Below are 70,659 nucleotides of genomic sequence, written 5' to 3' on the forward strand. Positions count from 1 at the left end.
GTACGAAAACGATAAAAAAATACCCCTGTGTCTTAAATATAGAAGACAATTCATGAAAAATAGCTTTATTTCTAAACATTTCGCTACGAGGCAGCACTTAATAATCCCCTACCAAAGGTAAAGGCGTGTGCAAGATACTTTCATTGTGGGACATGGCTTAGGAACATTTCTACTCCATCTCACATCTTTCCTCTAAGCTTTGAGCATGTTCCAAAATGCATCGGATCACATGCAAGTAAATTGAAAATTCAAATAAATATTGCAACATCTTTACACCCGATAATGATAATAACACGAAAGCACTGAATGTTTTGAAACATCAGCTATCTACGCTCTTAAAATTCGAAAGTACTGTCTGTTTTGGAACATTATCTACGCTCTTAAAATTCGAAAGTACTGTCTGTTTTGGAACTTTATCTACTGCAATGTTATGTGTTGAGTAGCCACTTTATTTAATCTGTTATCTATAAAGTATCATTTTTTGTCCATAACAACAAGGCCTTAACTAGGTTTTAATTTTGGATTCCTCTAAGCTTTGAGCATGTTCCAAAATGCATCGGATCACATGCAAGTAAATTGAAAATTCAAATAAATATTGCAACATCTTTACACCCGATAATGATAATAACACGAAAGCACTGAATGTTTTGAAACATCAGCTATCTACGCTCTTAAAATTCGAAAGTACTGTCTGTTTTGGAACATTATCTACGCTCTTAAAATTCGAAAGTACTGTCTGTTTTGGAACTTTATCTGCTGCAATGTTATGTGTTGAGTAGCCACTTTATTTAATCTGTTATCTATAAAGTATCATTTTTTGTCCATAACAACAAGGCCTTAACTAGGTTTTAATTTTGGATTCATATTTAAGTGGTTTTCAAAAGGAGTGGATACGAACTTGGATACAAATAATTTAAATTGCAATTAAAAATAACGTTCTTCAGCAACACTTGCGTACAAGTTAATCATATGGTCAAGTTTTCTCATATTGTTATGCATTGTATATAAATTTACTTAAGGCCAATGCCTACTTACATTTATTGTTAGAGATCCATGTCCCGCAACTGTGATTGTCCATTACAAGGCTTCACTTTCCCACAAATTAAATTGGTTCTTAACACTTCACTTTTAGTTAGCGTTAGTGGTTGCAATTACACGTAAGCGTATAATACGTCTTCTTGAGGAATATTTCGATTTAATGTTTAACAATAACGTCGAAAATAATTTTTATTAGCCGCAAATCAAAACGTCGTGAAACTTGGTAAACGAATGATTACAGAAACGGTCAGAACAATCAAGAGATAATAAAAAATACTCTTAATTAAGTTTTAGACCATCTAGCCTACTTTTGTTTGAAAAAGTTGTTGGTTTTTGAAAAAGGTGTTTATTTTTTCTATATTTATTTTTGTAAAATATTTACATTAAAATATACAATTAATTTTTTACTTCTTAATTTTCTGTTTTATATGTAATATTTTAAGAGCGAATACTCGTGTTTTTTATTACCATTTTCAAGTTTAACATTTTTTATTTTACAATGCAAACTGTTCTAAAATAGAGAATAGTGATGATTTAGTGCTAAGAAGATACTTTATTATGTCATTAATTTATTTGTTAAGTAGAAAGCTAGAAATTACATATATGATTTAATGTTTTTTAACTAATTATACAAATGTGTCAATCATCATTACATACAATTGATATAAATTATTTATTTAGTAATAGGCACTGAGGATTTCTAAAGCGACCACCTTGTTTTATTGAGATGGAACATCTAGTATGGGCATCCAAAGACGTTATATATGACTTCATGTAAAAGGAAGCCTTATATATAGTCTTTGTTGACAAAGTGTCTATTGCCTTCTGAATTCTGAGAGACTATATATGTCAAATTAATATTATGAGACTGATATGTAATGCTCGGATACAATGAATGAAATTAAAAAAAATTGTTTTAAGAGTTTGTTTAATAAACGTAATGTTTTGTTAATTGTTGACCACAAGTCCAGTTTGTTCAGCTCTTATCATTTTTTAGAGTAATGGATTCCATAAACGTTGTTCTGAATAAAGTTAAAACTTGTTAATTGGAAAATAATAACTCTACGACTTGTTTACTACTCAGAGCTAATGAAGTAACAAGCCTACTTGACCATGTCTTCCCTCGATTAGCTCTGAATCAATTGATAGATTATAACTTACGCTGTTGCCTGTGGCATAAGTGTTGTGCGTACTGCCTACATTGCTGACTCCATTTACAGTTCCGATGGTAGTCTGGTAACTCGGGCCTCGGCTTGTTGTTGAGTAGTTACTACCTCCATAGAAAGTATGACCAGAACCGGATATGTTCGAGTTGCTATATTAGTAAATTTAAGATTAAGTTGTTAAATAATTTGAAACAGGAACAAATAACTCTGATAAAATCAAAGGCGTATCTTCCGGTTTGTAAAAATGGCCAAGGCTTAACAATCAAAACCGTACTGATGAAGTAATTATTTTGTTCGTTTTAAACTTAAATGAGTATTGGTATAACGCATTCTTATTATAACTCACTTTTGCGTCGACGACATTTTCCCTAAATTTCTTTAAAATATTAGGAAAACTAACTCTAGTTTTTTCTATTGTGTCTCCTTCACTGAATAAGATTTTATAATTAATAGTGGTTGTCTGTGCTTTTCGTATTTATAAGTTTTAATCTCTATGAGATAAGAATCATCTCGGGCAAACTGAATGTTAGCGATAAAGGTGTTTAAGTCTTGTTAAGCGCGTGTTGTATGCCGTTCTGATTGGATTTTGAAAAAAAGAACTAAAATCTAAAATCGCATCTTAGGTGTACCGTCCATTTACACTTTTCTTTCGCCTTTTGTTTAGTTTTGAAAATCAGAAAAACATCACTTGATAACAATGTTTGTTTTACTTCTATTTATATACATATATACGTTGTAGCAAATTGGTGTTTGTGCATTGGAAAATGTATATATTAAAGTATACATGTATTGCTATTTATATCTATATAAATCAAAGTCCTGACTGACTGACGGACAGACTGACAGACTGACTGACTGATAATCAACGCCCAGCACAAACCGCTTGCCCTAGAAGGCAGGAAATTTGCAAAAACGTTACTCATAAGTAGTAGGCGCGTACTAAGAAAGATTTTTCCAATCCGCCGCCATCTTAGTAAATGGCACCCAAAAATGTAAAACATCTTCTCTATGCAACAAAGTCCGCGCGTTTCAACCGATTTCTAAAATATTTAATACACTGGTTTTCTTTAACCTATAGATGGGCTGAACGGTCTTTTGGGTTCGATTTGTTGCCATCTTTTTAAATGGCGGCCAAAAACTTAAAACCCTTCTTTATAGAATAATGTCCGCGTGAAAAGTAATAAAAATTGCATCCCTAGGGGCTGACGGGCAACGCCGAGTGCCTTCGCTCCTAGGGTGCTGCATAAATATTAGTCATCTGTAAAATCTACTCATTCTTTATATCCTTTTAATGGAAGTTCTTATTACACGCGAGCGACGCCGCGGGTAACAGCTAGTACAATATATGCTCTTTAATATATTTCCAGCAATACCTACCCGGCTTTGCCTGCGGAACCAAACCACTTCAAAAACCTTCCTACTAGTGTTACTGGTATCAACCACATAGTTCGGGCCGAGGATGCGTATTTCAGCACAATTTTAGGGAATCTTGGTCCATTTCCCCACAATTTTAAGGCCCATTTGCGCACAGTTTTTACATAGAAATTGTTTTCACCATTTTTACCATAACCCATTTCCACAAATCTTTTAGGGTTAAGTTAGGTTGGGTTGGTTTTGGTTAGGTTAGGTTTCGGTAACTAATTGTGACAGGGCATTAAGAAAAGCCTACAAACAAACAAAGCACTTTCTCAAATATATATATAAGATTAACAATTATTAGAACAAAAGGCTTATTTATTTCAATGTCTGTTTTGATTCATAGGAAATAACAGTGAGTGTCTCATTTTCATCCTATATTATAAAGGCAGCATCATATACCCTAAGAGTGACCATATTACTTTTGTAACAAAGACAAACAGATCACATAAATTAGTCAAAATTTTGCTCCCAAAGCGTAACATTTCAATATGTTAATCAATGTTTTGTTCTCAAAGAGTAACATTTCCATATAAGTTAGTCAATGTTTTGTTCTCAAAGAGTAATATTTCCATATAAGTTAGTCAATGTTTTGTTCTCAAAGAGTAACATTTCCATATGTTAATCAATGTTTTGTTCTCAAAGAGTAACAATAACATTTTCACATATGTTAGTCAATGTTTTGTTCTCAAAGAGTAACATTTCCATATGTTAATCAATGTTTTGTTCTCAAAGAGTAACAGTAACATTTCCATATGTTAATCAATGTTTTGTTCCCAAAGGGGAACATTTTCATATAAGTTAGTCAAGGTTATGTTGCCAAAAATAACTTATATTACTTATTCAAATTTTTTTCATAGAGGCAACATTTTGTTTTGTTAATGTAACCCAAATGAAACTTGAAAAAAAATGAAACCTTTGGGTTATCTTCAGATACATTTTGTTTATCTTAGCCTAAAAAGCAATTGTTACCTCCGAATTTACCTGTAAGGTTAAACCTTGTAAATTCTATACGCCAACGGTTTACTAAAGAGTTAAAAATAAAATTTTGAGATAAAGATAATGCAATGCAACGTTTTTGTTTTCGTTCTATTATCTCATAAATTTTAAATTTACTGATAAAGATAGTTTTAATGATAATATTATGAAAGTAGGAAGATGAGTGCTTTAAAATTATGACCTCTATTTACCCTTCATGATAGTTAATTATACACGTGAAAGCGTTCAAAACATATTATTGAGCCTAGAACATATGATCGTACGAATAACCATGTTAGGTTACCAGGTGCTCTTACTTTTGAACTGGGTCGTTATATGCTTGTCAGAAAAACGGTGATCCATGGGATCCGGGATTACTAAGGGGGGGGGGGAGAGATTACGAAATTAAACAGCCAAAATACTTCAAGATACAGATAAGAATAATTCATAAGGTGGTGAGTAATTATCAGGAAAAAGCTGTCGGATATTATATTTCCTCTTTGATGTGACTCTATATTTTATATAAGCCTCTTCGATGCAAAAAGGGGGTAGATAACCCTCAATATCGGAACTTTCAAGAGGGTTGACATATTGCAGTCTCTGCACACTCTGGACCCAAAACACCTACAGCGCAGGCGCCGAAAAGCGAGATGGAAGGCAAAGTTTCACCCCCTGTCTTTCCCTCTTAGCTACATCGAAGAAGCTTAGTTGCGAATTGAGAGTACAGGCATGGACCAACAATCGAGAGGGCATCACTCTCATAGCTTTCGTCTCTCCTACAAAAAAGGAACCTCTGGGATAGACCTGCCACCACGCCACCAAACAGTACTCTTTATCCATAGTGTATTCATAGGGTTAATTATTTTTACACCATTTAGGCCTACTTTTCATTAAATATGTTAACCATTTTCATGAATAAAAGTTAAAACTTATATAATCAGCGTTTTCCAGACACAGTTACAGATCGCGAGTTATTTAAACAATTGTTACTGATGTGACGTATTTCCACCTTTTCATTTTTACCTTTACTCATCTCAGCTAATATCTCGTTTTTCTCTAAGGCCTCATAGTCATGTCCTTACATTATTAGTCCATGCATAGATAAATGTAACCAAGTACTATGTTATCGACATACTCAACTTATCTTTTAAGTATCCAATCAGAATTTCGAAAAAGGAACTAAACGTATTATAACTCATTTTACGATAACAAAACGACACCAAATCGCCGAGTATAAAATAAAAATTCAGAATTCCGTTTTAATACTGGCACTGAACAATTACCGACTTCGAAGTAAAATCAACAACCAGAATGAGTTCGCAGAACAAGTAAGTTTTTAAAATCCTTTTCATACTCATGTATTTCTCATAATTATTTCTGTTGATTTCTATTTCAGTAAACACATTGAAGGTCAAAACCATCACTTTTATGGACAAGATAATCGCAGCAACCATACGGAAGGGCCTACTTATGAAACTAAAATAGCCGGTGTTAATGGTGTTTCCAACGTAGGAACAACTCACAAGAGTTATGCTGACGGAAATGATGTAAGACTACCATCCTATCTTTAATATCGATAAGTGAAAATATATTTTATCGCGTACCATTTATTTAATTAATTTCGTAAATAAGCATATTGTGATATTAGGACATTAGGAACAACATTGGAGAGCTATTTATTAACTAGTAGAACTTTCGTGATATTGTAGGATTATGTGAGAGCTATTACCATTACAACTCATGCGCAGTTTGAACAACAGAAAACCTTTTACTTACGTTTAAACATCCCTTAGAAACTGAAACACTTTCACCTTAGTGAATAAACATTTAAACATTTTTACTGAAATATAAATAGTAGAAAGATGCCATAAAAGACCTGAGAACGTACAAATAACCATTTTCGGTTCGCATAAGGCTGCGTTCGACAAACCATCAACGGAAAAAATTTGTTTTTTTCTCGGTCTAAAATATTTTGGCAACGCTACTTCATAAGTTGTTATACATGTTTTTGGTTCGTTGTGCTGTTTCGATTAAATTTGCGTCTGCTACAGCATATTCAAACAGCTCGCGAACTACCAAGGCAAATTGAAATAATTTCAGAAATGATTGGGATATAACTCTTTTGAAAGCAAATTAGATTATTGTTAGTATTAATAATTTTCTCATAGTTTGGGCACGAGTTTTTGAACGCAGCCATAAGCTAAGACTTTTACTGACCCCTAAAATAACAGCACGATTATGTAGGTAAATCGAATTACAATTATGTTTGCACTACGAAACTTTTACAATTTCATACAGCCAAAAATAGTATAACGCCCCAAATACCCCTCAACTAGAGTGCAAATTGGTTGACCATAGAACTTAGAGAGAAAGCGAGGCTTAGTGTTTTAAGCATAATAGTGGGCACTACGAATTTCTTTCTGTTCTTTCTAATTGTTTTTGCTTATAGTACTTGCAATATTTTCTATTTATTTTCAGAACAAAGTCTTTGGAGTATCTTATTCAGATTCCAACTGATATTGATTTAAACGAAGCATATTGTATATAGATGACTCATCGTCGTGAAAACTTTTAAAGAAATAAAGTTCTTAATTATGAAAACCTAATCACATTTTTGTAATTAGTGCATATTTGAAGCTGAATAAAGTATTTTAAGATGTTTATTAAATATGTTTAAAAATTCAAACATACACATACACATTCATAAATGGCAAATATAATGGTAAACTATGACTAAAACAATAATAAATTAAATACAAGTATTTGTACAAGTATACTTTAAACACTTAGAGTAACTTAGTAACTTGAATGATATGAGGTTATATAGTGGCACATTATTGGTATTGAAGTTAACTACCACCATCCAGAACTTTCCCATCCTCCGCTGCTGCCACCTCCTCCTCCCATCATTTCTTCACCTCCCATGTGATCCATGGATTCCATCATACCACCACCATGTCCACCGAGATGGATGATCTTGATTTCTTGCTCCTTTTTCTTCTTTTTTTCTTGATGATGACCACTGTTTGAAATGACAATTAAATTTTTGATTATATTTACGAAAATAAATTATATTAAAATTCCACTAGCCATGGAGTGGTAAAATCTATAGGGCTAACACGAGAGTCCCTTAACACGTAAAATTTACCCATAGTACCCCGGTTTTACGTTGGGTATATGCTTTAGGCGCCAACTGGTTATAGCTAGAAGAACTAATATTTACAAGTGACTAAGCTACTAAAATATTTCCACCGAGAGATGGCTCTGCTCTATTATACCAAACCATGAAAAGCATGCTGGAATAGACCCAACCAACAAATCTTTTGAACTTTTACAACGGCTTAGATCTCGTTCTCGGGTTTTGAGGCGAGAAAGGGATAACCTGATTGGTTTGATTTTTCCATGCGCAGAACCTGTTTAACCTCAAGAGTCAGACTCTAATCCAATCAGAAAAATAAGTAATTTATTTTCGTCGCTCAACGACAGATGGTACTACAGTCAACTTTGTTAGTCGCGTGGTCCTATCCCTTAGATGGAGACGAGACCAAGCCAACTTGTTTATTTGTTGGTTGGGTCTATTTTAAAACAGGTACAGATGGCCCTCAACTATACCACTCCAGAATTAAGCTTTCTTCCTCCAAGTCTAAAGCGTGCTTCATCGAGGGGTTAATCAATCAATATCCTTGGTATACACGTTTTATCTTGCCTTCACTAATGTTATCTTTAAAATGGAATACTCTTGATAGTGCTAAAATGATTCCAAGTAACCCGTTATAGGTGTACATGAAATATGATAGATATGCCACTTTAGGATGACCTTGTTGGCTCTTTAGCAATGGCCAGAGTCGGAGTAACTGACTTGACTACTATAGTTTAGCCAGTTGTGGGCTGTGGAAATTACATAGGTTGCTAGCTTCTAATTATGTAAAGTTGTTTGGATTTAAAAAATTTGCGTTTTAGCCATTTTCTCAATGTTACGTAATAAATGTGAATAAATTAATATATGTTAGGTCTTAGTTTTTGAATTTTAAGTTATGATTAAGAACTCTTAAATGATTGTTATGGTAATATCACAAGGTTAGCATCTTCATTTATCCGTAAACTAAATGCTCTGACTTTCAATCTTTCCTTAATTGGTCGTATAAATGCGTGGCTGGTTTGTTTTATTTCAAAATCTATTAATTGAATTCTGTGAGGCGTTACATACCCGACGTATACTGGGATGAATTTAACTCCTTGTCCTTTGTTACCACCTTGTAACGCTCGAAGAACCAGAGCTAAAGCTGCTAACTTTTCAATATGGGCAGCTTCGGCGTACTGGACAACCCAGGTGAAGGATAATAGGTAACATAATGCTAGAACGATGGCTGTGTTGGACTTCATGATTTTCTGTAAATTAAAGTTATAAAGAGTTAAAGAAGAACCTCGCAGTCTGAATGAACTACATCAAAGTACTGGACGTAGTCTAATTTTTCCGAGTGGCAAGGGGCAAATTTAAAACCTAACTTTAATAGACATTTTCAAAAGGAGGCGAGGAACATGGAGTTTCGTCTGCTTGAATTAGGGTTAAGACGAAATATCCGGTTTGTGAACAACAAAGGCGTTAGATAGGGCTTCAATCTCACCAGTCCACCAAAATTGTTTGTTGTCATGGATAATCTATCTTAACACAACAAGTTGGTTAAACTCCAAACTTTATATTACCCCTGAGTTTTGGGAAGGGTCTAATAAACAACAATTGAAAAATGTGTTCATATCTTGAATATTATTTTAAATTTTAACCCTTGCCACTACTGCACCAATCACTCCACTAATTAATTATTTAACTAAGTACATTTCAATATTTGTAATCTTCAATGAAGAACAATATGAAAAACGTTCTCCTAATTTTACTAATGAAATGGATGTTAACAAAGATCTGTCATCAATAATGTGTTCTTTGGACGATTTCTTTGGACTAGTTCTATGACCTTTTACCGTCCGTGTATGCTTGGTGTGTTTTACGGATGTCCCCTAAATTTAACCAAGTAACTTAAAGACAATGATTGCTAATTTTATTAAAGGGTCATAAGCAAAACACTAAAAAAAATATAACTTGAAAAGGGTGACCCGGAAGACAAATTGTCATTGAACATTTTAAGTTTCAAATTGGCCAAAGAACATCCCCCTTTATTTCTGACTGACCTTTCAGAAACACCATGTATAAATTAACACATCAATTAAAGCTTCAAATCTACTTAACAACTCCACATACAAATCAAGGTCTTCATATTGTTAACACTGAAATTTCAAACACGAGCAAAACTTACCTTTTCTGATATATTGTTACTGTAACACCACAAATTTGAGTCTGATCCATGTTTCAATGCCGAATCGAGCTTATATAGACGCGGAACGTAAATTCAACCTTTCCCCCTGTTCACAATTTGTCAAATACACCCATAGTACCACAGGACATTAATTTCGCGATAGGTTCTAAAAGGAAACAAATGTCGCGTAAAAATTAAGATCTAATCAAAATGTGAAGAAAAAAAACCTTACTCCAACACGCACACAACTCAATTTCTCTATTTTAAGAAAACAATGTAAAGAACTGAGTATATCGACGGATGATTTAAAAAAAAGGATATTTTAGGAATTTTTCTCGGGTTTTTCTTTATCAATTTAATATTTGGAAGATTATCCTAAAGTTATAAAATTCGTACATGAATATTGATCTGACATTTATAGAAGTAAAAGTAAAGTTTTTAGAAGGAGTACTACACAAGTGACTTATTTTTTAACACAATATTACAGTGAACATAATGTCCAAGGCTTAATATGAATTAGTTTAAATCATGGAGAAATATACTGGAGAAATAGCAAAAAGAAAAACTCTACGACCAAAGAAAGTTCAAAGTTACAATTGGATGGATTAAAGTGCCTCGCCCTCAGATACTTTACCCCATTATTGCCTACTCCCTCACATCATTGTAACACTTTTAAAGACCCAGTACAAAATGTGCGCGCTCATAATAATAATAATATGAAATGAAATGAAATACATTTTTATTGTGCATAAAAAAAGCTACATGAAGCTCACGAGATTATACACACTTGTCACAAAATCCATAATAGCTCAAATTTTATAATAGGTACGAATTGGTTGGTTTTATCGTTCTAAAAACACAGCCTAATTATGTGCCGAAATTGTAAAATCCAATTAATTATTTAAATATTAAAGTATGATTACTTTTAAGAGTTTTAAATCTGTACAGTATATGTCAAATTTCTCCTGAAAGAGATTACATGTCCTTTGCATACGTAAGATAGGGTTGAGCTGAAACTTTGAGGGATAAAACGTAGTACACCTACGTAGATTGGAAGGGACAGTGAAAGCCAGTTTCGATAGTAAAATGGGTGAGCAGTAATCTCCACGTACTAATTTAGCCACAAATATCACATCGGATATTTTCCAGATGCTTTCTAATTTATGCAAACGCAAAGTGTCTAATAAGGAATCATAGCTATAGGCATGATCCTTCAGGAAAAATAAATGACAATACTGCACAAACTTCCTCTGTACACCCTCCATTTTATCACGTAAGTAGGCGCTACACCCGCTCCAGACACAACAACCATATAGCACACGAGAGCGAACGAGGCTCAAATACAGGATCCGAAAATGTTTTAGTGAACGAAGTTTGCGAGTAAGTTTTAATATCACAGCTAAGGTGCGACGATTGCGACTCACTGTGGTTGCAATGTGTTCTCTGAAATAAAGCTGCCTATCAAAAGTCACACCAAGATCTTTCATGACAGATTTCTGAGGTATAATCAAATTGTTTAATGTATATTTGGACCTGACCTCGCGACAAACACGTCTAGTAAACGTCATGTGAACCGATTTATCTGGATTAATGGGTATATTATTGTCTGCACACCACCGGCAGATGGCGTCAAGGTCGAGTTGCAACAGGATTGTATCGTTAGAGGAATTGACAATTTTGCATATTTTGAGATCATCGGCAAATTGATATAACTGTGTGTGCTTTATATCAAATTGTAAATCAAAGGCATAGATATTGAACAATTCAGGGCCGAGAGAGGAGCCTTGCGGTACCCCACACGTAACCCCGTAGGATGTTGATGTGATGGTCCCGTTGCATTTAACGACGTTGACGCGATCCGCAAGGTAATTGCCAAACCATCTGAGAACCGCACCGTCCATGCCAAGGTTGTGCAACTTTGATAATAATAGGTTGTGCGACACACGGTCGAATGCCTTAGCCAGGTCGAGGTATATAACGTCGACCTGACCCCGATTCTCGACCTGCGGCGCAACAAAATCCATAAAGGCGGTGTGATTTGTGGCTACACTCTTACCAGGTTGGAACCCATGCTGGCAATCATTCGGGAAGTGCTGGAACCACTTTTGTAAATGAGCGTGCATAATTCTGTCGAACAATTTAGCGAAAACACACAAAAGGGAAATTGGTCGGTAGTTCTTCAAGTCATGTGCGGGCCCACTCTTATAGACAGGGACAATTACTGCTGATTTCCACAAATTGGGAAACACACCAAGGTCAAGGGACAGATTGAAAATGTGGCTCAGGATAGGCTGAAGTAGAGCAGCGCAACCCTTGATAATAAAGGTAGGGATACCATCTATACCGGTGGAGAATTTCAATGGCAAGGAATTGATAGCCGCGTATATTTCGGAAGAAGTTATATGTTCAGAGCTATAACCGTGTGGAACAATATCGGGAGCCTTGAGCGAATAAGGAACAGCCGACACTGTGCCATCCACAGAGATCTTGGAGAAGTGGGAACCAAAGCATTTTGCGATAGCATCGGTGTCAGTAATAATGTGAGTCTTTACCTTAAGTGATATAGGTAAAGATGCTCCTTTAAGATTCCCGTTTACAAAACTCCAAAATTTCTTAGGGTGACTCTTAGCGTCAACGCAGATGCGATGTGTTTCAGTGGTGTGGTCGCGAACTGTCAACCTCTTTACCACAGCCCTAAGTCTTTTAAATTCGATAAAATCTCTATCGGCGCCAGTGCGACATTTCTTACGAAAGAAATACCTTTTTCGGCTAATGGCTTTTTGTAGTTCCCTAGAGTACCAATGAGGAAATTTTGAGCGAGCGCGACCGGTGCTATTGGGAATAGCAACTTCCATGGAGAGCTGCATTGTTTTCGTTAGTTGGTCCACACAAAACTCCAAGTCCCGTGACTGAAGCACCTCCGACCAATCCCTATCGCGGATCGTTGCATATAGCAACTCATAATCGCCTCTCTGAAATTGAAATCGTGACGGTTGGGTGATACTAGCAGGTTTGGCAACTAAATTATGAGTAACTTGAAATGGAGGGTGAAACTTATCTATTTGTACGAGTGGGAAGTCCATAGGGGCAATAATTAAACCATTGATATTTGTTAAACATAGATCCAGTAAGTTAAGATTGTCGGGTTTGGCATTAATTTGATTTAGGTTAAAGTAATAACAGAGCTCAAAGATATGTAGAGCTTTACATGTTGTCGGAGAGGAACAGCCTTGAGTGCCATAGTTCTCCCAGTCAACTTTCGGGAGATTGAAATCGCCAATTAGCAACATTTCGCCCTCAAAATCCTGTAATTCAGCGATCAATCGTTCGCTATAGAGTCTATACTGGGTATCAATGTTAGACGGACGAAAATAGCACGACCCGATCAATACTGAATCGTTGGCCCCAGCCAAGATCTCCAGAAAGACGCACTCATCAGCAACTTCCAGGTCAGCTCGGCGAATACACTTAATTGACTTTTTCACGGCAATCAAGGCTCCTCCTCCCCTAACACTTTTAAAATTAGGATCAGGTCGATCCGCTCTAAATATATAATAAGAATTAGGAAAATAATCATCATTAAATTGTGCATCTCCAAACCAAGTTTCCGTTAAACAAATGATATCTAAATCCTGCCCTACTACATTGTCCATAAATTCAACAGATTTAGTTCTAAGTCCTCGAACATTCTGATAACCAATTGTAAGTTGTCGCGTCATTATTCCGTATGGGATTGAGTGGAGGAGTCGTTTTTCAGTTCCGATTCGTGTTTATGCTCATCCCGCGGAACACCAGTAAATTGCGCGATTATGCAATCAGTTGGCCAAATGGCAACATCATTCAGTGTATCGAATTCAGCCGGGTCCGAACACGTAACATAGAAGGAAGAGTGGCGCGCTTTTGGATTTTTGGGGCGCAATCTGATGCACCTAGCCGTTGTAATCTCATGTTCCTCGATGAGATAGTCAGTCAGATCCCGTGAAGAAAGTGATTCATCAAGCATGCTAATGAATAGAGCCTTTGGTGCCTGTAATGGGCCCCTTGGTGCAGTTTTCAGCTTAGTGTTTGTTGCTGATCCACGCTTAACTTCCTGTAGAGGCCGGGTAGGTGGATGTGGGCGAGCTGTGAGTAGCGGAGCATTGCGGACAGCCGTCGCAGCATACGAATCCTGGTTGGGGAAAGGCAACTGGGCAAATGGAGGAGCCCGAGGATTTAAAGGCTCGTTGCGGAAGTCGGAAGCGCTGCATGGAGCAACAGGGCGAGCCGAACCAGAAGTTGAAATAGCCGTAAGCAGTTCAGCGTTCTCATTACGCAATTTGTCCCTTTCCCGCTCAACCAACGCCAATTTCATGTCCAACGAAGCTACCATAGAGGTAAGAGACCCCAACTGCAACTGCATCTGATCCAGCTTAGAACATAGCAGATCCAATAGGGAATCGCCGTCCCTCGTTAGGCTGTCCACCTTGAGCAACTCATTAAAGGCCGTGTGTACATCCGTCATCGTCACCGGCAAGGAGCCATTGGCGACAGTTGTTCCATTCTCATTCTTCTGAGTAGACTGGGAATTGACACCACTCTTCCGAGCAGGGCTTCTGGAATTTCTTTTATTCGAATTGCATGCGCGGCAGGTATACGACGACGCGGAAGAGCAATTCTTATGGATCCTGCGTTTGCAAAGTCCAGTGCAAGAAAAGCTTTCCTGCTTGCCAAAAAATTGCGCTTCGCAGACCTCACAAGTATCCCTAGAACCCGCCATCCGTGAGCAGATGACAGAATCCGTACGTTAAACTACCGAAATTTAAAAAGTAGCAGCGAATAAACGAAACTGGAGGTAATTTTAGTAGGGTCTAAAACACAGTTATAGGAACAGCTCCGTCACGAGTCCCGCAGAACTAACGAAACGAGCTTTCTTACAACGTATGGCAAACCGTTGCCATCAGGTAAGACAGAAACACAGCGAAAACTCGAAAAATATGCACAATTACCGAAAATCAAGTTTAAATACCGTTTCCGGAAGACGTTAGAGGTCGTAATGGGCAAAAATCCTGTTGCAGAACGAACAAAATACCGAATATCTTGAGCAAAAAATAATATTTATTTCGTAACCCAAAGCTACTGGCAACCACAGAGGCATGAGCCTATATAATGTGGTTACCTGGACAAAACAATACATTAAGAATAAATAAGATACATAAATCAAAAATTAATTTTGAATAGACATCCAATCGTCTCATGGGTACCAGAGTTCCCTGTTCATAGGCTCTCAGGTATTATTTGAGTTTTAACCACTGTTGTTGTCAGTATTATGCCTATTGTTAATTAAATACTGTAAGGTTCGCCATATTGATTATTGGTTTGTGATAGAAATCTTAAATCCGAGACGCCTTCTAAATTCAAAAATATTCACTACAAAGTTATAGCAATTCATAACGCCAGCCGGTGATTTAAAAGATATGCATATCAAATTAAATAAGTTACGGTGGTGGTCTGTTTTTCCTCTTAAATCCCAATAAAGACCACCTTCATGGAAATTATATTTTACGCACCGTTGATCAAAATGTCAAGTGCTAGCGAGCCTAAATTGGGGAAATATTTATACTGTTATTGTGTTTTCTAGGTTAGGCAAAAAATTGCGGAGAATAAGCAATGGTGTAATATGGTAGTTACTCTATTTAGTTATCATTTCTGATTTTTTTACCAAGACCTATTCTGCATTTCTATTCTTTAAATTCCTATTTTTTTAAGAAAAAAATAACTTTATCAAATATTTCCCAAACCCTCTGAAGATAGATTTCAAATTTGATGGATTAGTTTACTAACGAAACTGGTAAAGCAGAGCATTTTTGATGTACATACTTCACTATGCTTTCCTGACGCTCAATCTATTTTCGTTATGATATTGGACTATATTATTAGCTTAAAATTTCTTACCATTTCTATCATGGTATTAGACTAATATTTTAAGCCTTTACATTTCTTACAATTTAGATAACGATATACTATATATAGTATATCATTATCTCAATAGTTTCAAAGATTAATACGTGTTGATAAAAAATTATGCTACAATTATTAGACCACATTCTTGACTTTAAACCTTCTTAATTGACCCTTAATATTATAACATTTGAACCTCTGATAGACTGGATCCTATATTGAATCCTTCAAATTTCAAACCACAAAGACTCAACACAAATAAACCGATGTAATACATTACTCACTTACATACAAAATTAATTACATCATCTTATCCTGGTTAAAACTGGAAGTTTACCTTAGACTTTGAATTATTGAGAACCATTAACCCCAAATTTATGATAGCATTTCAAAGAATCATAATATCTGTACCATCACGTATACGTAGGTAATATAAATTTCAAGTTCACGTAAACAGGCCTATATAGAGTCGAATATTCTAGGATTCCCCCAATTGACGTATTTTCTACCTACAAAAAGAATTGAAGCAACAGGTATTCAAGTTTTCAAAAAAAAATAATAAATAAAACTCCTTAGATTCTATTCAACTAATAATGCATAAGGAAAAAGACTGATTTTTGTAATGTTTAAATTATGTTGTTTTTACCTTTAGGTTGCCATCTATTGTTATTGTTTTATATAGTTGTTAAAATTAAGGCATATTATTTATTGGTTTAGGTGATAAAACAATTTTAATTAATTCTTCACTTCTATCAGAATTAATATGTATGTTTTAATATACATAAACATGGTCGTTAATATCTTACATACGATATGAAGTGTTCCCTATCTCGCAAAGATGGCTCTGAAAAGTTTAATTATATTTGGTTCGTTGAACTGCATACTTAATGCTTGGAAATGGAAAGCTTTTTCTCTAAAGCACTAACACGAGAGGGCCCTACCCATGCATGGCCATAATATTTACACAAATTGTATCCCCAGTTTTTCGTTGGACATAAGCTTTTGATGCCACATGAACTACTATTTATACGTGACTAAGCTAGTAAACTTTTTCCACCAAGAGGTGGCTGCACTCAATGATACTCAACCTTGAAAAACATGCTGGGATATTAAAACATCTACAGATCATGTACCTTCTATATAATGGACCAGAATCTTAATGGCGGATCCCATGTTAAAGTTTTCTTACTAAAGTGTCCCAAAATAATAAAGAAAAAAAGCTAGCAGACGACAAGGTCGCGTACCCCATACCCGGCGAAATTAGCGGGCAACTGCGCACAGACGTTGTAAGCCGAAAAAAACCCTCCCAGTTTCTGGTCCTTCTAGATAGATGGTTCAAGTACAGATGGCCCCCAACTATTCAAATCAAGACTTAATGTACGTGTAAAATTTCAACAAAATTCTTCTGTAATTTGAAACTTACAAAGATCCAAAATAAATATATATTTAAATTAATACACATGATTTTTTATTCAATACACTGCACCAAAGTTAAAGGAATAATACATTCATTAATAGGAACTTTAAGAACACACCGCGTATGTAGGTGACATGATCTGTGATTGACAAGGGAGTAGAAACCATTGATCGAACTCTCATACAACTAATAATTTTAAAATACATTCATGCATAGTTAAAAACACGTACGCATCTATATAAAGTTAAAATCTTAAATTAGTTTCCAGTTGTATATCAAAATCATTATCCGTGATGATGTCCGTGATGTTTCATAATCTCAATTTCGTGATGGTGTTCTTCTTCGTGATGTCCTCCGTGACTAGAAAAGATCGCACGAGTGACGCGTCAATTAATAATTAACGTTAAGGTTCTGATTCGTTTAATTTTTTCTTACACATGAATAGGTATGTAATGATGACCACCGCCTCCTTGCTGTCCTCTTTGAGCTCGAAGAATCAACGCCAAAGCTGCCAGTTTTTCCAAATGACCACATTCTACCTCACTGGTAAGTAGCCCAATGGAAATTAAGACAACCAGTAAAGCGACGCAAACGATCTTTCGTCCAGACATTATCTACATACAGATGTAATAGGAATATTCGTTTCAGTGTTAATTGCTTACTTATTATAAAGATGTCTTAATTCTTAGCCATATCTCACAAGTCACTAGCTAACCATGCGTTGAATGTTTTCGTTTTTTAAATGACGAGTTGATTTTCTCTAGCTAAAAGGACATTAAGCAAAACGCTATGCACTTTTACATAACAACGTTAGTCTACGAGGAAGTTCAATAGACCGAAGCACTTTTCTCGCATTTTCGAATGAATATAATTTGAATAAACATCGATGTTTTGATATTACTATTTTTGCATGTAAACAATAATTATCATTTTTCCTTGCTATTTCGTATTGATTTTCATAGTTCAAAGGCTTTATGTTATCATGAAAATATCTTAAATATGAAAAAAAAAAAACATTTTTGTGATTTTGGGTCATTAAAAATTTATTTCATATTCTATTAATGGTAATAATGCTTTCTAATAGAGAATATACAAAAAGTTGAATAATTTTACTAAGATTTAACTAAAATTACTAGAATTCAACAACTCTATCAGCAAATAAGTAAAAGTTTTTAAAAAATCGTCTTACCACGAAGGTGGTTCCCAGATAAGTACTATCAAGATGAGACTCAATCGATCGTATGAATTAAAATGACAAACTATAGAACTTTATATAGGATTTTATTAATTGAAAGATCATTATAACCCATTAATAATGAAATAAATTTCCTTATCGAGTTTAGTGCGAAAGGGAAAGTTTATTCATTAATTGTAAAGCGAGATGGTATAGGTACATGTATGTTTATTAAGATCAGGTGGGTATTTTCGTTTATGTTTTTAAATTAATATGATATTTTTATTGTCAATTAAATTAGTATCAGCTTGCGCGTTTTTATAATGTCTATTTACAGAAACCAAATGATAAAAATAAAATACAAGTTGGGAAAACCAAAATATTACCTCTCCGAGTCAAGACGACTACATACAAACTTATTTACCCATATATGGAAATGTTTCTTAAGTTAAAATTTATGAAATATTAAAGCAGTATACAAAGCATAGCAAATTTACTGTAAATCAGACGACATTTTACATCCAATAATGATATACTTGTACACATTAAAGTCATCCGATGGGGGGAAAAACGGGAAGTGAAGAGATAAAACTTTGGAGGGATATTACCTTTACGTGTTTGTAAAGGCCCAATTTTCTACTCCTCAACTGTATGCCCTCTATGTTCAAAGCCATATTCACAACAGGGTTGGCATGTAAACACTATCCTCTCGTTTCACCTCAACGATTTTCTTAGTTTAACAACATGACTTAACGTTACATAACACCAAAGCTTATTTGTGGCTACACACACTGAAAGTAAATGCGTACCATAAAAAGCATGAAAACACGAAGCTATTATCCGATTACGATCAGACCTTTCACTGGTCTGGGCTGCGTTCAGCAGAGCTCACCAAAAAAGACAGCGGATTTTGGAAATGTTTACCGGTGAGCTCTGTCGTCATAGCTTTTCTCCGGTCATCGGCGTTTTATAAATGACGCTAGCGCAATAAAGCGTGCAAGGTACCAAGGCTTAACAAAAATTGTATGATAACATATTTATAGAGATAGATAACAACTTTTATAATTAAAATTATAAACTAACATATCTCTTAAAATTCTCGCGTGATCAACTGGTTTCACGCCAATTAAATAGCTATAGTCCCATAGAGCTATTTGTATTAATTCCTCCATGGTTTTTTCGCCAAGCTGAGAACTACGCGTTTTACGTCACGTTATCCAAAAAGCCGACTATTTTCTTTGAAGACCGCGCTAGCTCAGCGCTAAGCACCGTGACGTCAAAATTAAGAAACAAAATCCCGTTATGTAGGACACTCCTAGCAGCGCTGGGCTCTGCTGAACGCGGCCCAGATTTCCACCATGATTATAAAATCTAAGCCTAATTATTTCAAAGTGTATTTAACTTTCGGCTCACTCTGAACCGTTAATGTCTCTGCATACAGAAACGAAAACCAAACCCAAACGTTTACTTTTTGGTTCACTAGGCCTATTGACAAATAAAAGTTCATTTGACCAGCATAGCAGCGTTGTGCTTGTATTCACTGTGACTTTAGAAAGGATTATGCTATAAACAGATGTAGTATAGCTTAAGTAATATATAAACATCCATTTTAAATAATAATATTAAAAAAAATCTTTGGAATATCAAAATGAAACGGAGCTTTAAAGCTACAAAAGTACTAAATGCATCATAATTACGAAAAATATTTCCACATGTTCATTTTATATTATGGAAAACGGGAATATTAAGGTTCTGAAGGATTTCTTTACACATCAAAACAAAACGAACTTCTAACGCAGCGCACTAGTGTTACAACGGACGGACACATATAGACAAACACATAGACTGCTGTTTTACCCTTTCCGTATAAATTTTGAGTTGAGAGACATGATTATCTTAAATATTAAAATAAATATAATTAATATTAAATATTTTCTTCGATAGTTGTTCGCCTTATTGAGCGTTACATCGTTTTGAAAAAGAACAATTAAGCATTCTTGAGAGACTTGACTAATATTGGCGTTTGAAATGAAGCATACGCCGGTTGCTTCGCCTTCATCAAATAGATAGTATATAAAGGTGTCGAATCGCAGCTATGGATAAGAACAGCGCAATTGCGTGAACCTTTGGTGGAAGCCCCACCATTGGGAGGCCGGACGTTTCTCGTAACCCTGGCCGATCGCCGCGTATGTCTTAACCTTAAGGAGTAGAAGCCAGGTGTACAGACTGGTGTCCATGTGGGATGGACAAAAGCAAAGACCAGAAGATGGTGGTGTTAGAAGCCAGGTGTACAGACTGGTGTCCATGTGGGATGGACAAAAACAAAGACCAGAAGAGGGTGGTGATAGATGCCAGGTGTACAAACTGGTGTCCATGTGGGATGGACAAAAACAAAGACCAGAAAATGATGGTGATAGAAGCCAGTAAGTACAGACTGGTGTCTATGTGGAATGGACAAAGACCACAAAATGGTGGTGTTTGAAGCCAATAAGTACAGATTGGTATTCATGTAGAATAGACAATTGACTAGTCAGATGAAGTAATAGTGGCCAGTTGATTTCTGGATAGATTCAAGTTTTGAAATTTCCGGGAACTGTGAATACGGTCCGGAAATAGCGAACACATTTGCTTCAATTCGGAAACTGCGAACACGGTCCCCTGGGGTGTAAGTCAATAACAACAGACAGACACACACACACACACACACACCGACACGTCGAAATTAGAACCTCTCCGTGACATACGTCACTCGGAGAGGTAAAAAAATTGTACACTCAGCTGTTAATGAATTAACTCGTAGGTTAGCCCGTATTATGATAGGGCTTTGTTTTCACACATTTATATTTTTGTTTTAACCTTATTTCCACCCTACTATTAGTTATCGTTGCTTTTCATGACACCTTAATTCCACTCCAAACTTAATCATCCCTAATTTTATGCTTTATGAGTACGACACTTACATATAATATTCAAAGGGTAATTTTTCATCTGTTGTTGAATGAACGAACCTCTATTTGCGTTCACATTTTGGGTTTAAAATAAATAAATTACACCATAGAATTCATAGTTCAACTTTTTCATTTATTTCATATGAAACACTTAAAAATTCAAATCTTATGTACAAAATAAAAGCATGGATGAAAATAGTAACTCATGATACCAAATATGTATGTTAATTTGCACATTTTGCTATTTGTATCACCATTCATGACCTCCAAAATCATGTCCACCATGACCGTGATCATGTCCATGAGTATCACCATGAATATGAATAACCTTCACTGTTTGCTTCTTTTCACTGTGTCCGCCTCCTCCTCCTCCACTAAAATGGCAACAATAATTAGTTTGGAACTTTCAAAACTGAAGAAATTTGTTTTGTTTCTCACCCAATGTATACTGGAATGGCATGATGATGACCTCCTCCACCATGACCTTGTTGTGCCTTTAAGATAAGTGCCAACGCTGCTAACTTCTCCAATTTTCCGGCATTCACTTCAAGACTTACAAGTCCAAGTGTTATCATCAATGCCATGAGGGTAACTGTTATTTTTCTTGATGAAGACATTGTCTACGTATAACGCGTTAAAATTTATTTTTTCATTAAATTAATACTTCAGAATCGAATTGGAATGCGGTGAATGTCACTTAAGATGGGATTAAGTTCACATTCAAAATTCAAAATATAGTCTAAGAGGGTAGAAAACTAAAGCTAATGGAAAAACACAAAGATACTTCGAAAGAACATGCCCAAGTATTCTACCATAAATATATATATATAAGAATAATAATATAATAAAAATCAAGCTTTATTTCGTGTAAATAACACCCAGTGGGCTATATTTCAATGGGTCACAATTTCAATGGATATATATGTTTTCATGCACTGAATGCCACTCAAGATCCATGGGTTAAGTTCACCTTCAAAATTCAAAATCATACCCAAGAGGGCAGAAAACTACAGCTAACGCAAAAACCCAACGATACTTCGAAAGGACCAGTACCATAACTATATGTTGTTGAAACCAGCCTCAAAATCATACCCATGAAAAAGCAGAACCACATTTAACCAAATGCAACATAATACTAAGCTCTCTATTTCGTAAATAAAAATTGTTCCGATAATTCAAAATCACGAGAACATAGCTTCAACTATACCAAAATCAAATCTCCCCTTTAACGTTTAAACTTACTAACGGGACAAAATCAAAATTTGACTAAACCTCCAACATTCAAGCGAATTATTAAAAAAAATAATAATAAATACAACTGGAGTATACTAACTTAGATAAAATGATATTGTCCACACCAAAAAAATATTTATCAAATCTATCGTACCTTTTTTTCTGTATGTTGATTCTTAGGTGAAAAAACTTGGAATATGTTAAGGATCGGAAATGGTTTGGTTTATATAGCTGCGATATTTACCAGGTGTAGCGCAGGTAATAGTTATTGTTTGTAACTATATAACCATAATAATTTATAATTGCACAAACTATATTTTAAGGATATTTTTTTCCTGTAGGAAGCGTTAAGACGAGTTAGGGGTGTTTCCTTTCAAAGCCCTTTGTCTGATTAACCGCGTCACTGAGGCGAGTTAAAGATATTACTAGTAAGTATAAAAGATCGCGGAAGAAACCTAATCTAATAAAACCATTTTAATTTTAAAATTCAAACCATATGTATCGTTTCTAGGGAATTTTTACGGATTCTCGGTTTTATATTATGATAGTATCTGAAGCGTTAGACGCATGACCTGTTTTCACCATAACAACAGTTTCAAACCAAAGAAAGTGAAACTTCCGTTTGTATTTTAGGTGTGACACCCTTAACTGGGTGAATTCTAAAATTCACGTATGAACTAAAAATTCTGTGGAAAATGTATTTAGACCGTTTCCGAGTTATAAATTCCTTCTTTCTTACTTGGAATCAAATAATGAAGTATGTTATTTTATACCATCATGAAACGTGACAGTTTCATTCTTTTCTTAAGTCACATTCTACAGATTTGCGTTCAACCAAACGAAAGTAACTTAGCTTTGACAGGAATAGGGTAAATCTCTAAACTACACTGAAAGAATTAAGCAACAAATTGTACCGTATTTTAGTATAGTTAACCATAGTATAGGGTCAGCATATTTACTGTATTTCTCGCGTAAAGGTTTTTGGAAACTTATCTGACGACCACTTTCAAAGATGGCCATGGATTAAAATAATTTCATAGTAAGCATTTGAAGGGTGGTGGCTAGCCCATATGATATGCCACAGCTAACCGACAACGCCCCACAGTAACTGTTATAGTTAACCTCAGTAAATTTTGATGGAATGGAGAAAACAGGCAAGACCGTGCACTAAAACGCTTTAAGAATAATTTGGTAACTCTACGCAGAAGGGTTTGTTCTCTTGTTCTTTACCCGGTGCCACAGGCCGGGATCGAACCCAGGACCCTCCATCAGAGACGCCATCCTACTACATAAGATCATACGAACACTTATTTTCAGTACAATGTTAGTGTACTACTCGTGAAATGAGATCATTCATTCTTACTACTTATGTCATTCGAGGTGTCATAGGTCGAACATTTATTTCTCCGTCAGTTCAGCATCCCTCAAAATAAGTGTTCATATGATCTGTTCCACACTGTAGTAATTTCAATAGTTCAAACGCCGACCTTCAAATATAATCATCGTTTCAAGTGTTGCGTAGGGTATAAGTTGTTTTCCAGCGTTAAATTGCGTCGACAGATGTCGCTATGGCAGAAACTCAACCTTTGGCACGATTTTTCAAACACATCTACCCAAACTTGAAATTTTGCTAAGCTTTTTCCAAGTTTTATAAGGTCAAATGCCTATCAAAAATATTTTAAACTTACAATATGTTTACTTCAAGGGGTGAGAGGTTAAATCTCAAGTATTTACCGTCCAATTTGGAAAAAATAAGACTTTGCGATAATATATCTGATACCAGGAAAAAAAACTTGAATTGGAACGTGGCTACGATAACTTTACCAAGTTCATTACCGTTTTTAACGACTTTTTTATCTGAAGATAAAAATATCCTCGTGCCACCTTAATCTAGAAGAAACAAAGCGTACATGAAAACATACAATTAAAATATTTTTGATGGATTGATTCTATAATTAAACGGCTTCGTTACGCCATTTCGATTTCAACTACACTATACAATCGATTAAAATATGGCAGTATAAATAGAAAATGTCGCAATATCTATTTGCTCATTATATTAATCCCTATTGAGAATCAAAGACACATTTATTTGAAAATGAGGAAATATTACTTGTTTTCGAAAACAGTTTCACTTTTGTTTATATTTATTTCTTGTGTGAAGGGAATAGTTGTACCTAAAAAGCGCTCCTTCTTTGATGAGTCTATACCCGTGTTAAAACCGCTTAATCCCAATCATGCAGCTGAACACTTTAAAATACACAAAGGACTTAATGATATACCCATATTTGTGTTGAGGTAAGAGAATTTGATAAGCAGTTACCTAGTTTTGAAATTTATATTATGCAACTTCTTTAGTGTATTTCTAACATTTTACTAGTAAGGGTTATTGCTATAGTTTTAGGCTTTTGTAGCAAAGGATTTTGAAGTAGTTTTTGCCTATATCTATATTAGCAAAGGATATTGCTGTAAATTTATGCTTTAGTAGGAAGGGGTGTTGCAAACGTTTTATGCTTTAGTAGGAAGGGGTGTTGCAAACGTTTTATGCTTTAGTAGGAAGGGGTGTTGCAAACGTTTTATGCTTTAGTAGGAAGGGGTGTTGCAAACGTTTTATGCTTTAGTAGGAAGGGGTGTTGCAAACGTTTTATGCTTTAGTAGGAAGGGGTGTTGCAAACGTTTTATGCTTTAGTAGGAAGGGGTGTTGCAAACGTTTTATGCTTTAGTAGGAAGGGGTATTGGTGTAGTTATGTCCTTTAGTAGCAACTTGGGTATTGCTGAAGTTTTACAGTTTTGTAGCAAGGGGTATTGCTGTAGTTTTAGTCTTTCTTAGCAAGAGGTATTGCTGTAGTTATAGTATTTCGTAGCAAGGGGTATTGCTGTAGTTTTAGTATTTAGTAGAAAATGGGTATTGCTGTAGTTTTTCTCAATAGTAGCAAAGGGTATTGCTGTAGTTTTTCTCAATAGTAGCAAAGGGTATTGCTGTAGTTTTAGTATTTAGTAGAAAATGGGTATTGCTGTAGTTTTTCTCAATAGTAGCAAAGGGTATTGCTGTAGTTCTACAGTTTTGTAGCAAGGGGAATTGGTGTAGTTTAAGTCTTTCGTAGCAAAGGGTATTGCTGTTGTGTTATGCTTTACTAGGAAGGGATACTGCCGTAGTTTTAGCCTTTAGTAGCAAGGGGTATTTCTGTAGTTTTAGCCTTTAGTAGCAAGGGGTATTTCTGTAGTTTTAGCCTTTAGTAGCAAGGGGTATTTCTGTAGTTTTAGCCTTTAGTAGCAAGGGGTATTTCTGTAGTTTTAGCCTTTAGTAGCAAGGGGTATTTCTGTAGTTTTAGCCTTTAGTAGCAAGGGGTATTTCTGTAGTTTTAGCCTTTAGTAGCAAGGGGTATTTCTGTAGTTTTAGCCTTTAGTAGCAAGGGGTATTTCTGTAGTTTTAGCCTTTAGTAGCAAGGGGTATTTCTGTAGTTTTAGCCTTTAGTAGCAAGGGGTATTTCTGTAGTTTTAGCCTTTATTAGCAAGGGGTATTTCTGTAGTTTTAGCCTTTAGTAGCAAGGGGTATTTCTGTAGTTTTATGCTTTAGTAAAAAGGGTATTAGTGTAGTTTTGTCCATTTGTAGCATAAGGGCATTGCTGTAGTTATACAGTTTTGTAACAAGGGGTATTGCTGTAGTTTTTTTCCTTTAGTGCAAGAGGCATCGCAATAATCAGTAAAATATAAGCGTTGCACACAGTGTGCAGAAATGTTACTAGTCAATCACATGGTTTTTGAATTAAATATTCATCATAAAATAATTTTTTCCATAGCCATGGAGGACACAAAGAGGAGAAACCAAAGTTCAAGGTCAATCTATTGAAAGAAGAAATACTTGACAAAGAGGGAGGTCACCAAAAAGGCAAGAAACGAAGCACGTACATTGTATACCCTATCAATTCAGGAGACGAAACCCCAGAAAGACAGTTACATATGGCGTATCACGGGGAACGTGAGCAATTGACGAGTGAAACAAGCAATCAAAACGAAGAAGACATTGACGAAAGTGCTAGCGAAAGTAATTATATGAATGATAACTATCAACTAGAAAGAAATTTAATTGCCTTACACGGGCTTGGCGATGATCTTTCAACGTATGATAACAGTAATATTTGGTGAATAACATTCTCTACAAATTAAGAATTGTAATAATTTGTATTTTTTAAAACATGTTTTCTCAATTTGTAAATTGTACTAGTCTCAATACTGATGACATTAAATTATAGTTTTTAAATAACTCCTAGTCCAATCCCAAATCTAGAATTTTTTTATTTTAGACACTCAGAAGTTGTGAAATCAAAATTAAAATAATTAACACTGTTAAGAAAATTGGGAATGAAATTTCGATTTAATTTACTGAATTTGAATTTTATCAAATATTTAGCAGATCAAACCGGGAACAAGGTTTAATTTGATAACACCTGAACCCAATAACGTAAGGCGCATATTACCAGCTTTGTCCATGCTATACAAAATTGAACACACTGTGGCGCTATCTCTGTTTAAATCTTTCACTAAGACAAGCCTTGTCTTTTTGTTACACTAGCTGTTACCCGCGGCGTCGCTCGCGTATAATAAGAACTTCCATCAAAATGATACTAAGAATGGGCAGATTTTACTGATGACCAATTTTTTTGTAGCACCCTAGGAGCGAAGGCACTCGGCGTTGCCCGTCAGCCCGTCGGAACATTTTTTTATTACTTTTCACGCGGACATTATTCCATAAATAAGGGTTTTTAAATTTCTGGCCGCCATTTTAAAAGATGGCAACAAATCGAGCCCAAACGAGCATTCAGCCCGTCTATAGGTTAAAGGAAAGCAGTGTACTTAATATTTGCGAAATCGGTTGAAACCCGCGGACGTTGTTGCATAGAAAAGATTTTTTACATTTCTGGGCGCCATTTTTTAAGATGGCGGCGGATTGGAAAAACCTTTCTTAGTACGCGCCTACTACTTATGAGTAACGTTCCTGCAAATTTTCAGCCTTCTAGGGCAAGCGGTTTGGGCTGGGCGTTGATTATCAGTCAGTCTGTCAGTCAGTCAGTCAATCAGTCAGTCAGGACTTTGATTTGTATAGATATAGATAAGGAGTACATTATGGGGGTTATATTGTGCACCTGGTGATATCCTCTCTTGGTCGAGTTGGGCTATGGGCAGATAGAGGGTTTGTGTTTCAAGCAAATCGTCTTCAATGAGGCGCCCCTCTACTTATTTTTAGTAGCAAATATCCTTACTGCCCATACTTATAAACAGCATTATAGGCTTATGATAAAATTTCGATCGAAAAAGCTAACTAACTTCTGATCAGATAATAATAAAACTGGTTGAAATCTATAGAATTTTTGATTAAAATTTAATTCAATCGCTAGATATGTTCTTTATCAGTGAATAATGAATTTTACAAAGCCTGAAGTCAGATCGTTAAAGATAAACTACTTTCTTAATTACGACTGGTATCGAAGTCACCACATCACAAATGGCGCTCACGCAAACGCCTCTAGGCATAAATTAAACTAAGAAGTTTTTCAAAAAAAAACGTAATGAGACTATCACTTACGGTACAATTGGATTCACTGGCAAAAGTAAATGTATGTACTAAGTGGAGCATAACATTTACAATTAAGACTATGAATAATCACGATGCCTCAAGGGCGTAAACATTGTTAGAGTAACTAATTCGAACGGTACTGGTACCATATTGGATAATCCATCAAAATTAAATTGGTTAAATTAGTTACCTTTGCTATTAAAAATTTCCCACCCTAAATTTCTTAAGTAGGGTTTTGTTATTGATAAAGGTTTTGACCTGGGACAGGATCTTTAAGTTCCAGGCAACTCTAAAAAACACTATTACTATTTCTTTTATAACTATTAGGCGAAATGTTTGAGAAATAACAAGCTAGTCGGTGAACATCACATTTTAATTGGAAATACACCTCTGTTAAAGGGATGCACAATGCAATGCGTTATACAGGGGCGTGTCAAGAACTATCTTTTCAAGTAGTAGTGTTACTATTTCCTGGAGTAGTGATTAGGCAATTTCACGTGACTTAAGCGTCGAACAACTTGGCGGATGGATTCCCTATGCACTAATAACGCCTACGAAATTTACTCATGCCGAGTAGAGCTCTATTTGATGGAAGATAGGCTGTAAAGGCCACGACCCTACATAACAAATTGTATATCGTTCAACGTGTTTCTTAGGGTTTTTTGTCAAAACGTGCTTTGGTTCTATAAAATATTCAAAACCAAAGTTCTTTGAGAACTACGGTAGCTCATAAAATTTCTCTATGAAGTGTCACTTTTAAATTCTTTGGTTAACACACTTCAGAAAAAAAAAATTATAATTTCAATACCATACCAATTAAAAAGAAATTTAAAAATAACTTCATTAACGGTTTAAATGCTAATTTTATTTAATTTCCTCGTTTCTGTTAAAACTTGTCGCTTTTCAAAAGCCACAAGGAATTAGTTTTGGGGAGTTTTATCGAGAAAACATCTTTAAACGGTTTAATGAAATTTTAAAGGAATTCTTTATCGGTCACGCGGGTGATTTTCGTGATTTAAAAAATTTTTTCGGTTTCTTTAGTCAAGCGAACTAAAAATATACGACCATTTGGTCATTATTTTTGGGTTAATCGGTAACTGACATGAAAAGAACGATAAAATTCCAAAGGAAAGAAGGAACGATTATATAGATTAAGACTCTGTCGAGAACATTCACACTTTCGGCTCAATGATGGCAAGGGCGTTTGTAAATTGTTTTGCGCTTCTCTTCGTAGTGTTATTTTGTATTGTTAAAGCCGATATTGCAAAGATTTTTAACGATAAGTCAACACCGGTTTTGAAGCCCATCTCCAATGGAAGTAATGATGAAGTTCCAACATTCGTAATAAGGTAAGATTAGTTTTTATCATTTTAAATTTTATGATAAAATTATTTTTAAATAGTATCTCGATCGATGTATGGTAATCAAAATTTGAGTGGCTTGTAAAGATTCAATATTTTATCACAGGGAATTTATAAAATGATATATATTTAAAATATCTTAGTAAGTTTATCGTTAATGACACCTTTACACTTGAAACTTTGAAACCGTTTTTAACCGTTTCGTAAAGGTCGATATGGACCATTTTTCTTTAAACCATAGAGTTATTTTATGAAAAAATGAATAATTATTTTTAAAGATGGGTTAGGCCTTTCCATAACGGTTCAAAATGGTTCCATATAATGTAAATGTAGTTTAAGTCTCGTCGTAGCAAAGTGCAAAGATAAAATTTAAGTTTAAGGAAAATCATGTTCTACATGAACGTGCAATTTTGAAAATGAAATATCAATGATTTTAAACTCTCAGTTGAATACGTATTTAAACCCAAAATAATTACTGCACGAAATATATAATTTAGTTGCCTGATTTTATAATTGTTTAAAAAAACTCAATATTCATTAATTATAATTATGGTTTCAAAACCAATTACGATTTCAATCCTTAATGAGCATGCCCATTTAAAAATTCCTAATAATTTCTTAAAATAAAATTCATATACTTATGTATGTATAAATATTAAATTAGTACAAATATCATAAATAAGTTGTCTGCCTATGAAATTGTTTGAAATATTGATTTTTCTCTTATTATAACAGTGGCATCAAAGAAAATAAGGATTTGAAACCTATTGGCAAAGTTCAGTTGATAAATTTGCCACAATTTTATCCAAGACCCCAGCAACAGCAACAGCAACCGCAAATTCAACAGCAACAACACTTTGGTCTACCTTACGTAAACCCATTTCGAGGTGGATTTCCAGGAATGGGTGCTCAATTTGGTGGCATGGGCCTTGCCAGCAATCTACAAGGGTTCTCCCTTAACGGCCTTGGCCGAGTTCGCCAACCGGGTCAAATTATAACCGAATTCGAACTAGACGCAAACGAAGCGGAAGAACTGTTAGCGAAATTTAAACACTTACAGTAAATTAACCATTGGAAAAACATTGTTAAGTTTAATTTTTAAATTTCTGTTATTTATTAAATATTTTAACCGCAAATATAGTATAATGGAAATATTTGGTTTGTCAGAAGTACGTTAGAGAGTATTGTATTTAATACGTTAGTAAATGGTTGCCCACTAGTCTTTGTAACTAGTTTATGTACAAAATCATGGGGAAAATAAAAAGTATTTTAAAGTTTAAAAGTTTTTGATAGTATGAGGTAAGTATACAACGAATGCATTGTCAGAAGCTAAGCGATAGTCAAGCCAGTGAGAACAAATGAGAATGAGAGGAAAATAGTACGCTGGATGTTTTCAGTTCCATAAGGGTCTAAGGGAAGGGAGGGGGGATGTTATGGGAGCATTAAGATCACTACTGCGCAACTCGGATGCCAATCGCGCCGCCGCTCATTCGTCCTTTCCGACCAGAGTTCGTCATATGGGTTCTTCAATATTAGGTTCAGTATGAACGAAATAATGAACAATCCAGGACTTGCCTTGAACGAAAAAGCCCGTCCATTACCCATCCCTCACCCCTCCTGTTATGAAAAATTAGAGATAGCGGAACTACGTCATATTAGGTTACATGAGAGGAAGGTTATCTATGACGGCATGCACGAAATAGTGAATGGGAGTAAGAACTTCACGTGGTTGGCGTCGTATTTAAAGCTAAGATTGACTACATAAATCGTTTCCATTGAGTAAATTATTGCGCAAGGGCCAAGCGACTGTTTAATAATAAGCCATTATCACAGAGTAACGTAGTTCTTGAACTAGCTCTCGGTAAGTGGTGAGAATTGCGAAGTATATTAAGTGTCATACTTATGGAAAATATCTTATTAACTTATGGTAATAGAGAATACTAGGCCTATTTGAGCTTGGAAAGGGGATGTCCATATTTTGAGTGGCATCAGATTGTTATAAATTTTAAGTCAGGTAGATTTTATAATTTATTTCTAGTTACATTCGGTAGCTTGTACAAGTTTGACTATGTTATGTTAATTTAATATGGAGCGGGAGTTGTTGGTTTAGGTCCGCCACAGTACGAGAACAGTGTATTAATATCGCATGACTCATGGCAGCATTCGGCAGCCACTCCTCTTGACGAACCTATGCTGCGCAGATATCGATTATATAATGACAACATACTTCCATTGTCATTAAATCCTAGATCTCTTGAGTCATCGGAATCATAATCTGTAGCATCTAAAAGAGAGAAATTGTTATAGGATATTACGGGGGGATAGCTAGTGTTTAAGCCTTCTCGGGCAGACGAGGGAGATAAGTATTCAGATGAAGAGGTAAAATAAGAAAACCATTATAATTATTATAAACCTTTGTTCAAATGACAAAGTAATCGTAGGCACTGGTTGTTATTATATGGGAGATTTTCTGTAACTGAACCAATCCCGTGCGGGTTCTGGATTACAGACACCTCTAAATATCGCGAGGCAGTAGTTAGGGTTTTTTAAGACCAATTAAATAGTAATTACATTTAAATAAGAAATCATTTATTTTTTAATATTTTTCCTTCTATTTTTGCCGTTCTTTTATGTTGTCCAACCCTTTCCTTTAATATATCACGGCTCCATCTAGACTTGCTCCATGGAATTTCTATAATTCCATTAATTGCAAATATAAATATGTAATGTATTTCGTCTATTATGTCCAGTGAAAGCAGCTGATTATTGTGTACATAATTGGTCTAAAGTTCGATCACGAAATGTTTTCGCAAATTTTATTTTGCCACGTGTATAAGTACCCTATTTTTAAAATACATTTTATCTACATGGTCTTCGTCAAAAGAAGTGTACTAAATGTACGTATAGATAGGAAAAAGACTACGTACCAAGAAAATGAGCACTTCTTTTATAATATCTTCCGCGGCAAACTGTTTTCAATGCGTTCGCTAAGTCAGTACCACAAAGCCTAATACTCCTCTTGCTTAGAGCTATGCCAATAGATGGGTCGATAATCAGTACCAATATCACAACCATATAAAACAGTGGAAGTTTTGACGCTCCTTTGGTCAGGTTATGGTGCACCTAAATTAGTCAAGAAAGAAGTTACATACTTTGATGATTGTCACATAAAAAGACTGTATTTTGTAAATTATTTGGAGGTAATTGGGATTAAAATATCATCTACAAACCGTCAAGCCAATTCCCAACTAGTCTTCTATTCTAAAAGTGAAATTTCGCCGCCATTTTGGAGGAAAGAGGAGCAGCCATCTTAAACCCTATCTATCTGGCATTTCCCTGTTGCCATTACTTAGCACATTTTAGATCGAAACTTTCTCAATTGTTTTGTAAATCGCAATTTTTCTTGCTCATGCATAACTAAGTTGCAAGGAATTTAGGATCCCTAAATTGTAGTCGATTACACTAAGATATAATAGCTCCTAAAATGAAATACTTCCACTATTTTTTTGCAAGAATAAGACAAATGTACTTACCATTGCTGTCTTTAGACTTGTAGTCTTAAGTACCTTGAATGAGGTTGTTTCTTTCAGACAGTTGCGGAGCTTCAGAGGTTAAGTTACAAAGATCGCGAACTTAAATACGTTTTCGTATCGCAGTCACGTAAGAATTATAACGCCTTAGTACTTATGAGTAAAAGAGATAAGGCTCTTGTGTTTTTGACATATTCAGCTTTGGGTTGTTTTTAGAAAAGGAACTTAACAAAAACATCACATGCCCATTGCAGATTTATCTGAACCCAATATCCTGTATATGAAAGAAAAGGCCAAATATTCTAGAGTTCACGATTTATTTCAGCAATAATCATATAAATGAAACTGTAGATCATATGTCTTCAATGTGCTTGGAAACGATTAATATTGTGTTGTGTTCTCGGCAGCATCGTTCGGGAATTCGAGCACCGCTTCAGCCACTGTTAACGCTTGACACTTCATATTCTCTTTGACATTAGTTTTCATACATGCCAAGGGTTAAAAGTAAAGATGAAGTCAATCTTTACTGTCTTATACCAATGGAACAATATATTCAACTGAATGTATATTGTAATACATTTACCATTGAAATGCTTTCAGTATTGAGTTCGCAAACATTTGGCCATGAGTGATAATCCCCTTCACACTAGGAAAAAGAAGAGTTTTGGGTTCGTTATTTTTTCAGAATCTTAGCCTACACTCACTTATAGTGGGCATTGTCCAAGCATTTACTTTTTATATTAATCCAGACTGTATAGACATATTAATCTTAAGTGTGGATTACTTATGTTTAAGCTGTTAGGCGGAATTCAAATGCGTGAATGTAACCGGAAAGATTAAATCATACTATTCAACCACAAGTCTATTATAAATATTCTATAAGCACAACACTCCCTATACTTTGTAATGTTAGATCGTGAAAAACGCAAAAATTTAGTAAGCGATTTTGGATTACATCTATTTAGTCGGTACGAAGGCATCGCTTTACGAAACTCTATGTAGTTAAACCAACGCCACTTCACGACCATGTGTCAAACTTATGCAATATATCTCATAACGTTATGATTTTATGTATAAATAGTATTCTCATATACTTTTCTCGGAAACTGCGTTTAAAAAGGCTGACACACTCGGTTGGTTAGCAACAAGTATTTCCTTAAATAATTGACTAGGGAAGGTCAGTTGAAGAACTAAAACAATTTTTAATCTTAAAACCTATACAGATTGTTTCTGATAAGTGTGCCATAAATTAAGGGGGATGTTGTTTAGGCGATTTTGAGTCGAAAATGTTCTATGACATTTTTCTGTTAGGATCACTGTTTTCAGGTTACGATTGGAGTATTTTACAGATAACCCTTTAAATTTAATTAAGAAACTGAAAGACAATGGTTTCTAACTTAACTAAGGGGTCATCCCTAAAACACTCAAATCATAGCTTGAAAACAGTGGTCCGGACGACAAAACGTCATAGAACGATTTTGACTCAAAATCGTACAAAGAACATTCCCTTTATTTATAGATGACTTATTAGAAACACATCGTATTGTTTGGGCTTGTATGCCGTACTGTACTTCCAAATCTAACTTTTACGAAAGGCGCTCTATCTTTTAAAGTTAAGATTGCAATTTAAATATAATACAATATAATTTTATATAAAGTCCATGTTATACAACCAAATTCGTTCAATATTATTGTAAACGTTTGTTTATTAATTAGTTTTAATGCGCTTGGCTGTGTTTAATCGAGCACGTTACGTGATTCTGGTGGATGTTTTGCGTGTCTCCATAGCGACCTTAATTGTTGGGTATCGTAAAGATAAACAAATCGTGGAATGTCACACTTTCAATAATAAATTAATTGCTCATAATTACTTCCGTATTGATTTCCGATCTGGGTATATAAGCTGTTGATTACATCGAATCAATATCACATTAATAAACGACTTCAGTTAAAACTTATATCTTATTGGGAACGATAATATTTTCAAAAATGAAAGTTAAAGAAGTGTTTTGTGTAATTCTTCCGTTCGTACTGTTTGCTGTTGCAAACGCAGTACCTGCTAACTTTGTGGACGCCGAAGAAATAGCCAAGCAAAAGGAAGGAACTGAAGTTGTTGGTGCTGATGGTGACCATTACGTAGCCCAAGCTGGACATCACCATTCTCACGCAATTCCTCTGTTCATAGTGTAATTTTTTTATTTTAATTTAATTACTAGCAAATGTGTTTTTACTTCAGTTGAAGATAAATATTCAGCTAGTCCCTTAGAAAAACGCGAAGTACTCGAATAACGTTCGAGTGGAACGTGCTGTGTCAAAGGTTTTCTTTACTATTTTACGTGACGTTTTTCGATAGTGATTATTTTATAGTGAGTAGAGTTTTAGACGACGTGTGACAAGTTATGTAATACACATTTTTTATATTACTTTAATCGGGCCCCTGACGTATAGACGCCATTGTGTCTGTCGTTTACTCGCGATGCCTGAAAGAGGTAAAATCGTATCGTGGTGATTAGGATTTCTATAACAACTAGTTTAATTCAATTATTCCATCAGAGAATACACCGTGAAAGTTTATGTTTTACTTTGACGCCAAATTAGACGTGAATTTATCGTTGGCAATCTATTTATAAACCTCCATGACTTGCGATTCCACTCCAATAAACTTTACCATATATTCCAGCACGAATTTTAGATAAGCTCCTCTAAAAAATAAGGTTTAAAATTGACTAGAAAACACTTCAAAACAAGTACGTGAAGAAACTAACTACGTGTTTTTTAAAACTTTTTCAGACATGTTGGACACAAAAAGAAAGTGCATAAGCACAAGCTGAAAATCATCATCCACGAGGAACCAAAGAAGGAACATCACCACCACCACCATCATCATCATAAACACGAGAAACATCACGATCACCATCATCACCACCATCACAAACACGAAAAACATCACGATCACCATCATCATCATCATCATCAACCTAAAGAACACGAAGAACATCATGGATTCGAGTTGGGAGAACATAAAGGGCATGAGGAACATCATGGAATCGAGTTGGGAGAACATGAAGGACATGAGGGACATGAAGAACATCATGGGTGGCCTTAAAGTCATTCGGACACTAGGAAATTTTTCATTGGATAAAGGGCAGGGCATTTACATCTAGAACGGTGATAATTATATCAAAATATTTCTCCAAACATAATGTAATACACTCTTCATGTATCTAATATGTACAGTACTTAATAAATTTATTGCCTTAATTAATTAGTCTTTAAAATTATTTTGTATTAATTTTCATGTTTTAAATGAAACTGTTAAAGGAAAATATCCTTGTTCTACACATTATACCGTAAAGGGGCATTTTTCTAAATATGAATGTGAAAGTATTAAAAAAAATATCTCTTATTACGGAATAATTAACATTTAATTAATCTTAAAAACGCTGACTACTTCCTCACCATGTTTAGAGGCGTCTACTAGCCAGAACCCCTTACCCCTACGGGGTTCTGGCTAGCAGACGCCTCTAAATATGGCTAGGTAGTAGTCAGCGTTGTTAAGACTAAATACATAGTAATTAATTTTAAATAAGAGATAATATGTGTTTTTTTTTAATATTTTTTCCTTATATTTTTCGTGATTAATAACTTTACGTTTCAATAAAAGATACTGCACACGGGGGGGGGGGGGGCGTTATGTAATGCTTATTTTGAAAGTCACAAAAGGCGTTTCAATTGTTTATTCTCAAGCTCAACAGGCAGTGCTAAGAAAGTGGCAATCTTTCTAGACAGACCAAGAAGTATTTCTACGAATCTAAGTCAGAGTAAAACTGACTAAGATTAACAGTAGACTTTGAAAGCAAAGAGGACTGCAGTAAACTTCGACTCCGTTTCGACATTCTCTACCCCTTAATTTTCTTTTTATTTCAGTTCTTCTACCACCTAATCTTCCTTCTTGGTCTGGCGCGACGGAAAGTTATTTTTTCAGATTTGAAGATTGTGTTTAATTCTTAGTTAAAATTAAACTTATTGCACATATTGGATATTAGGGGCGACATCAAAAGAAGTAAACTTGTAATCTGCATGAACAACTTTTACATTTTAAATTTTCATTAGATATAAAATGATAAAGGTTTGTAGCTGGCTATGCCTGGACAAGTGAGATAAATTAATGTTCATCCAATATATTTTATTAAATCGCATTATCATAATATTATAATTATATACACATAATGCCAGGCGCAAGAAGTTAATGAAGCGCAACCCAAGTACACACAGAAACTAATCCAAGTTTCGAAACAAAACACAGTTTCGATAAGTCGAGTACTAGATACTTATATTGATATCGTAACACCCCATTCGAATAAAATTCAATCTCTCTCTGACTGACCAAATCCAGACGAATAGGGAAGTGTAACATTATAACAATGTAATATTACTGCTAGTGAAGCGATAAAGTTCAGGAAGTATTAAAATCTAAAACATTTCAAATAAAAACACTTTCTCTTGAGTGGAATCATTAATAAGAAAATATACCATTTATCAAAGAATATCGGACCTCATATTGAAGTTAAAAAACTTTTTGATGTATCTTACAAACGGTTAAAACAAAGAACAGTTATTAAAATGTGTGCTTAAAATGTAACACATTTTCAAATAATTGATGTTTTATAATCGTGTCTTTCAACTGAATAATTTTAATATCTGGGACTTCGGTCATTCCATTTTGTTCTCTTATCATTTACCACTAAGACATTTTTTTTTTAATGTTCAGAAACGGAGAAGCTAAACAGGGCCATATTACACAGATTTTACATTCATGATGAAAGTAAATTCCTGCGACCACACTGATACAGGAAACAAGCGTCTTCCCCCAAATTCCAAGTTACTTCCTTGTCGTCATCGCTTCAAAGTTATTTGCATAATCACGAAAGTAAGAGGATTATCTAAAAAATCATCAAAATAAACAAAAACGGAACGAAGTTTACCGAAAGCCGCGTGCTTTGGAATTACGAATGCATGAGAAAGGTAATTACAGCTTAACTAAAAGGAAGCTTACGTTTGATGAAGACCCATTATTTGTACCTGTCATGATTTTTTATGTTTTGAAATTTTGTATATATACTGATCAATTGTTTACTTGGAAATCAGAATTCAAACATTCCTCTTCTGAGCAATATCAAGCATTGGATTTAGGTAAAAGTACATATATTGATACCTGTTTTTGATAATCTCGTATATTTTAACAGCTGTGTCTTACTCCCAGGAAAATGAATCACAAAGGTATGGTTTCCATAGCTTTGCTACCATTATTGGTTTTGGTACTTGGCGTTACTGCTCAAGAAAGCGGTAAAGAAGAGCTAAGAACAGAACTAGGTAATCCTGACGGTGATCACTACTTGGCTCAAGAAGGCCACCATGCCATTCCCATCTTCATCATCGGGTATGTAAATAAAACTCACTCTCAGTGCTAGCTTGCACACATTTAGTTCAGTCAATAGGCAAGTTGTGATCAATTTTATGTACGAAAACATTAGCTGAATGTCATAATATGGTTTATGTCTCCCAAGTATTTTCTTAAGTCTTTGCTTGGAGTTGTTAACTTAGCTGAACCTTTGTTCCGGAGTACAAGTGTATCTCTAAATGATAGCAGTCCTTGACGTCCTGAAGATTTTGAATATCATCCGTAGCTAATTCTTTGTAACTACCTTTGTTTTTACAGAGGAGGCGGAGGTCACAAGAAGAAGGTCATGAAACAAAGCGTCAAAATCATTTACCATGGTGGTGGAGGACACGGAGGTGGTGGAAAGGGAAAAGGAGGACATGGCGGTGGTAACTCCTACGTCAAAGTGCCAATCAACATTTACGCCAGTAACAAAGGAGGCGGACATGGTTACGGATACGGTGGACAAGGATTCGGTCATGGTGTAGGTCACGGGGGTCACGGTCACGGACACGGTGGTATGGCTCACGGATATGGTGGAATTGGACATGGTCACGGAGGACATGCCTCGTCCAACCAGCATCTATCGAGCATGTTCTCGCATCATGGTGGTGGTGGTCACGAAGGAGGACACGATTTTGGGGGTCATGATTTTGGTGGCGGGCATGGTATTGAGCTCGGGGGTCACGAAGGTGGACATGGTTGGTGGTAAAGTAAAAGTCATTTAATAGATGAAATGTAAATAGAAAATATTTTGTAATATTGTAAATATTTTATTTTCGCGATGATTAATAAAATTTTGTTAATCGATGTTTGAATAATTATTTCTTTCATTGTAATGGTTTAAAATGATAGATCTTAATAAAATGGCCTGTTAAATTGATCGCTTGCCTTCCGTCAAATTAATAGGATTTTTAATGCCTTACGATCATTAGGTAACCTTATTAATAATTTATACCAAAATTTAAAATTACTAATGCAATTAAGCTGCCTTTTTCTTAGCAAAATTTACGAGCCATTAAAATAATTAAATGATATCTTATTACAAAATAGTTATCATTTAATTTTCTTCAATTTTTCCTTTAATATTAAAATTCATTGCATAGATTCTAATTGAAATATTCATTATTATAAATGGGTGATAATCGATACGATATCGATTCGAATCTAGTACTGGCCTGTATAGCGTTTTTTCACAATCGATATTTATCAGAGTCTATTGACAGGCGATAACGGATCCATCGCTAAAACATTTCTCTTCCTATCAAACTACCTGTTTCCGATAAAATGACATACGAGATACATTCCAATTATTCTTTTTAAAAAATAACTGTTGAAATTGGGCGTGACGGCCTGTCACAGTTGCGCATGACTGATCTGTTTCGATTTTAATGTATCATCCTCATTAACATCCCAACAATCGGACAATATGTCAAATTATCTATAATGGATTGTGGGACGTTATTTGTAGATCCCTTCACGCGACCATAAAGTAAATATGACAAATTTTCCATTTTTATAATGAGTGTTTCCATTATATTCTTAAATACAATTAAGTTACTAAATAATATTAGATAAGCGTGGTATTGTAATTGTATTTTCGTTGAATTGATTTTTAAATGTATGCTAATTTTTCCTTGTGAGGTTAAATAGTTATATATTGTTTTGAGCAGACCATAGAGTGCGCATGATCAGTAGCTAGTTATTTCGTGGTTTAATTAAAAAAAAAAACAGATCGTCTCTATGTATTATAAATTTCCGATTATTAAAGAAATACTAAAAGTTCAAATGTTCAATTTAGTCGATGAGAGAATGACCATTTTTTACTTCCTCCAAAGATGTACTTAAACGTAATAAGATGGCGCTAGTTACCTACAAAAACATTTTCCAAAATTGCAACCTGGACATATTATTTTGAAACTGGATTATTCTTCAACTAAACTGCTACGTTGGGCTCCGTTGTTTTCTACTAACAAGATAAAAGTCGAGGCTTACAAATAATTATGATTCTTTGAACTAGATTTAGAGGCACCGGAGATAAAATAATGAAGGCACATTGGTTTAAAAAATATGTAAAACTTTCCCGGAAAAGTAGAATAAAAAGTTCAATTTAGTGGCGTTATCTAGTGTAAAACGTTTAAACTATTAAATAAAAATAATTTTAGAATATAAAAATTAAATTATAATTATTTTATTAAAATTCTTAATACTTTTAAAAAGAATTAAAACCACAATAATTATTTACAATAAAAAAAAATAATTTCGTGCAAATACAAATCTAGAGACGTTAATTGCGATTGTCATGGAAATCTCGGATGTGATCAACTTCACCTCATGTCATCATAAAATTACTATCTCAGTGATGACCGTGATGATGTTCATGAGAGAAGAGAATATACCATTTACCAAAGAATATTAAACCTCGTATTGAAGTTCAGAAAATGTTTGAAGTATCTTACAAGAGACAGGCTTATCATATTTAAATTTCAAACTAAAACCACACATTAAACTTGTATTTTCAGTAAGGGACTAGACAAACAGAGCCATATTAGAGAGAGAGAGAGTAAATTTCATCGATTACACCGATACAGGAAACAGCCGTCTTCCCCTAAATTCCGAGTTACTTCCTGGTCTACAGCGTTTCAAATTTATTTGCATAATCACGAAAATAAGAGGATTATCTAAAAAACTGTTCAAAACAAACAAAAACGGAACAAAATTGAACGAAAGTTGCGTGCTGTGTAATTACGAATGCATGAGAAACGTAATTATACATTAACTAAAAGGAAGCTTACGTTTGATGAAGACTCATTATTTGTACCTGTCATGATTTTTTATGTTATGCAATTGTGTATATATACAGATCAATTGTTTCCTAGGAAATCAGAATTCAATCATTCCTCTTCTGAGCAATACCAAGCATTTGATTAGGTAAAAGTACATTGATAACTGTTTTGGAACATTTCGTATATTTTAACAGCTGCGTCTTACTCCCAGGAAAATGAATTGTAAAGAAATGGTTTCCATAGTTCTGTTACCATTGTTTGTTCTGGTACTTGGCGCTACTGCCCTAGAAAGCGGTAAAGAAGAGCTAAGAACCGAACTAGGTAATCCGGACGGTGATCACTACTTGGCTCAAGAAGGCCACCATGCCATTCCCATCTATATCATAGGGTATGTAAATACAACTCACCCACAGAGCTAGCTTGCACAGATCTAGTTCCTTCAATAGGCTAATTGTGATCAAGTTTCTATACGAAAACTATCCCTGAAAGTTGTATTATGTTCAACTACTAATTTTTCTAAGGGCTTTGTTTGGCATTGACTACAGCAATGACTACTTAACAGGGCATAAGAAAACTGAACAAGTACTGTAAAACCAATCAACAAATTAAGACACTTTAGTGCAATTGAAGTTAACTTGTCCTAACTTGTGGTCCGGAATCATCTCTAAATGATACCAGTCCTTGAGTTCCTGAAGATTTTGAATATCATGTAGACCTATAGCTAATTCTTCATAACTGACTTTACAGAGGAGGAGGCGGAGGTCACAAGAAGAAGGTCATGAAACAAAGCGTCAAAATTATTTACCATGGTGGTGGAGGACACGGAGGTGGTGGAAAGGGCAAAGGAGGACATGGCGGCGGTAACTCTTACGTCAAAGTGCCAATCAACATTTACGCCAGTAACAAAGGAGGCGGACATGGTTACGGATACGGTGGACAAGGATTCGGTCATGGTGTAGGTCACGGGGGTCATGGGCACGGACACGGTGGTATGGCTCACGGATATGGTGGAATTGGACATGGTCACGGAGGACATGCCTCGTCCAACCAGCATCTATCAAGCATGTTCTCTCATCATGGTGGTGGTGGTGGTCACGAAGGAGGACATGATTTTGGGGGTCATGATTTTGGTGGCGGGCATGGTATTGAGCTCGGAGGCCACGAAGGTGGGCATGGTTGGTGGTAAAGTAAAAGCCATTTAATAGACCAAATGTAAATAGGAAATATTTTGTAATATTGTAAATATCTCATTTTCGCGATGATTAATAAAATTTTGTTAATCGATATTTGAATAATTATTTCTTTCATTGTAATGGATTAAAATGATAGATCTTAAATTGATTGCTTGCCATTCCGTCAAATTAATTGGATTTTTAATGCCTTACGATCATTAGGTAACCTTACTATAATTAATAATTTATACCAAAATTTAAAATTACTAATGCAATTAAGCTGCCTTTTTTAGCCATATCGTAGTATACGATAGGCTCTTAGTTTGACCCGAGCTGTAATAGTAGTAGTAGTAGTAGTAGTTGTGGCCGGAGTTTTCGCTTCGTTATCGTCAGATTTTAGCTTAAAAGGAACTTTATATTACCACAACCCACCCATAGGGGTTACTGGGCTCGGTTAGAGATTTAATTTTAATTAAAATTTTTTCAGGTCAGGCCCGGGTATCGAACCCGGGTCGATGGCGTAGAAGACGGCCACTCTACCAATGAACCATAGAGACTTGATAGAAACTCCGAGTTTTTTATTATTTATTCTTATCTCTAAAATGTCGGGGTGATGTGGGGTGGGGTACCTCTTAATCTGTGGGGTCGGAAACTTTTGAATTTTTATCTGTGGAGTCGGATACTTATGAATTTGTATGTTTGGGGTTTTTATATTTATTTTCTTTTTATTTCTTTATGTATGTGCTAATTAAATAGATAACGATTTTCCCCGTTTTTCGTTCTCGTTCGGTAGCTATCGTCATCTATGTTATGTTTGACTGGAACGTTTTGGCGGTTAATTCAAATGTGGGTTTAGATAGAGCTAACATAGTGTTAAATGAGCGTTATGCGTTTGATCATTTTAGCATTGCTAAAGGTAATTCGAGGGGATAATCACTAAAATGCGTAATCACTATAACTAAACTTTCTCTTTCAAAAGTTTCTGGGCATAAGTCCTTGTTAGAAATTTATAAGATGCGATAAGTGTACATCGGCATAAGTCTATGTTGTAAACTCATCGAGGGGATTATCAATAAAAACTATCTGTTCTTCGATTCGCCGGAATCGAGGGGCTATTAACTCTGATTTTATGCACGGTAAATCAATTAAGCATAGAAAAAGATAGCGCTATTCACTCATTAGGGTAAGGTATAGAGGGGTTATCCACTCATTAGGGTAGGGTATAGAGGGGCTATTCACTCGTACGATATGGCTACTATTACGAGCCCTTGGGCCGTCTTGTCTTAGCATAAATTTAGAATTTATGTTATCTTTGATGATATCTTATTACAATATAGTTATCATTTATATTTCTTCAATTTTTTCTTTAATATTAAAATTCATTGCATAGACTCAAATTGAATTTAATTATTATAAATGGGTGATAATCGATACGATATCAATTCGAATCTAGTACTGGCCTGTATAGAGTTTTTCCAAAATCGATATTTATCGGTGACTATATTGACAGAGGATAACTGGTCCATCTCTAAAACATTTCTCTTTCTATCAAACTACCTGTTTCCGATAGAATGATTTACAAGATACATTTAAATTATTCTTTTTAAAAAATAACTGTTGAAATTGGGCGTGACGGCCTGTCACAGTTGCGCATGGCTGATCTGTTTCAATTTTAATTTATCATCCTTATTAACATGCCAACAATCGTGCAATATGTCAAATTATCTATAATGAATTGTAGAAAGTTACTTGTAGAACCCAAACACGCGACCTAAAGTAAATATGACAAAATTTTCCGCTTATATTATGAATGTTGCCATTAGATTCCAAAGTATAAATAAGTTACTAAATAATCATTAAATTGATATTTAAATGATATTCAATTTTAAATAGACTTCGCCACTATTTATAATAGCTCTCCGATTATTAATAAATAGTAAAAGCTCAATTAAGTCGATTAGAGAACCGCCATTTTTTACTCACTTCAAGGATATACGTGAGTGTAATAAGATGGTGCTAGTTACCTACCAAAAAAGTTTACAATACAAAATTTATGTTAAAGACATATTTTTTAGATAGGCTATTTGTTTACTGCGCAAGCGCGTTGTGAAATTTCTTCAGCTACAATATCTAGGTTCTGGTGTTTAACTTAAAGGAACTATAAACGTTGTTAAGGAAATACTGTGAGTCGTATAAAGGAGATCATATTTGTTATGAAGTTTTATCTAATATGATGACTGCTTGAAACACTTCTTGAATTTGGTAACTCTTATAATTAAACAAGTTGGGAAAACCAAAATATTACCTCTCCGTGTCAAGAGGTCTACTACTACAAACATATTTACCTAGATATGGAATTATTTCACTTTTTTGAAGTAAAAATTTACGAAATATTGAAGCAGTATTCCAAACATAGCGAATGTACAGTAAAGCAGACGACATTTTACATCCAATAAGGATAAATCTTGGACACAGGGGAATCAGTCAATGGGGAAAAGAACAGGAAATGAAGTCTACGCTTCAGCTGTTTACCCTTTATTCTGAAAGCTACATTCACAAATGGTTTGCAGTGTAAACACTATCGTCTCGTCTCACCTCAACCATATTCTTAGTTTGCCAACATGAATGTTAACGTTAAATAACACCAAAGCTAAATTGTAGCTAGACGCACTAATAGTCAATGCGCACCATAAAGAGAATAATAAGTCTGTAGTTACTAGCCGTTTACCATTAGCCCTTTTACTAACCTTATTATTGTTATTATTTAAGAGTGTATTTAACTTTCGACTCACTCTGAACCGTTGATGTCTGTTCATTTCTGACACGAAAATCAAAGCCAAAAGTTTACTTCACCTCAGGCCTCAATTATTTACTCTTTGTTTCACTAAGCCTATTGCGGATAATACTTGTTATACGCGCCTGAGTCTAGGTCTTAGTTTTCTTCATGAAATTACTAAACCAAGGATTATTCTATATACAGATGAAGTATAGCTTACGCAATATATAAACAGCCATTTCAAATAACAATATTAAAATAAATTTTTGGAATATCAAAATGAAACAGAGCTTTAAAGCTACAAAAGTACTAAATGCATCATAATTACGAAAAATACTTCCACATATTCACTTTATATTATGGAAAAAGGGAATATTAAGGTTCTGTATGATTTCAAACACATCAACACAAGGCTAACTGCTAACGCGACGCACTAGTGTAACAATGGACGGACACACACAGACAAAAACATAGACTGCTTTTTAAATCTTTCCGTATTAATTTTGAGTTGAGAAACAAGATTATCTTTAATATTTAAATAAATATAATTATTTTTAATTATTTTAATCTTCAATTATTAACATTAATAATAGTTAAATCGTTTAAAATAAAGTTATACCTATTATCTTCTCAAACTTTTCTAATATTGACGTTTAAAGTGAAGGGTACTCCTCTTGCCCGCTTTCTTCAAATTTTGGGGTATATATACGATTCGTTTCCATTATAATAGTAAGGAAAAAGCGCAATTGCGAAAACCTTTGGTGGCCGATCCCACCTTAGGGAGGCTAGACGTTTCTCGTAACCCTAGCTGATCGCCGCGTATATCCTAAAACCAAACGATGATAATGGAGTAGAAGCCAATGATACAGATTGGTGTCTATGTGGAATTGACGGAAGACCAGTGGATGGTGGTGTTAGAAGCCAATGATACAGATTGGTGTCTATGTGGAATAGACGGAAGACCAGTGGATGGTGGTGTTAGAAGCCAATGATACAGATTGGTGTCTATATGGTATAGACGGAAGGCCAGTGGATGGTGGTGTTAGAAGCCAGTGTAAGTTCGGACTGGTGTCAATGTGGGATTGACAAAGAATAGAAGATGGTGGTGGTGGAAGCCAGAAAAGTACCAGACTGGTGTTCATATGGGATGGAAGAAGACCAAACATGGTGGTGTGAGAGCTCAAGTATAGAGTAGCCAACGGAGAGAAATACAATTTTCCAAATTTCTATGAACTGTCAATGCGGTCCGGAAATTGGGAACACGTTTGCTCCGATACGCAAACTGCGAACGCGGTCACGTGGGTGTAACAACGGACAGACAGACAGACAGACAGACAGACACGGCCGTTACAGAACCTCTCCTGGACTACGTCACACGGAGAGGTAACAAGATAAAAGTCGAGGCTTACAAATAATTCTGATTCTTTGAACTAGATTTAGAGGCACCGGAGATAAAATAATGAAGGCACATTGGTTTAAAAAATATGTAAAACTTTCCCGGAAAAGTAGAATAAAAAGTTCAATTTAGTGGCGTTATCTAGTGTAAAACGTTTAAACTATTAAATAAAAATAATTTTAGAATATAAAAATTAAATTATAATTATTTTATTAAAATTCTTAATACTTTTAAAAAGAATTAAAACCACAATAATTATTTACAATAAAAAAAAATAATTTCGTGCAAATACAAATCTAGAGACGTTAATTGCGATTGTCATGGAAATCTCGGATGTGATCAACTTCACCTCATGTCATCATAAAATTACTATCTCAGTGATGACCGTGATGATGTTCATGAGAGAAGAGAATATACCATTTACCAAAGAATATTAAACCTCGTATTGAAGTTCAGAAAATGTTTGAAGTATCTTACAAGAGACAGGCTTATCATATTTAAATTTCAAACTAAAACCACACATTAAACTTGTATTTTCAGTAAGGGACTAGACAAACAGAGCCATATTAGAGAGAGAGAGAGTAAATTTCATCGATTACACCGATACAGGAAACAGCCGTCTTCCCCTAAATTCCGAGTTACTTCCTGGTCTACAGCGTTTCAAATTTATTTGCATAATCACGAAAATAAGAGGATTATCTAAAAAACTGTTCAAAACAAACAAAAACGGAACAAAATTGAACGAAAGTTGCGTGCTGTGTAATTACGAATGCATGAGAAACGTAATTATACATTAACTAAAAGGAAGCTTACGTTTGATGAAGACTCATTATTTGTACCTGTCATGATTTTTTATGTTATGCAATTGTGTATATATACAGATCAATTGTTTCCTAGGAAATCAGAATTCAATCATTCCTCTTCTGAGCAATACCAAGCATTTGATTAGGTAAAAGTACATTGATAACTGTTTTGGAACATTTCGTATATTTTAACAGCTGCGTCTTACTCCCAGGAAAATGAATTGTAAAGAAATGGTTTCCATAGTTCTGTTACCATTGTTTGTTCTGGTACTTGGCGCTACTGCCCTAGAAAGCGGTAAAGAAGAGCTAAGAACCGAACTAGGTAATCCGGACGGTGATCACTACTTGGCTCAAGAAGGCCACCATGCCATTCCCATCTATATCATAGGGTATGTAAATACAACTCACCCACAGAGCTAGCTTGCACAGATCTAGTTCCTTCAATAGGCTAATTGTGATCAAGTTTCTATACGAAAACTATCCCTGAAAGTTGTATTATGTTCAACTACTAATTTTTCTAAGGGCTTTGTTTGGCATTGACTACAGCAATGACTACTTAACAGGGCATAAGAAAACTGAACAAGTACTGTAAAACCAATCAACAAATTAAGACACTTTAGTGCAATTGAAGTTAACTTGTCCTAACTTGTGGTCCGGAATCATCTCTAAATGATACCAGTCCTTGAGTTCCTGAAGATTTTGAATATCATGTAGACCTATAGCTAATTCTTCATAACTGACTTTACAGAGGAGGAGGCGGAGGTCACAAGAAGAAGGTCATGAAACAAAGCGTCAAAATTATTTACCATGGTGGTGGAGGACACGGAGGTGGTGGAAAGGGCAAAGGAGGACATGGCGGCGGTAACTCTTACGTCAAAGTGCCAATCAACATTTACGCCAGTAACAAAGGAGGCGGACATGGTTACGGATACGGTGGACAAGGATTCGGTCATGGTGTAGGTCACGGGGGTCATGGGCACGGACACGGTGGTATGGCTCACGGATATGGTGGAATTGGACATGGTCACGGAGGACATGCCTCGTCCAACCAGCATCTATCAAGCATGTTCTCTCATCATGGTGGTGGTGGTGGTCACGAAGGAGGACATGATTTTGGGGGTCATGATTTTGGTGGCGGGCATGGTATTGAGCTCGGAGGCCACGAAGGTGGGCATGGTTGGTGGTAAAGTAAAAGCCATTTAATAGACCAAATGTAAATAGGAAATATTTTGTAATATTGTAAATATCTCATTTTCGCGATGATTAATAAAATTTTGTTAATCGATATTTGAATAATTATTTCTTTCATTGTAATGGATTAAAATGATAGATCTTAAATTGATTGCTTGCCATTCCGTCAAATTAATTGGATTTTTAATGCCTTACGATCATTAGGTAACCTTACTATAATTAATAATTTATACCAAAATTTAAAATTACTAATGCAATTAAGCTGCCTTTTTCTTAGCATAAATTTAGAATTTATGTTATCTTTGATGATATCTTATTACAATATAGTTATCATTTATATTTCTTCAATTTTTTCTTTAATATTAAAATTCATTGCATAGACTCAAATTGAATTTAATTATTATAAATGGGTGATAATCGATACGATATCAATTCGAATCTAGTACTGGCCTGTATAGAGTTTTTCCAAAATCGATATTTATCGGTGACTATATTGACAGAGGATAACTGGTCCATCTCTAAAACATTTCTCTTTCTATCAAACTACCTGTTTCCGATAGAATGATTTACAAGATACATTTAAATTATTCTTTTTAAAAAATAACTGTTGAAATTGGGCGTGACGGCCTGTCACAGTTGCGCATGGCTGATCTGTTTCAATTTTAATTTATCATCCTTATTAACATGCCAACAATCGTGCAATATGTCAAATTATCTATAATGAATTGTAGAAAGTTACTTGTAGAACCCAAACACGCGACCTAAAGTAAATATGACAAAATTTTCCGCTTATATTATGAATGTTGCCATTAGATTCCAAAGTATAAATAAGTTACTAAATAATCATTAAATTGATATTTAAATGATATTCAATTTTAAATAGACTTCGCCACTATTTATGATAGCTCTCCGATTATTAATAAATAGTAAAAGCTCAATTAAGTCGATTAGAGAACCGCCATTTTTTACTCACTTCAAGGATATACGTGAGTGTAATAAGATGGCGCTAGTTACCTACCAAAAAAGTTTACAATACAAAATTTATGTTAAAGACATATTTTTAGATAGGCTATTTGTTTACTGCGCAAGCGCGTTGTGAAATTTCTTCAGCTACAATATCTAGGTTCTGGTGTTTAACTTAAAGGAACTATAAACGTTGTTAAGGAAATACTGTGAGTCGTATAAAGGAGATCATATTTGTTATGAAGTTTTATCTAATATGATGACTGCTTGAAACACTTCTTGAATTTGGTAACTCTTATAATTAAAAATGGAGGCTTGAAGTGTACCTTTAAAAATAATTTCAGATACATATTCAGAACAAAATATTACATTTAAATTGATTGAGAGACATTTGCACTCTATAGATCAAGGCTAACCTAACTAGGGGTCTCTTTGTTTTCCACTAACAAGATAAAAGTCGTTGCTTGCAAAATAATTCTTTTTCATTGAACTAGTTTTAGAGGCACCGGAGAAAAATTATGTAGGGCACATTGGTTCGAAAAATACGGAAAACATTCCCGGAAAATTAAAATAAAAAGTTCAATTCAGTGGCGTTATCTAGTGTGAAACGGTGCAACTATAAAGTATTTGAAAAAAAGTCTCAGAACAACAAAATTAAATTAAAATACTTTTTTTTTTATTAAAATTCATAGCCTCTTAAATAGAATTAAAACCACATTAGTTATTTACAATGCAATAAAATAATTTCGTACAAACACAAAACTATGGATCAATTTCATCTTATGCATAATATAACGATGTCATCAAATTTACTCAGTGATGACCGTGATGTTCATGACCATGGTGCTCATGTTCATGTCCATGATGATGATGATGATGCCCATGGTCATGATGGTGATGATGACCTCCGTGCTCTCCGTGACCAATATGAATAATCTTCACTTTTTGTTCTTTTTCATGGTGGCCACCTCCTCCTCCGCCTCTGAATGTTTAGTTTAGGTTTTACTTATTTTGTTCAAGTCAATCCAGGATATTTAAATCTTACCCAATGAAAATTGGGTAGTGATGTCCGTGTCCATGACCATGTCCACCGCCTTGTCCACCCATTCCAGTCCCAAAAATTAGCGCTAGTGCCGCGAGTTTTTCCAATTTACCTGCTTCTACTTGAGCATTGAATAGGGCAAACATGGCAAGCATAGCCACGACAGTCAATGTAATGATTTTCTTTGACGACATCTGGTATTTTTTTAACATTAAAACAGTTATGATGGATACATTATGTTTTTGAGAATGCAGCTACCAACTTCTAAGTAGTTAAATTATCAGTTATAGTTAATTTAATACAAACTAAACTGGGCAATCTCTGCGAGCATTACGTTCTATTGCTATTAATTAAAACACGACAGAAATTAATTGTGAGAAAATTACTAAGTAGTCTACAAATGCTGCTTTACGTGGTTGTTATAAACAGGAGTTGTTTGTGTGGATACGAAGGTCACATTAATTATTATAATTATTATTGATGAAATGTCATAGCAAACTAATTATATACATACCCTACGTAGTGGTAAGATTTTTATAATTAAATTATTTTAGTCGGTTTAACCTTGAAATATGGCTTTGATATACAGATAATTTCCCCATGAAGATAATTGGCAAGAAAAGGCATTGCATACTAATTACTCGCCCCTACGCTGCCCAATTAAACTAAACAACATTGAAACTTATTTGGTAATTTTTCTTATTAAAAGCTGCCCTAAATCAATATAACTATGACTAAACAACTTGCATATAAATTAGCAAACCATTTTCAATAAACCAAATTGTTAAACCTCAAACCAAAATCACACTCAACTCAACACAACTCACCTTAATTTAATCCTTTTGTTGCTTTGACAAAGCACAGTTTCAATATGATTTGCATCGCTTTCGGGCATTTTCTTTATATACTAAGCTACGTTCAATTGTTCAAAGGCATCAAAGTGATCTATTTTCATAAAATCATGCAAAAAACAAACATTCTATAAACAAATACACTTAAGCACGCAATGCTTTAGCCGGAGAATCAGTTTCACTTTTTTTCTATTCAAAGTTAAAGGCCCTGTAATTACCAATGGCGACGTCTGCGAGTGTAACAAATACAGGAAAACTTGAACTCTAAATCTGTTATCTAAACCCTGGAGGATTTTTTTGGTTTTTCGTTTTGAAAACGTCTTCAAGGCAGAATCAACCGTTATGCTACAAATCCGTCCGGTTATATTTAGTTTTCTCGAGGGGTCGGACGTTTAGGAAAAAGTGTACGGGATTTCGAAATCCAATTTGATTTCTTCGGATTTCGTTTGATTTCGTCGGATTTTGTTTGATTTCAGAATTCGATAAAATCTAATGGATTTCATTGAATTTTGAAATTTTTCCCGTGATTCCGTCGGATTTTGCAATTTTTACCGTGATTTCGACGGATTTTGCGATATTTCCCTTGATTTCCTCGGATTTTGAGACTTTTCCCCGTGATTTCGTCGGATTTTGTGATTTATTTTGATTTTGGATTTCGTGAATTTTGTAATGGATTTCACGATTTCTTTACTGATTTTGCTTCTGATTTTGTGATTTCGCTTCTGATTTCGTGATTTATTTTACTGATTTTGTGATTTTTTTTACTGATTTTGTGATTTTTTTTACTGATTTTGTGATTTTTTTTACTGATTTTGTGATTTTTTTTACTGATTTTATGATTTTTTTACTGATTTTATGATTTTTTTACTGATTTTATGATTTTTTTACTGATTTTATGATTTTTTTACTGATTTTATGATTTTTTTACTGATTTTGTGATTTCGTTGCTGATTTCGGATTTTTTATTTGATTTCGAAATCAGCATTGATTTCGGATTTCTTAAATTGGATTTCACGGGTAGCGTACGGGATTTCATGAATGACCGACCCCTCGAGTTTTCTACAGTTGATTTACGGTGTTTTCAAGTGAAGTATATATTTTTTTTTGCATATTGTGTAACCTAGTCCATTGTAACACACTGTGCTTAGGTATAGGAACTATCTAGCTTTGTACATAGTTGTTACACTATATTTAGCTTCGAGTGACAGCGTTAATCGGTCTGTAATGCAAATTTAATCATATAGCGTGATTCTATATTAAGATTTTAGTGTAAGTCTTAACTCGTTATGTAATAATGTTTACCTAATGGGTAAGGATACTTTATATTAGATTATTATAATGATTTTCTATTTACGGATATGTGGGAATTTAATTTTTTTTTTTTTTTTTTGAAGTGGAAGTTTAATATTTCCTAAAATTATGTAAAACTATGTTTAAGTGGTTTTAAAAGACAATATAATTTATGTTGAATGAATGTTATAATTTGTGGGATTAACCAGGAAATTTTGTTATAATAAAAAACAAAATTTCTTAATTGTCTCTGTCTGCCTATCCGTCTGCATCTCCGTTAGTAACGCTTAATCCATTAACCATTAGTTATTTGAAAGGGAAAGAATTAGACACGTCGCCTCTGAGTCTACGTTGCATGAATTTAATGAAACGGGTGAAGTTAACATCATTATCAAAATATTTAAATACACTTAGTCCATATTATCATAAGTTTATAAGATATGTTCCATAAGTATGACACTTTCTATACTTCTGGGAAATAAGGATATTTTTTAAACTAGTCCTTGGGACCAGTGACCCCAATAGGGTCCGAAATAATAAACTGGTCTCCGGACTGGTCCCAGGCTTTGTTCTCTTATAGATTTGCAATTAATAAACTGGTCCCGAGGACCAGTAAGCCCCACTTTTTGAATTAAAAAACTAGTCCAAGCAATTAATAAACTGGTTTTGGACCAGAGGAAGTGTGCTATTTCCCAGACTGCTTCGTAATGCTAGAGACTTACTGAGAGCTAGTTCAAGAACGACAAGCGAAAATCTACTGCACGCAGTTTTACAGTCCTCAGTCCATCTTACTATTTAGTCTGTACTAAGCCTTTGACAGCGCCTCACTAGACGTCGCTTTACATAGGCCTACATCACTTCATGACAAGTTCTCAGTAACCAGTGACAATATATCTTATGAATTTATGATATTATATAAGCTTTTCTTGTTTATAGTACAGCACAAAATATATTCATCTAGAAATTATTGTAAATAACAGTATTCTAGGTTTATAAGTTCATTTAAAATTTCTTTAAATTATAATTATGAACGGGACATAATGTTAGAAGATTATTCATGTAACAATTTTAACTTCCAAAAGTATTCTAATAAATAAAATTCTCAAAATATGGGCCTCAAACGCTAGAAATATTCGTCTAAGCTGGCGTTAGCGCGACCAACTATTTTTAAAATACATAAATAATTGTTTCCTACAATTATTTTTTAACAGACACCTAACTATATTATCTCCGCACTAATTAAGATGAAGGTGTGTTTTAGAAAGTTTCCTTTAATTTCCTTTATGATATTAACAAAGGAAAAAAAAATTATATTTCACGATTTAAATTTTTCCAAATATGTAATACTGCTTTATTTAGTTTAAATGAAGGCCTGCCCATTTTTAACTTTCACCAAATCAGACTAGTAAGACATTAAAAACGACCGTTTCCGCTCCTGGACGTATTTAGTCAAATGAATAAGCTTAATTTAAAATTCTCGTTAAAAACAACAAAATGAAATATTTTTTTAGGTCTAGTAATTCTAGTGTTGCATAAAATGTTAATCCCATTGAATCTAATTCCTTATTCCTTATAAGTAAACAATGAGTAACTCGCAACACGAGATTTCAGTAATTCCATTAAATAGCGATTAAAAATAAGATAACACTTTCTTTCAAGGATAGAAAAAGTACAAATAACGCAAAGTTTATATGAAGCAACAAAATACAACCCTGTTTTTAGATATTATTTCCTACTCATCTCATTTTCTGTTCAGCCTCTTTCGTTATGAGGAAGGATTGGTGATAGTCCTAACAGGAACAAGGTTTCAAAAAATAGATTTTCAAATTTATTGAAAAATAAAACGTGTAAAAAAAAAACAACAAGAAAATGTGTTGATCCACAAACCCGCTTAGATACAAGAAGAAAAAAAATGTCGAAAAAAATTTACTCTAAAACTAATAAACTAAAACGTATAAAAGCGTAAACCTTATTCCCGAATAGTCAGTCAACTCATTGTGGTTTCAAGTCATAACAACTCAGCTACCTATCTCGTGGTACGTTGCTACATTGTAATAAGTGATTGTTGATTTAGATGTAAAGTCTTGGTTTTTCATTCATTTTACAGATTAAAAATGGCCCGTACTTCAACATTACTTTTTGTTGGAATTTTATGTCTGGCGGTTTTGTCTGCTAATGTGGTTAATGCTGGAAAACTCGAAAAGTTAGCGGCACTAGCATTAATCCTCAGAGCCCAAGCTGGAGGTGGAGGTGGTGGAGGTGGACATGGACATCATTACCCGATTTTCATTGGGTAAGTACTTTTTTCTTGGGAGAACTTTATGACAGATCATTGCCTTCTGGTACAAGAGGTTTGTGATAAGTATGACATAAATAAACGTCACAGATGACGTGTACCTCCCGTTTTATACAAACACCTATTGGTTGCCCTAATATATGCTGGGTTTTTCTGTATGTCATAAATTAGAGGGTGTGTTCATTGGGTCAGACCGAGAGAAAAGTGTCAAAGTACTTGGGGATTAAAACATTTAGACTCGTTGGTACAGGCCCCCAAACATTGGTCCCTAAAACCAAGGAAATTGGTAAACATGAGGAGTAGGTTAATCAGCCTGCCCATCTTGTTTGGACAATTTCAATAGCCTCCGATCTAGGAACGTCAATGAGCACTTTAAGTGTGTGATCCAATCCACCAAAGTTCTTATAGCTCGAAGCCGTTGTCAACATACCGGATAGCAAGGTGGTCAAACACCATCCCTGACCTTTAAAAAGGGTCTATTACCATAGTTGAAATATATCGTATTGATAGAGATGATGAATATGTGTAGATTCTGATGTGTGAAGATTTCGTACTCTACTGCTTAATTGTTATGGCCGCCTTCTCTACTAATTTTCATTAATTTAAATTTTTTTATAGACACGGAGGAGGCGGTGGCCACGAACATCACGAAAAGAAGCAAGAGGTTGAAGTAATTCATGTCAAAGGTCATGGTCATGAACACGGTCATCACCATCATGAACATGAAGAATGATGGATGAACTAGAGTTATTTTAACTTTCATATGTATAATAGGTTTTAACTATCGTCATATTGTAAATAATATTTTTAATATAAAAAGCATTTATTTTAAATAAACATAAAAACGAATTATAATATTGGAGACTCTTCATTTAATTATTATATTTAACCAAAGCCACTTTTTGCCTTATGATGCCGTTGTAAATGCTTCCTATTGAAACCCCTTGTAAAATATTAAATTATAGACTTTCAATTTGGTCGCATGATTCTCTCTTGAAAGCTTCAATTTTGGCATAAGAAACTATTTATTTGATAACCAGCTCCATATGCAAGTACATATCAATTAAATCAAGCGTAAGACATCTACCCTATAATTTTTCACTAAAAGACGTGGTCCAACTTTAAGAGTGGCTGATGCTTCTGCCATTGATACTCTTAAGATTAAGGAAGCTCAGACGGATTAGGGAATACTAATCTTATTTTCGGGTCCAGTTTACAATTCAGACATCAGCTTATAGAAAGGTACATAATCTTAAGAACAAAGTGGAAAAAACGTTGGTTAATTGTTGTGCTATTACTACTTTACATTACTAGCTTAGGCACACTTCTACCTTTAAACGTGTACACAACTGTTAGATAAAGGCTCATTAAGTTTCTTAAATTAGAGTCTATTGAAATTTTCTAAACAAGTTGGGCACTCTCATATGTCATACTCCACAAGTGGGCCAATTTCCTCGTTTTAGGAGTCAATGTTTGGGGGTCCGTACCTTCGAAACTAAATGTATTAGAGCCCATGTTCTTTGACACTTTTCACTCAGTCTGACCCAAAGAACACTTGCCAAACTTATCAGAAACACGTTGTACATGTTTCGTGGAGGTAAACCTATTACTGGAGTGCTCTAGTTAGCTTTCTATGAATGCCCAGTTTTTGGTGAATTAGACTTTTAGCAAAACTTAATTTCTAGGTAAAAGCTGCAGCACCTCAAGTGGATAATTTTGCAATGCATCGATAAAAAACTTGTTTGCATTACAGCTATGGTATAGACCCCTAAAATTATGAAATTTTTAGTGAAACAACTGGCGTATCTTTTCCTAGTTGAATATAGCTGCGCCCGTTGCTATTTCAATTAATAAAATTCCATTTAATTCTTTAACATTATTTTCAAATATCTATACGAAAAAAGATGACTATATACATAAGTTAGCTTAATTTTAGTGATCATATTATGAGAAAGAAATAGAGTGTATCACATGTCGCTAAATCATATAGAATAAAATTGAAGAATGAAATTATTACATCCATATTAAATTTGCCTAAAATTATCATCATTCCCAATTTACTTCCTACAGATTTCTCGCGTGCATGACGAATAAACAGAATAAGCGAAAGCTCACGACAGACTTTCCTTTGTGATCTATTTTAAAATTAAATGCCTATAATTTTAGTTCTTCCTCATTTTAATCTTAATCCGAATTTGCATTTGGAATGTACCAAATAGAAAAACAAAACAATGTATGTAAACAAATATTTGTTTAAGATTAAAGATGATATTATGTAAACACTTGTTCATTTCTTGGTTGAAAGTGATTCGTGTTGTATGTTCAGTTTCGCGGTAGACGATACAAAATACGCATCAGGATCGGTATGCCGTAAGTTATTAAATTTCTTAAATCAATACCTTAATACATGGTCGTGTAACAATGGTGCAGTACTTAGACGCGTTGATTAGAAACATGGTTGCGTTTTACCTAGTGGTGAAACCAATTTACCAGGTAACATTGGTTTAAACCAGGTAAAACCTACAGTATGCTGTTGGTAAATCAATTTGTTTTCACGGATTGTCCAAGACATTTTCATCTTTCATCGATATTTTTGCTTAAAATGGGTTTTTAATTTGGGAAAGCGATCAATAGATGTAAGATACACTATATATATATAAATTACATGAGAGGGTTGCAGGTTAGTTGAACATGTTCGTTAAAGACACCATTGCGCAAACTAAATTTTTCATATAATACTATTTGGGAAAACGATCATAAGATGGAAGATACAGTATATATAAATTACATGTGAGGGAAAATGAGAGGGTTACAGTTTAGTGAAACATCATTTTAAAAGTTATTTGAAAGTGTTTAATAGTTTCACCCGGTTTGAAGAGCTTTACTCAAACCAGATTAAACCACTGGTTAAAACCGGTTTAAGCCTAGACAGTGTTACAATCTTCTTTAAAAAATGTAAATGTGTCGTCACGAATGAAACAAATAGACCTAATTAACATTAAATTAACTTAATTGCAAGTATCCAACGATATTATTAATTAAAAATTATTAAACTGGTTTAAAGCTACACTGGTTCAAACAAGGATTGCGACCCTTTTTTGAAAAACGTGAAGTTGTCTTCACAAATGAAAGAAATAGACCTAATTAACACTGTTAACTTAATTGGAAATATCCAACGATATTATTAATTAACAATCATGAATTCCAACGATGGCTTCTCTCAGTCTACTAGATATAAACCACTCTAAGGATCAATTAAGTTTAAAGCGGAAATCGGTTTTCTTCTTAAAGAGTTACTTTCTATAATGTTGTATTCTTGAACATAATCAAATTTTATCATAAAAAATACATATTTCTGAATAATTTTGGGTGTAACGATTTGATCCTTTGTCTTAAAATACCACAACCGAAATTTACCAAAAAAAAAAAATAAAATAAAATAAAATAACTGACTCTAAAATTAAATATTAATTTGCGTTACCCGCGGCCAAAAATGAAAAATAAAAATATTTCTAAGAGAAAATAAATCCGTTTTAATATAATTGTTTAAATATAGCATTTGAAACCGAATCTTATTTAGAGGTAAAGGCCGAGTGATTCCGTTATTTTAGGGAAGCAATGAAAAGTAATATCTTCAGGGAAAGGAAACTAATGAAGCAAAATAATCACGGACGTGAACGTTTCCACCAAGCGGAGGAAATACGGAAATAATAATAATAATTTTACAATACCGCGTTCCGATAGCGGTAATTAATAAATAACAACGAAATGGAAAGGGTATAAAAAGCAAGAAAAATATGATCAAAACATCATTCAATCCCAAGTGATCTTCCAACAATAAAGTGAGTAATATTGAATTACCAGTGTTTCTGACAATGTCCTTCTGAGAAAGTTTGCTTATTTAAAAAATAATAATTCTGAGCAGTAATGGAATTCAATACGGTTAAAATACATGCACTTTGTAATGGACAAAATTTTAGACGCAAACGTAAAATGCTTTGAAAGTGGTTTTAACTTTAAAAAATACTTCAACTCAGAACTCTTCGTTGGACAACATAAAATAATGTTAAAAAATCTTTCAGGCAACCATGAAGGGCGTACTGTGTCTTTTGGTATCCATTGCTCTAGCATTGGTATTGAACGCTTACCAAGCCGAAGCCGGTAAGCTAGAAAAACTAGCGGCGTTAGCCCTAATCCTCAAGGCTCAACAAGGACATGGCGGCGGTGGTCATCACCATCACCCACTGTTTATAAAGTAAGATCTTTAAAGTAATAACCAAGGAGCGTATTTGACTTGACATTATCAATCAATCAACAGGCACCATGGAGGAGGCCATAAAGAGGAGAAACATGAAAAGAAAGAAATTCACATCCACAAACACGAGCACGAAGGACATCACCATCACAAGGGAGAACATCATCACGAAGGTCATCACCACCACAAAGGACACCACCATCACAAGGGACACCATCATCATATGGGTCATCATCACCATATGGGACACCATGACCATATGCACCACATGCACCACGAACCTCACCACGAGCATCATATGGAACATCACCATATGGAACACCATGGCATGGGTGGCATGGGTGGCATGGGTGGAATGGAAGGAATGGGAGAGATGAAATAATTCAAACCATAACTAGTTTAGAATGTTTGTAAATATTTGAAAGTGACCTTTAATGTTAGTTTTAATTTTAACTTCTTGATTTTAAATTTGTTTTTACAACTATTTTCATCATTCACAATTTTATAGAGAAACGTTTCCTATGTATTCATCCCAATTCATTGTATTTTTAGCAAATAAGGATAATTTTATTTATTTGCAAAAATTCATTAAAATCTCAGTTTTTAATTCGCAAATTTTGAATATTTATTCTGATATGACTTTAATCCTACTCTATATAACACACAATGTTTCATCATAATTTACGACAAAACACTACTAAGAAACATTACTAATAATATGAAAAAAAAAGCATTATACTGTATAAGAAAAATACAATGTTTTTACACATTCGATTTCGCATTTCGAAAAATTAAAATACTTCGACAGTTCAATCATGCTCATTTCAAAAAAAAAAAGTTTACCCAGATGATATTTCAACCGTAATACTATCCTTACAATGGCTTAAAGTCAACAGAGGTGGATGACTCTTAAATAGCGATAGAGGGTTATGAGATAACATTGTATTGAAGTAACATTGCATTTCATTCACTCTAAATTTCAGCTAAAATGTTTTGTGGTTGCTCAATATTTCCACTTAGCTTAACTATTCACAAAATTTACTTTGAAAACGATTATTTTTAAACATTTTATATGATTAGAGGGCAAAGACAAATGTAAAATAACAGAAAGCAGGCAGTGAGTGGGTATAAAGCTGGACATTAAGCTTAATTTATCGTCCGTGGCTTACCAGTAATTTACCATATACCACAGCAAATAACTGATTTATATCATACCGTAATTTAAACATTTATGGCATCCATTTTTCAAGATGGCGGAGGATCGAAAAATCTTTCTTTGTGCTCTCCAACTACTTAAGAGTAACGTCCCGCAAAATTTCAGCCTTCTAGGAAGAGCGGTTTGTACTGGTCGTTACAGTCAGGACCGAGGGGGTAGACGCTCTGGATCTCTGTGTACACCTGAGTTCAAAAGAGTTCAGCTTTGACAGTGCATTGAGTTCAAATCCTTCGAAACTCACAGTTCAGCTTTGACAGTACATTGAGTTCAAGACATATTGTACACCTGAGTGTCTGCCCCCTGGGTCAGGACTTGGACTCCAACGATTCATCACAAGATGAAATCTATCCTATAATCCGCCTACAAATCTTATGATAACATTTTCATTACAACAAATTACGATACGGAGTTTTGAATTAGTTACTTAGGTAAAAAAAATCATATTCTGAAAGGTCGGCTTCATTATACAATATTTCTGGTGCATCATATTTTCTAATGACATTGAAAATGAACGGTTATACAGCGTATGAAAGTAATTAGAACTTAAGAAACCTCTAAATTCTGTCTATATAATTAAAAAAAAATAATATTCCAAAATGAATACAAAGATTTGAATAGTAAATTAAAACACACTTGATAATGTAATCAAAGCTTGGGATTTTGAATAACTGACGTGAAATATGATACGAAAGAAAGTACAATTAATGACACGTGAATAAGTGAAACCCGAAATAAAAAATATTAAATTTGTTTACAGGGAAACTATAGCCAAATTAATGTTTATGGCATTTATAAATTCTAATTTTGAATAACTCATCCTCATCCTCATCAATTTCAAAACATAAATATAAATATAAACATGCCGTTTAAATTTTATGGGAATTTTCAGCGATGCATTAAAGTTGAATTACTTATTTTAATTTTTTTAATAACAGAGAGGCGAGAAATAATTATAGAATATGCAAATTTTAATACAATCATGTTTTGGAGGTAAAGGGCGAGTAATTAAGTTTATTTTAAGCTATCTTACTTATAAATAACGTACGGAAAAAGGAAAGATAAACGTGAAAATTATCAATGGTCGTATTATGTTACAAAAGGAACTAGTGGAAAAGAAATAATAATTTTGTTTTTTTTACAATACGAGATTTCCGATACCGGTAATTAAAACTCTTTAATCGGAAGGGGTATATAAAGCCGGGAACGATCCCTCAAAATAACATTCTATTCAAAGTTATCCTTGGAAACTAAAGTGAGTAATCAGAATTTAATATCAATATTTTGAACTATTTAAATGAAGAAAAATTTAACTAGTCGAAAAGAGAAATTTTGACTTCAATTTTGAAAGACTAGATGTAAAGAGTTTTCTCGTCGCTATTTGAATTGCATAAATTAATAATATTAATTTTCTTCATTAAGCCAAGAAATAATTTAAATTGTAATGAAACAATTAATTACAACGGGCTTCATTAGAAGTGATAGTCGCCTAAAGTAGTTTTCACCACTTAAAATTTAAATCCTTGCTTCTTCTTGTAATTTAACAGAAATGAAACAGGTTCTATTAGTTAATTAACAGTATTTTACTCTACTATAAAGTTCCAATTAAACGAACTCATCAAGCCTTTTAAATATGATATGTGTAAGTTATAATACATAATTAAGAAACGCGGAGAGGGGAAAAAGGCGTCCCAAAAATAATTAGCGAGAATAATTAGAATACATAAAAAGAAAAATCCATCATATGACGGGCTATCTATCAAGTCTAAAATAGTATAATATATTTCTGCAGTGACGCTACTTCACCACTGAACTCTTACGAGCACTTAAAAAGCTTAACGATTTTATAATATTCCTTCAATTATACCATACAGCTTTACAATATATTTATCATATTTTAAAGAAGATCATGAAGCTAGTACTATGTCTGTTCGCCTCCATATCCCTGGCTCTTATCCTCAACGCTTTCCAAGCCGAGGCAGGCAAACTTGAGAAGCTAGCAGCCCTAGCTTTAATTCTTCGAGCTCAACAGGGACACCAAGGTGGTGGGCACCATCATCACCCACTTCTCGTACAGTAAGAACATTTCATAATCCCTCCCTCTCTTGTCATCTTGTCAGATAATCTAATTGGTTACTTAATTACAGTCACGAAGGAGGTGGTCACCATGAAGAGAAACATGAGGAGGAGAAGAAAATAATTCACATTCACAAACACAAGGAAGACGTGGATCATCACCACAAAGATCATCATGATCACAAGTACCACCATGATCACAAATATGACCATGACCACAAGGATCATCATCATCACAAGTATCATCATGATCATAAATATGATCACAAACATATGCATCATATGCACCATGAACCTCATCATGAACATCACGAACATCATGAACACGAAGGAATGGGAGAAATGAAATAATTTTATCATGCTTTAATTATTTAATGTGTTTTTAATTACTAATCCATCGAGATTATTTTAACCTCAAGAATATATTTTGTAAAACATTGTTTTGTACAATATTTTTTTCCTAATTGTAAATAAATATTTTGATTTTAATGACACGTGTGGTGCCTGACTATAACTAGACAAGCTATAAATCCCAATTATATATTTTAATCGACCATTTGTCTCGTAGTCTCAAACTCGACCCAGGAAAACCCCATAACGTTTATTTAAGAGCTCCAATTATATGAATAGGGAAATTATTGAAGTTAATTTATGCATAATATAATATTCATTTATATCAAATAACAAATAGAAAATAAACTTTTATTTTTGCAGGAAGCCTTACTGTTGGACTCAAGTTGCACGTAAAAGAAATTGGCCTTCACTAACCCATATCAACAAGAGACTAGGTACTAAAACAAATGAAAATTAATTTGAATAACCTCGTTGAAATGTAACACGTGACCTGGCAAATCTACTAGTTGTTTCTCTACTTTGTGAATAATGACAGAATCTCTGATTTTTTTTAAAATAATGTCAATGTTTTATAAAACGGGACAGGCGTTGAAAGGTAACTGTTATAAACTACGGAAATTTGGTTACTTTCTCGTACAGAACTTTTAAGATGAACCAAGATAAACTATATATGTTTAAAACGTATACACTTGATCGCGTAAAAATTTTTTTGTATTGATTTAAATATGAACCTTTGTAGAATGTACAAGCTTTCGAAGGTCAAAGGTTATGAAAGGTTTGAAATTAATGACGGTAGGAGATTCTAGTCCTGGAAATGTAAGCACCAATTTAAAAATCGTCGAAGATCTACCTAGTGTTTGGTAGAAGCATATCTAATTATTTTTGAAATAACCCAAACTTGCCAAATGGTACATTTGCATACTTACTCCGAAGCTAATCAAAGTAATCTTTAATAAGTGTAAGGAAAATACATTAATAGCCTCCATATAAATCCATATAATATAATTAAAGGTAATTAATTTTCGACTAAATAATAAAAGGCGTAAGTAAAAGAGCAATTTTATAAATCCTTTATTTAATTATCATAAATTTCCGGCTAAAATATTTAAATAATGTTTCTCAAATTGGCAGTTTATTTTTAAATTAACAATTTCACCTTCAAGAAGTTAAAATATCACCTTCAAGAAGTTGAAATATAGCACATCTACTCTGAACTGTTCAACCATGGACGAACCAATACTGAAGGACCGATGGCAGCCCATAGAGCCCCATACTAAGCGACTAAAGAACCAATGTTAAGCTTACTTCCCCCTTTTCAGCCCCGAAATGGATGGTGGGGGGGGGGGGTTATGAAAAGTACCGAGTCAAATCCCGGAAAAAGCTAGCGCCATCTAGACAAAATAAGACGTTAGCTGCCTCCCTCTTTAGAACGTTGATTCCCCCATAAGCCCCCCACTATCCGGTTCGCTATTATCTACCGCTAGAAGGCGAATTAACAAGTATTTTTCAACTTTCTCACTCTGCCATCCGTCCTTCAGTATTATTTCGTCCATGGTTCAACAAGGCAAAAGTTTGGTTGTTAAAAGGGCATAAAAAAGAACAAACTTAAAGCAGTTGCCAAAGCTTGAAATTAATGCCGAAAGAATTCCATATATATTTCAGGCTATAGATAGTAGAAGATAATCGTTAGAGGCGAAACTGAATACTAGTATTTAATGGTATAGAACATTAAATACATAACAGGTTGACCTTCAATAAAGTATTTACATTAAGTAATGATTTCAACCAAATTCTGCAAATGCCTTTTTCCACCAAACAGTCCAAACATCATAAGTGTATAAGATACGTTCCATAAGTATGACACTATCTAAACTTCGTAATGCCCGAGACTTACTGAGAGCTTGCTCGAGAAGGACGCGAGAATTGTAGACTACACTCAGTTTTCCAGCCCATCTTACTATATATTCTGTACTAAGCCTTTGACAGCGCCTAACCAGGAGTCGGTTTACGAGAATCTACGACGTTTCACTTATGTCACTTCATGACAAGCTTTCATTAACCAGTGACAAACTTATGGAACATATCTAAGGAATTTATGATACATTTAATATAATGTCCTTAACAAAATCAGGGCTAGATTTAATTTTAGAAATAGGAATGGAGAATATGTAGTATTTACTTCAGTCCGACTCATAGCCCAGTTTAGAGCCCCTCCCTCCAACACATAATTAAAAGTTTAAACTGTCTTATTGGCTCACTTGAACTACATTTTGATGACGTTGCTAACGGGGATGGCGAAAAATACGTAACCCGGAAGGGAGTCCGGGACTTTGACGCGCGCTCAGATTACTCTGTTCTCCATTCCTACTTCTAAAATTAAATCTAGCCCTGACCAAATATATTTCATAGATATTTATATTATTTCTATGTTTACCTCATCAACCAACAAAAATGTATCTAATTATACCTCTTGTTTTTACACTTTTCTAAGCAATTATTCCTCATTAAAACACAAATATGTTACTGATAGTTTCTTCCTTTAGTTAGGATGAACAAGAAAAAATACTTAATTTTCTTTGAAAAAACGTGATCATTTATAGTAGAGTTATTAGCGACACCAGTTATTCGAAATAAAATAAATATATAAAGAAGCGTTCTAATTTGGTAAATGCTTATTTCGGGAAACGTATCACATTATTTATTATCCAAGAATGAATCTTTTGCCCGAATGATTTTGTTAAAAGACTTCTTTTTATAAGGAATATTGCTTAATAATTGCTTCCGAGGTGTACAAGAATGGAAAAAAAAAATGAAATTAATCAAGCAAACAGTAAAATATGTCCAATTCATTTATTTAGAAAGAATAGGGAAGGAAGAGCATTGTCGCTTTTTTTCTTCACGAACCAGCGGATAGAAACTAATTAAGTACTATATCAAAAAGCACAGTGGTATATAAAGAGGAGGTCCGAAATTCAGGATTTCACTCAATTGAAAGTATCCCAACACAAAAGTAAGTGGCATTAAATTTCTCTTAAGAGCTAGGGCAAATTTATAATTGACTAGCAGCAAAGACACTCGGTGTTGCACGTCAGCAAAATTTTATTATTAATGGAGGCAAATTGAACCCAAAAATTCCCAAAGCCCGTTATTCTATCTATATAAGCAGGGATAGATTTAATTTTAGAAGTAGGAATGGAGAACAGAGTAATCTGAGCGCGCGTCAAAATCCCGGACCCCCTTCCCCGGGACGGGGGGATATGGAAGAAGAGGCGGGTCTTAGCGACATAGGTAAAAACGAATTACGTATTTTCCGCAGTCCCCGTCAGCAACGTCATCAAAACGTAGTATAAGTGAGCCAATTAGATAATTTAAACTTTTCGTTACGTGTTGGAGGAAGGGGCTTTATAATGGGATATGAGCCGGACTGAAGTAAATACTAGCCGTTCTCCATTCATACTTCTAAAATTAAATCTATTCCTGATATAAGTTGATGTCCTGCCCAATTTCAGTAACGTTAATTTTGTCTATGAATTTATTTGCATTAATTGTTATAACCTTCAACAAAGTCAACAGTTAAGCGGACTTCCAACTTTACTTTTGATTATATAGCCGCAATTTAATGGGTTAAAAATAAAAATAATCAAAAACAATATAATTGTCAAGATATACTTGTTATTATTAAGTCTGTTTGTATATAATTTTAATGAACCTTTTCTTAATTCTATCTTATGATGCTGACATATTTGGAAATATCAAAATGAACTAATTGAGAGTTATTTTCCCGCACTATAACAAATTATGGTTTCTAAAGAAACCTACAGAAAGTGTTTCTGTTAGCTTTGACTAACACCCTTCACTAGCTCATACGTTTGCGCTGGTTGCTTTCCAATATGACTGTGATGCATGGGGAACCGATAAAAGTTGGGGGAAAAGCTGAGATAACGCCACTTCAGCCAAATCAATCTTTTAATAATGAAATTGTCTTAAATATTGGGAAATGTACATGGACTTCAATATTCATTTCTGAATTTCAGGGCAGCCCAAAATGACAGCCAGAAAGTTGATACTATGGCTATTCGCTTCAATGGCAATAGCTCTAGTATTTGTTGCTCATGAAGCTGAGGGAGGAAAGCTGGAAAAATTAGCGGCCTTGGCGTTAGTACTAAAAGCCCAGCAAGGGCACGGAGGTGGTGGTCATCACCATCACCCGTTATTCATATCGTAAGTTTAACCACCTCGAATCCATTAAATCAAACACGTTAAGACCTAACCGAAATTGGTTACACCAAAATCGGTTTATAAGCTCGGCTAAAATTTTTAAAATTAGCTTTATCTGACAGATCTCAGATTCATGCTTAAAGGCCGACTTCCAGCGAAAAATGGTTCTAGCGAACTGAAAACCGAGCATCGAGACTAACAATGAAGCGACCGTGCAGATTTTCGAAGCCCCGCTGGGTCAAACGTTGGCAGGGTTCTCGCTAACTGAAAGCCGTGCAATGTGGTTCTAGCGAACTGAAGTTAAACAATAGAAATCCTTTTAAATTTATTTCGCTCGAATTTTTGCCTTCCCCTGAAAAAAATTCTCTATTGTGTATCTTCAGTTCGCTAGAACCACATTGCACGGCTTTCAGTTAGCTAGAATCCTGCCACCTTTTACCCCAAGCGGGTATTCGAAAATCGGCTCGGCCGCTCCATTGTTAGACTCGATGCTCGGTTTTCAGTTCGCTAGAACTCTTTTCGATGGAAGTCGGCCTTTAAATCTATTATAAAGTCGTCTGGAGTTAATCAATTTATGCAAAACTTTTAAAATTCTAAAAAAAAACCATAAGTTTGTAAAATTTCTTCCATAACAAGAATCTATGACGTTACTCCTTCGTCACTTCATAACAAGCTCACAGTAACCAGCAACAAACTTATGGAACATATCTTTTATATTTATGGTGATAGTATTGCATAGAATTCGGAAGTTATTGCTGTAAAAATCGGGTCATTTTTGAATCTAAAACCGGATGTAACCTTGTGTATCCCAAGGGATTAGTCCTGTCACTTATTAACCAGAAATAATTTTCGTTTACTACAGACACCATCACGAGAAGAAAAAGGAAAAAAAGAAGGAAGAGAAAAAGATTATTCACATCCATAAACACAAAGGACACCATCACCACGACGGTCATCACCATCATCATGGTCACCATCATCACATGGGACACTTTCACCACGATGGCCATCATCATCATCATGGTCACCATCACCACCACGGTCACTTTGATCACATGCATCACGGACATCATGGACATATGGGCTACTAAAATTAATTTAGAATAACTTTTATGTTATACGTGCATTAATTTGTAAATATTTTAAACATGTTTGCACGATTTTAAGTGTTTTTAAAACGGGTTCATATGGTATATGAGAACATGTTTGCCATGATATATTGTTTTCCTTCAACATGCTTCCTATATACAAGATTTTTAACGATATTCATTGATTTTTGTATAGTGATGGGTTAGTCATGATAATAAAATCATGTTTTATATATATTTTTTTGTGTATTGCTATTTTTTCATGGTTCAAAGTTAAAGAGATAAAATTCCCTTTCTATAAGAGTGATTTTACAGTTGTAATTTTTTGAGAGTAAGTAAATGGAAAGAAAGTTCACTCAACGAAAGTTTCGAAGAATACTGCCAAGCCTAATTTAGTTGGGTATGTAACAAATGGAGACTAATTTAGCTACAGAGCTTGCATAATTTTTTACACCGTGAAGCTTTGACAGTATAGGGACTCGGCTTTGCCTTCAACTCATGCTAGACAAGATTCAAAAGATTCAAAGTCGGGGTCGGATGTGGGGCTGAAATAGATTATATTCCGAAGAAAATAGTACCAAAGTGTATCATGGGGCGGGGCTACTACCGCATTGCAAAGTCCCAATTGTTTCAAGGTAAGCGTTAATAACTTATACGACACCAATCAATTTAAATTCCTCTTGTAATGCATATAGACATAAGATCATAATATAAGTTCCGTACGTTTGTCACTAGTTACCGAGAGCTTGCCATGAAGTGACGTAGGAGAAACGTCATAGATTCCCGTAAAGCGACGCCTGGTGAATGCGCTTTCGAAGACTTAGTACAGACCAAATACGAAGATTAAAAGGCCAAACCGAGTGTAGTCCTCGAACTACCTCCCACTAAGTCCCTTGCATTACGAAGTATAGGAAGAGTCATACTTATGGAACATATCTCATAAACTTATGATATATATTAACAAACTGTTTAATGCTGTATTAATGCTTAATTATAACGATTAAGACATGAAATAATGAATTTCATTCTATAATTTTAAGAACCAGAACTAACATATTGCAATTATAGATGAACTTAACGCATTTAGTATATAATTAGTCATAATCAAACAAAGAAATTGATTGATTTACTTGGTTTCAAAATTCGTCCAAAGACATAACTATTAACAGAAGGGAATAAGAGAGAAGGGAGACATTAGAGCCTGCTTTGGTAACGAGAGTCCGACCAACCTCAAGAAAACCGCGAAAACTTTGCGCAAGTACACAGCTTTTAACCAATTTACTGCAAAAATAGTTCTATAAGTTCTCCGCGGTATCGGCCCATTTGTCTGCTAGATTTTCATTCTCCAAAGGCTTAGGGCTGTCGATGTTTCGTTCTTGTGTAATTATAACCTCAAGTATGTATTTTATTGAAACTAATTTGTATTTTTTAATATTAATTCAGAATAATTAGTTTTCATCTATTTATTACCTTCAAATTATCTGATTTTGGTATGTTTTCAATACCCGTGTATCTAAATTAATTGCGCAGTAAAGTTGTAAACAAAACTACTTTTTATTCGTCACGCGAGACGTCACCTTCTTATGTGACGTCACAGCTAAGGCAGAAGTTTGATAGCCAATCAGTGAAGGGTAGTTGATTTGAGGTTAGTAAGACTGTTGTTACGAGTGTAAAGCATTATGGAGATATAAAGTGTGTCCCTTCTCTATTATTCCCTTCTGCTATTAAACTACTATTTAGTTTGTTCACACATTGAATTAAAACAGAAAATGCAGATCTGAAACTTTGAAATATTTTTTTTACTCAAGTCTTACAATAAAGCCTTAAGTTTTTTAAAACAATCAACAAAGTGTTACGATGAAATAAATGGAGATTTTGCTAAAATAAAATATCGATGAACTAACACCAACAATGTCAGTCACCATACATGGCTGAACGCTTTCAAAGTTGTAATTTAGAGCACCGAAAAAACGGCAAAATTCATTCAAGGAAGTGATCTTGAGTTTTCATTGTATACATTACACAACGAAAAAACTGCCTTTTTTCAAACTTCAACAAGTCAATAAAAGTATCAAACTTTTAAGGGCAATGTACAAGTATTTTTTTTTTACACGTCGATTTCAAGTTATTGTTGTTTAAAACAACAAGGTCACGGTTAACTCATAAAACAAATATCATTTTCAAAATTCAAATTAAAAGTTCTGAGTTTATTATAAACTAGCCGTTACCCGCGGCGTCGCTCGCGTGTAATAAGAACTTCCATCTAAAATTATATAAAGAATGTGTAGATTTTACTGATGACTAATATTTTTGTAGCACCCTAGGAGCGAAGGCACTCGGCGTTGCCCGTCAGCCCGTCGGGACATT

At 34.5% G+C, this 70,659-nt stretch overlaps 9 protein-coding genes and 3 long non-coding RNA genes across 14 annotated transcripts; 7 read left to right on the forward strand and 5 right to left on the reverse strand.

Moving 5' to 3' along the window:
• Positions 1-1,776: 1,776 nt before the first annotated feature.
• On the reverse strand, positions 1,777-2,616 carry LOC149616190 (uncharacterized). Its single transcript, XR_016375826.1, has 3 exons — positions 2,551-2,616; positions 2,200-2,353; positions 1,777-2,060 (listed from the first exon to the last, which is right to left on the reverse strand). It is a non-coding gene; the product is annotated as an uncharacterized LOC149616190 (long non-coding RNA).
• A 3,170-nt stretch (positions 2,617-5,786) lies between these two features.
• Positions 5,787-7,204, forward strand: LOC149616191 (uncharacterized). The gene is made up of 3 exons (XR_016375936.1): positions 5,787-5,926; positions 5,995-6,145; positions 7,077-7,204. It is a non-coding gene; the product is annotated as an uncharacterized LOC149616191 (long non-coding RNA).
• Positions 7,205-7,392: 188 nt separating this feature from the next.
• On the reverse strand, positions 7,393-10,017 carry LOC149616192 (uncharacterized). Its single transcript, XM_089856766.1, has 3 exons — positions 9,908-10,017; positions 8,806-8,987; positions 7,393-7,620 (listed from the first exon to the last, which is right to left on the reverse strand). Exons 2-3 carry the CDS (start codon positions 8,979-8,981, stop codon positions 7,452-7,454), a joined length of 345 nt encoding a protein of 114 aa, XP_089712892.1. The 5' UTR covers positions 8,982-8,987; positions 9,908-10,017; the 3' UTR covers positions 7,393-7,451.
• A 7,406-nt stretch (positions 10,018-17,423) lies between these two features.
• On the reverse strand, positions 17,424-18,154 carry LOC149616193 (uncharacterized). Its single transcript, XR_016376087.1, has 2 exons — positions 17,697-18,154; positions 17,424-17,621 (listed from the first exon to the last, which is right to left on the reverse strand). It is a non-coding gene; the product is annotated as an uncharacterized LOC149616193 (long non-coding RNA).
• Positions 18,155-21,501: 3,347 nt separating this feature from the next.
• On the reverse strand, positions 21,502-24,581 carry LOC149616194 (uncharacterized). Of its 3 annotated transcripts, none has more exons than XM_089856624.1 (4): positions 24,351-24,581; positions 23,980-24,280; positions 21,822-23,901; positions 21,502-21,757 (listed from the first exon to the last, which is right to left on the reverse strand). In XM_089856624.1, the coding sequence occupies exons 3-4, from the start codon at positions 21,998-22,000 to the stop codon at positions 21,634-21,636; spliced, it is 303 nt and encodes a 100-aa protein (XP_089712750.1). In that variant the 5' UTR covers positions 22,001-23,901; positions 23,980-24,280; positions 24,351-24,581; the 3' UTR covers positions 21,502-21,633. The 3 variants fall into 3 exon arrangements, with proteins under 3 accessions (XP_089712750.1, XP_089712749.1, XP_089712748.1); XM_089856623.1 differs by having other exon boundaries at positions 21,822-22,003; positions 22,771-24,280; XM_089856622.1 differs by having other exon boundaries at positions 21,822-24,280.
• A 133-nt stretch (positions 24,582-24,714) lies between these two features.
• LOC149616195 (uncharacterized) lies at positions 24,715-26,880 on the forward strand. The gene is made up of 2 exons (XM_089856621.1): positions 24,715-24,914; positions 26,417-26,880. The coding sequence occupies exons 1-2, from the start codon at positions 24,715-24,717 to the stop codon at positions 26,760-26,762; spliced, it is 546 nt and encodes a 181-aa protein (XP_089712747.1). The 3' UTR covers positions 26,763-26,880.
• Positions 26,881-28,961: 2,081 nt separating this feature from the next.
• Positions 28,962-30,688, forward strand: LOC149616196 (uncharacterized). Its single transcript, XM_089856406.1, has 2 exons — positions 28,962-29,540; positions 30,288-30,688. The coding sequence occupies exons 1-2, from the start codon at positions 29,380-29,382 to the stop codon at positions 30,613-30,615; spliced, it is 489 nt and encodes a 162-aa protein (XP_089712532.1). The 5' UTR covers positions 28,962-29,379; the 3' UTR covers positions 30,616-30,688.
• An 867-nt stretch (positions 30,689-31,555) lies between these two features.
• On the reverse strand, positions 31,556-33,171 carry Ilp3 (Insulin-like peptide 3). The gene is made up of 3 exons (XM_089856408.1): positions 33,086-33,171; positions 32,480-32,675; positions 31,556-31,836 (listed from the first exon to the last, which is right to left on the reverse strand). The coding sequence occupies exons 1-3, from the start codon at positions 33,086-33,088 to the stop codon at positions 31,634-31,636; spliced, it is 402 nt and encodes a 133-aa protein (XP_089712534.1). The 5' UTR covers positions 33,089-33,171; the 3' UTR covers positions 31,556-31,633.
• A 104-nt stretch (positions 33,172-33,275) lies between these two features.
• On the forward strand, positions 33,276-36,333 carry LOC149616198 (uncharacterized). Its single transcript, XM_089856405.1, has 2 exons — positions 33,276-35,268; positions 35,873-36,333. The coding sequence occupies exons 1-2, from the start codon at positions 35,072-35,074 to the stop codon at positions 36,186-36,188; spliced, it is 513 nt and encodes a 170-aa protein (XP_089712531.1). The 5' UTR covers positions 33,276-35,071; the 3' UTR covers positions 36,189-36,333.
• A 1,656-nt stretch (positions 36,334-37,989) lies between these two features.
• Positions 37,990-39,332, forward strand: LOC149616199 (uncharacterized). Its single transcript, XM_089856697.1, has 4 exons — positions 37,990-38,107; positions 38,231-38,275; positions 38,346-38,522; positions 38,802-39,332. Exons 3-4 carry the CDS (start codon positions 38,350-38,352, stop codon positions 39,232-39,234), a joined length of 606 nt encoding a protein of 201 aa, XP_089712823.1. The 5' UTR covers positions 37,990-38,107; positions 38,231-38,275; positions 38,346-38,349; the 3' UTR covers positions 39,235-39,332.
• Positions 39,333-41,523: 2,191 nt separating this feature from the next.
• LOC149616200 (uncharacterized) lies at positions 41,524-42,657 on the forward strand. The gene is made up of 2 exons (XM_089857092.1): positions 41,524-41,696; positions 42,056-42,657. Exons 1-2 carry the CDS (start codon positions 41,524-41,526, stop codon positions 42,492-42,494), a joined length of 612 nt encoding a protein of 203 aa, XP_089713218.1. The 3' UTR covers positions 42,495-42,657.
• Positions 42,658-47,671: 5,014 nt separating this feature from the next.
• LOC149616201 (uncharacterized) lies at positions 47,672-48,805 on the forward strand. Its single transcript, XM_089857093.1, has 2 exons — positions 47,672-47,844; positions 48,204-48,805. The coding sequence occupies exons 1-2, from the start codon at positions 47,672-47,674 to the stop codon at positions 48,640-48,642; spliced, it is 612 nt and encodes a 203-aa protein (XP_089713219.1). The 3' UTR covers positions 48,643-48,805.
• Positions 48,806-70,659: the final 21,854 nt, after the last annotated feature.

This window comes from Phalangium opilio, unplaced genomic scaffold, assembly GCF_054372755.1.
Source record: "Phalangium opilio isolate 3A_F unplaced genomic scaffold, DU_Popi_V2 ptg000217l_1, whole genome shotgun sequence".
NCBI lineage: Eukaryota > Metazoa > Arthropoda > Arachnida > Opiliones > Phalangiidae > Phalangium > Phalangium opilio.

Excerpts from the sequence above, each read along its gene's own strand:
- LOC149616194 (XM_089856624.1), bottom strand. The coding sequence starts at position 22,000 with ATGTCTTCATCAAGAAAAATAACAGTTACCCTCATGGCATTGATGATA. Across the intron at positions 21,758-21,821 it reads GCCATTCCAGTATACATTGG|TGGAGGAGGAGGAGGCGGAC; the intron begins GTGAGAAACAAA and ends TTGCCATTTTAG.
- LOC149616195 (XM_089856621.1), top strand. The coding sequence starts at position 24,715 with ATGAGGAAATATTACTTGTTTTCGAAAACAGTTTCACTTTTGTTTATA. Across the intron at positions 24,915-26,416 it reads ATACCCATATTTGTGTTGAG|CCATGGAGGACACAAAGAGG; the intron begins GTAAGAGAATTT and ends TTTTTTCCATAG.
- LOC149616192 (XM_089856766.1), bottom strand. The coding sequence starts at position 8,981 with ATGAAGTCCAACACAGCCATCGTTCTAGCATTATGTTACCTATTATCC. Across the intron at positions 7,621-8,805 it reads TTCATCCCAGTATACGTCGG|TGGTCATCATCAAGAAAAAA; the intron begins GTATGTAACGCC and ends CATTTCAAACAG.
- LOC149616196 (XM_089856406.1), top strand. The coding sequence starts at position 29,380 with ATGATGGCAAGGGCGTTTGTAAATTGTTTTGCGCTTCTCTTCGTAGTG. Across the intron at positions 29,541-30,287 it reads GTTCCAACATTCGTAATAAG|TGGCATCAAAGAAAATAAGG; the intron begins GTAAGATTAGTT and ends TTATTATAACAG.
- Ilp3 (XM_089856408.1), bottom strand. Across the intron at positions 31,837-32,479 it reads AAGAAGTGCTCATTTTCTTG|ATGCTACAGATTATGATTCC; the intron begins GTACGTAGTCTT and ends TCTCTCTTTTAG.
- LOC149616198 (XM_089856405.1), top strand. The coding sequence starts at position 35,072 with ATGAAAGTTAAAGAAGTGTTTTGTGTAATTCTTCCGTTCGTACTGTTT. Across the intron at positions 35,269-35,872 it reads GCAATTCCTCTGTTCATAGT|ACATGTTGGACACAAAAAGA; the intron begins GTAATTTTTTTA and ends AAACTTTTTCAG.
- LOC149616199 (XM_089856697.1), top strand. The coding sequence starts at position 38,350 with ATGAATCACAAAGGTATGGTTTCCATAGCTTTGCTACCATTATTGGTT. Across the intron at positions 38,523-38,801 it reads ATTCCCATCTTCATCATCGG|AGGAGGCGGAGGTCACAAGA; the intron begins GTATGTAAATAA and ends TTGTTTTTACAG.
- LOC149616200 (XM_089857092.1), top strand. The coding sequence starts at position 41,524 with ATGAATTGTAAAGAAATGGTTTCCATAGTTCTGTTACCATTGTTTGTT. Across the intron at positions 41,697-42,055 it reads ATTCCCATCTATATCATAGG|AGGAGGAGGCGGAGGTCACA; the intron begins GTATGTAAATAC and ends CTGACTTTACAG.
- LOC149616201 (XM_089857093.1), top strand. The coding sequence starts at position 47,672 with ATGAATTGTAAAGAAATGGTTTCCATAGTTCTGTTACCATTGTTTGTT. Across the intron at positions 47,845-48,203 it reads ATTCCCATCTATATCATAGG|AGGAGGAGGCGGAGGTCACA; the intron begins GTATGTAAATAC and ends CTGACTTTACAG.